This window comes from Drosophila sulfurigaster, chromosome 2R (genome assembly GCF_023558435.1).
Source record: "Drosophila sulfurigaster albostrigata strain 15112-1811.04 chromosome 2R, ASM2355843v2, whole genome shotgun sequence".
NCBI lineage: Eukaryota > Metazoa > Arthropoda > Insecta > Diptera > Drosophilidae > Drosophila > Drosophila sulfurigaster.
Genome location: NC_084882.1, coordinates 470,043 through 542,131, shown reverse-complemented (window position 1 = coordinate 542,131; position 72,089 = coordinate 470,043). Strand labels below are relative to the sequence as shown.

General features: G+C 40.0%; 1 protein-coding gene and 1 long non-coding RNA gene across 3 annotated transcripts; both read left to right on the top strand.

Annotated features, from left to right (window-relative positions):
• Nucleotides 1-31,812: 31,812 nt before the first annotated feature.
• On the top strand, nucleotides 31,813-33,954 carry LOC133838632 (zinc finger BED domain-containing protein 4-like). 2 transcript variants are annotated; one of them, XM_062269791.1, is made up of 5 exons: nucleotides 31,813-31,915; nucleotides 32,015-32,163; nucleotides 32,224-32,424; nucleotides 32,562-33,386; nucleotides 33,542-33,952. In XM_062269791.1, exons 2-5 carry the CDS (start codon nucleotides 32,059-32,061, stop codon nucleotides 33,908-33,910), a joined length of 1,500 nt encoding a protein of 499 aa, XP_062125775.1. In that variant the 5' UTR covers nucleotides 31,813-31,915; nucleotides 32,015-32,058; the 3' UTR covers nucleotides 33,911-33,952. The 2 variants fall into 2 exon arrangements, with proteins under 2 accessions (XP_062125775.1, XP_062125776.1); XM_062269792.1 differs by lacking the exon at nucleotides 32,562-33,386 and having other exon boundaries at nucleotides 33,542-33,954.
• Nucleotides 33,955-45,005: 11,051 nt separating this feature from the next.
• Nucleotides 45,006-46,249, top strand: LOC133838316 (uncharacterized). Its single transcript, XR_009893933.1, has 3 exons — nucleotides 45,006-45,287; nucleotides 45,358-45,444; nucleotides 46,211-46,249. It is a non-coding gene; the product is annotated as an uncharacterized LOC133838316 (long non-coding RNA).
• Nucleotides 46,250-72,089: the final 25,840 nt, after the last annotated feature.

The window sequence follows — 72,089 nt, the reverse complement described above, 5'->3', positions numbered from 1 at the left end:
GCGATCTGATTGTTGGACCAAATTCCAACAGGTTATGGGCCCAGTATCCCTAGTGCAAGTAAATTAGACAGAAAGTGTTGTGAACAATAAGCCGTGGTGTTGCGAACTATGAATTCCTTCCATCCGGCCAAACTGTTAATAAGGACTATTATTTGAACATAATGCGTCGTTTGCGTGAGGCAATTCGTCTAAAAGGACCAAAATAATGGATCAACAACTGTTGGTTTTTGCATCACGATAATGCACCGTCGCATACTGCATTGATTCTTAGTGAGTTTTTTGCCAAAAATTCAACCAATATCGTTCCACAACCACCGTATTCGCCTGATTTAGCTCCGTGTGACTTCTGGCTGTTCAGAAAACTCAAACGATCGCACCGGGGAAACCGTTTTGAGTCAATTGAAGACATTAAACGAGAATCGCTACGCGCATTGAAGGCTATTCCGGAAATATACTATAAAAACTATTTCGAGGATTGGAAAAATCGTTTGCGAAAGTGTATTGTGGCCGGGGGGGATTAATTTGAGGGGGACGAAATAGATTTGGCCGAATAAATAAAGAATCTTACTACTTTTTGCCCACAGTATTAATACCCTTCTAACCTATGCACAGCTGTGCAAAATCATATCGTGTGTTTGACCGTTCACAGCTAATGATCAGTTGATCGTAGAGCTTTTAAAAAGCTTTTAAAAATCTAATCAAAGCATCTGCTATCGATATGTGAACAAATATTAACGGTTTTTTAAATTTGAAAATTTGAATTAAATGCCGCTAGCGAGACCAAATCGCCCACTGTACTGCGGGCCAGCGGAGCACCCCTCCTCAGCGGCACAGCTCCTGAAGTGCGCACCAAAATGTCGTAAAACAATATTGCAAATTTGTAGGTGACGTGAAAAACATATATTTATATTCTACCGACGTTGAAAAAAGCCTTTCACTCGTAGACGAACTGGCTGGAATAGAATTGTACGAGCTAATATGGAAAGGTATTTTAAGTCCCTTGCATTTTTCCAAAATTCTAGAATATGTAGGCCAGGCCAAATATTTGTTAAGCTCTATGTCAATATCGTTTTTCTCAACTTTTCGTTTTTTTTTACATAAAAAAAAAATTCAGCGAACATTCCATTTTAAGAATTATTTGGGCTTAAGTTATTAGTCATCATGTCATCAAAGCTACTATTTTCATGATCTATAAATTCGGAGAGCATTGCTTTTACCGTAGCTAACACATTTTCTTTTTTTTTGTCTGAGAGGAAATTCATCTCTCTATAAGGAGGGTTCAAGAAAAGCCCAACCAAATGATCAATTGCCAGAATAAGCCTGATTTCTAATGCGCTTAGGGTCATTGTTTTAAACTCACTTATTATTTGGGAATCAAGTTCTGCAAAGTTTACATAATTTTTTAAATATTTGCATTGTTGCATAAAATGTTTTCAAGTAATGAAAAATCGAAATTACTAATTCCCTGTAGCTCATCTTTTTTAAGTAAAAGAGTTATTTCCTCTTTTACATCAAGTATACTCAAGAGTATAAAAAATGTAGAGTTCCAGCGTATTTTAACTTGCTGCTTCAGCGTTTTTGAGAGCTTACTGTTAAGCTGAGAATGTTTAAAATATTTGAATAATGATTTGCAGCAATATATTAAATCCTTCACTCCCGCAATAGGATTTTTCTCAATGACGTCATCCATGACAAGGTTCAGATTGTGACAAGCACAAGATAGGCGCCTAAAGCTTTTAAATGCCGCAACGACATTTGCACCATTGTCCGTAATGAACACAGCTCGATCCATAGTTTCAAGTGTGTTGAAATACTCAGGACATTCCTGAACATTTTTAAGAATATTTTCTCCAGTTTCCTTCTCGTCCAAGAAGTCCATGATGCCTGTAAAAGATTCACAAGTATGTTAAGTGCTTCATAAACATTAATAAATAAATATATAAGTATGAACATGTACATTATATGTAATCGTACACACAAATATATTATAAAAATTCATTTATATTAGTACCTAAAAGAGCGAGGTTCAGTTGGAAGTTATCATTCACATAGTGAGCAGTAAGCGATATAAAATTTCGCTGCGTGTACAGAACACCTTTTTTTTCTCTACAGAAGACGAAGACTTTTGTTAGCTTTTTGTTTTCTTTGGACAACACAAAACAGTACACATATATAACGTTTAGCAAATTATCACACAAACTGTGTTTATTATTCTTAATTTACATACCTCTAACATATATATCCATTTTACAAAATATAAAATTTTTCTTTCGGTTGGATTTGCCAAGCGCATAAAGTCACCAAAAGTTTCCCACCAATTTTGTCACAAAAATCAGCTGTTCAATCACCTGACTTTAAAAATCTATAAAAATTGCAAGTTTACATTTTTAACAAAAATATTTATTGATACTTTATATCTAGGGTATCTAGTTTAAATATATAAAATAAAAATTAAGATTTTCTTCAATAAATTTTTTGACTTTATGCCACCAAATCGTCAATCCGGCCCAGTGTGCAGCGTCCTAAATGGTTTGTCGCGACATTTTTATTTTTCACAAATTTGTTAATTTCACAATAGGCCGCCAATTTTGAATTAGTGGTGTGCAAACAAGTAAAATATTGTATAAGCAAATAGATAGTAGCATCAATAAGCAATTAAAATGCGATAAATGGCGGTTCTAATTCGATCAAATCAAAATTGTTTTCATGCCTATTTCGGGCTTTTACGGGCCGATTTCGGATTTTTATGGGCCGGGCCTTTTTCCCAAGGACCAGGACGAATCTTAATTTTAAGGCCCGGTCCACGCTGTGTTAGCGCGTGGGCCACGAAAAAAAGCCCGGTCCGTGCCCACCTCTAATGACAACTACTATACCAGGTGTAGGGAACATTTGTTGTTATTAAATTTTTTTTTTGATTGCTATGACATCTGTGAAACATATTTAGTATACATCATGTCATTGAACAGACAACAACATATTTATTCATCGTGTTAAAAATTTCGAATTTTGTGCCAGAAAGTGATGATTTGCGGAAAGCAAAGAAAACCAAAAAAGTGTGATGTACTATGAGCTCCTAAAACCTGGTGAAACCGTTAATACTGATCGCTACCGATAACAAGTGATCAATTTGAACCATGTATTGATCGAGAAACGACCAGAATGGGCCAAGGTAATTGTTTGAAATTAACGAATTAACGTAAGCAACAAAATGATAATCTGGTAACCCTAAGTTAAGCATATATTGATGTGGCATCCTTGTATTGTATTTCATCATAGACATAGAATGTTGTGAAATAAAGTAGTTCGCTTTGAGCCGTGAAGTCGTAAAGAACAGCAAATGAATTGACTGTATAATAAACTCTTATTATAATTTCCGCGTAATTAACTCTTGTCTATTTATTTACACTACTGCGATCTGATTGTCGGACCAAATTCCAACAGGTTATGGGCCCAGTATCCCTAGTGCAAGTAAATTAGACAGAAAGTGTTGTGAACAATAAGCCGTGAAAAATGGCAAGTGCGTTCATTAAAATAGAGCCGCTAAACGCGGAGAACTATGACACGTGGAAATTGCAGATGAGTGCCATACTCGTGAAGAGCGATCTATGGTCATATGTAAACGGCTCAAAATTGTGCCCAGATGCGGAGGCTGAGCAAGCAGCTTGGGAAAAGCAAGATGAGAAAGCTCGTGCAGACATCCTATTGTCAATCAGCCCATCTGAATTGGCCTTAATTGAAAACTGTGAATCGGCAAGAGAATATTGGTTGAAACTGCAAGAAACGTTTCAATCGAAGGGACCAGTGCGAAAAGCCAGTTTGCTCAAACGTGTAGCTTTGTCCCGTATGACTGAAGGTAGTGACGAGCGACAACATATAAATGATTTCTTTGAGGCGGTAAAGAAATTTAAAGAAATTGGTGTAGCCATTGGCGACGATCTGCTCGCGATTCTTCTGTTATATAGTTTGCCGGATTCCTATGAAACATTTCGATGCGCAATAGAGACACGTGATGAATTGCCAAACCCTGATATTCTGCGTGTGAAAATATTAGAAGAAGCAGAAGCGCGCAAAGGCAAAAGTGAGCGCGAAGAACAAAGTGTGTTGTATGCAAGTCGCCGAAAAGGCGGCGGTAAAGCAGAAAAAGAACAAAGAGAAACGAGAAAATGTTATACATGCAATAAAATCAGTCATCTCGTGCGCGACTGTCGAAGTAAATCGAAACCAAATGAGAAGAACGGGCAAAACGAAAGTAAAGCACATATTAAAAAAGAAGCGCTAAATATATGTGAAAATGTGTATAACATAGAAGGGAAAAAGTAATATGTGGTGCCTAGACAGCGGTTGTACGGCACACATGAGTTCTAATAAGAATATGTTCGAAAACGTTGAAGAAACCGTGAAAACATTGCATTTGGCGAATAACAATACAGCAACGGTGAAAGCTGTCGGCGACGTAAATATCGAAGTTAAAGAGAAGCAAAAGAACCATGAGATCATATTGAAAAAAGTCTTGTATGTATCTGAACTACGGCAAAATCTGCTGTCGGTTCCCCAAATCACGGGCAAAGGTTATGATATCTAAGGGGCATGTCAAAGACTGGTAAAGTGCACGGAATGATTATTGGCGAGAACGCAAAGATGTCGAAGTGTGGGATTTGCATAAGCGAAAAGCAGACAGCAAACCACTACAAGAACGCGAAGGAAAAGAGGTCAAAACAGCCATTGGAAATCGTCCACAGTGATGTGTGTGGACCAATGCAAACTCAATCGTTAAGCGGATATAAGTATTTCGTAACGTTTATAGATGATTATTCTCGTTATTGCTCGATTTATTTTCTGAAACAAAAATCAGAAGTATTCGAAGCATTTAAATCTTATAAATCTTCTGCTGAGAATATTACAGGCCACAAAATCAAAAATCTGCAATCCGATAATGGCACGGAATTTCGAAACAAACATTTCGATGATTATTTGAAGAAGCATGGTATTGGCCGCCTGTTGACTGCTCCTTATACACCGCAACAAAACGGTATAGCTGAAAGACTAAACAGGACATTGGTAGAGATGGCCAGGTGTATGATGAAACAATCAGGAGCAACACCTTCGTTCTGGGCGGAAGCGATCAACACGGCATCGTATATCCGGAATAGATGCCCTACGAAAGCGTTATCTGGAGACGGTCGAGACGGTGGAGACGGTATACTTACTGGACTGGAAAAGTCCCGACAGTGGCATATATGCGAACACAAAGGCCTACGCTTTGATAAAAGGAAAAAACAAGGGAAAGTTCGAGTCGCGATCAGAAGAATGTATACTACTAGGATATGCTACAGAATCGAAAGCCTATCGATTGTATTCCCCCCAGCGACGCACGATTATAATCAGCAATGACGTCATATTTATGAATGTTTCAGGATTCAAGAGTGCATTTGACGAGTTCTTTGATGAACCAGAAGACTGCATCGATATGCAGCTGGACAGTATCGCAAACGAACCGGAAGACAGTTCATCGAGTGGCGAGGGAACAGCCGAAAAAGCAATTCAGCCGCTGAGACACGGTAGAGGACGTCCCAAGATGATAAGAACTGGTAAGCGCGGAAGACCCCGCAAAGTCTATCAGCCAAGATTCGAGGTTCCCGAAAATAGTCAAGAAGACCAGGATGTAAATGAAGCATCATCCGAGGATGCATTTGAAGAGTGCGAAATGGCATTCGCTGCAACATCAAATGATCCTTTGACTATTACAGAAGTACAAAATAGTGACAACGCTGATAACTGGATAAGAGCTATGGAAGACGAATTCACGGCACAAATTCTCAACAAGACCTGGCAAATTGTTGAACGACCAAAGGAACGCAAAGTAATTGGTAACAAGATGGTTTTCCAAACAAAAGATGACGGCAGCGTATCAGGCAAGAAGAAGGCCCGCTTGGTCGCAAAAGATTATGCGCAGAAGCCCGGAGAGGATTTTCATGAAACGTATTCGCCTGTGGCGCGATTCACGTCCGTGAGATTGTTAGCTGCTTTATCAGCAGAACTTGATATGGAAATCCACCAAATGGACGTGGTCACAGCATACCTTAACGGAGAGCTGGAAGAGAAAGTTTACATGAACATCCCGGAGAACTTCAATGAGTTTATGGAAAAGCTAAACTCTGGTAGCCCAATTGGATCTAAACAACAACGTCCTGACGATGAGTACGTGAAAGCAGCCAAGGAATGGCGAAAAGCCTTAGAAGTAATTCGAGATCCAGTGTGCTTATTGAAGCGAGCACTATATGGACTACGGCAATCCGGATTACGTTGGTATTGTAAACTTACAAAGAAGTTACAAGAAATCGGACTAGAACCCACTGAGCAGGATCCATGCTTATTTGTTAAACGACAAGACGAAAAACTTCTAATAGTCACGATCTACGTGGACGATTTGCTACTCGCCTCAAATCATCCAGTATGGCTACAGCAAACGAAGGCACATCTCAGCAAGGCATTTAAGATGAAGGATTTCGGTGCAGTGAAAACGTGCTTGGGTATCGAATTCAAACAAGACAAGAAGAAGCGTCAAGTTTTCATTTCTCAAGAAAAGTATATCAACGCTGTACTTAAGAGATTTGGAATGAGTGATTGCAAACCGGCGATATCACCCATTGAAACAAAGTCAACATTGCGAAAAGCAGAGCATCCAAGCGAAGACGAAATGAATAAGTATCCTTATCAAAACTTAATTGGATATTTAATGTTTCTTGCAGTTACATCACGACCAGATATAGCATATGCGGTAAATTTCATCAGTCAATTCAACTCATGTTACACGATCGACCACTGGAAGGCAGTGAAACGTATCCTTCGGTACCTAAGCGGTACAAAGACGGTTGGACTTCTCTTCAAGCAGACGGGACATGATCTATATGGTGTGGTCGACGCTGATTGGGAAGGAAACTTGACAGATCGACGTTCCTACTCCGGTCAAGCATTTGTATTGGCAGGCGCCGCCATAAGTTGGGAGGCGCGCAAGGAACGTACTGCCGCATTATCAAGCACGGAATCGGAGTATTTAGCCATGTCCGAGGCAGTGAAGGAGGCTTTATACTTGAAAGCTCTTTTGAACAGGATTGGCCTAAAGTTTAAGTGCGTAAGCATCTTCAATGACAATCAAAGCGCTCAGCACTTGGTCAAAGGTTTTGGATTCCATCCTCGCACAAAACACATAGACGTGCGGCACCACTTTATCCAGGAGATGCATAAGAGTGGCGATATTTCTGTTGAGTATATGCAGACAGAGCATATGCCTGCAGATGTTCTAAGTGATAAGTATTTAAGATTACCATTTTGAGGGGGTGTGTTTGAAATTAACGAATTAACGTAAGCAACAAAATGATAATCTGGTAACCCTAAGTTAAGCATATATTGATGTGGCATCTTTGTATTGTATTTCATCATAGACATAGAATGTTGTGAAATAAAGTAGTTCGCTTTGAGCCGTGAAGTCGTAAAGAACAGCAAATGAATCGACTGTATAATAAACTCTTATTATAATTTCCGCGTAATTAACTCTTGTCTATTTATTTACACTACTGCGATCTGATCGTTGGACCAAATTCCAACAGTAATTTTGTTCCATGACAATGCACCTGCCCACAAAGCAAAACTGGTTCAGGATACAATCAAAGCACTTGGCTGGGAGCTGCTACCCCACCCGCTGTATTCACCAGACTTGGCTCCTTCCGACTACCATTTGTTTTCATCGATGGGACACGCATTGGCTGAGCAGCAGTTTGATTCCTACGAGGAGGTCGAAAATTAGGTGTCTGGTAGGTTTTTTTTTTTTTAAATTTGTATCCACAAATTGCCAGAAAGGTGGTCAAAATGTGCAAAAAACAATGGCCAATACTTTGAATAAAATGTTTTTACTTTCCCATTAATAATTAGTGTTTTATGTTCACAAAAAAATGCTCATTTCATACCGATACACCTGGTAGTTTACGCTTTTTGTGTATTAGCGGGGGCGGAAATGGGCGTGCCAAAAATTTTAAACAAACTTGATCTGCGTGGAAACATAACAAATGCTGTCGAAAAGCACTATTCCTTATAGTCTCTGAGATCTACATATGTGCTCATACGGAGTTTATAGGGTTGGAGATGCCTCCTTCTACCTGCTACCCTATGGATAGCGGGTATAAAAAATATTACCGCTATATTTTGCCTTTATTCAAAATGGGTAGCGGGGGTCTCAGAGTCGAGCACACTTGAATGTACTTTTCTTGATTTTTTATGTTCTTTGAATGATCAGCTTAAAAGTATGCAATATTTCTGGGGGTTATGCCCCCAGCAACGGAACTCCGCCTCTTTCATTCTGCAGTAATTTATGCGCTCCTCATAGTTATTACCGCCCCCGCCGCCGCCCATCGTCACACCTCTTTTCACACCTCCAATACCCGTCTCCGTGACCGTTCTCGCGCCGGTGTTGATGCCGCTGTTGCCCGTTGCCGTTGTGGCTGTTGCCAGCGCCACAGACACGACCACGGACGGAGACGGGCAGCGTGGTGGCTGCCGTTACTGTGGGCAGGGCGCCGTATGTAAACATGGACGTGCCGACAGGTAGCGCCATCTGATGCGCGAGGTGCATCGATTGCGAGTCAAGGAGCTCAAACTAACAAAGCATAATGCAGAGGGAGGAGGATGAATTGTGCACACGTTCCAGCACATGAGATGTAGCTTTGAATATTAATATTTTCTTTCTATTGAATGCAATCCTTATTTTAAAAGACATTATTGACTCTTAACTCGTTCCACTATTAATTATAGATAACTAATTTAATCAGTAATTTTATTTTTTAAACCACACACACATGTACGTATTTTAAAGTTTTACACAATCTCCCAAATTGACAACAAAAAGCAAAAACTGTATTAATAAAAAATACTGCAAAAATACCGAAGGCAGTGCTGTGGTATTTTACACCCAAATGGGTACGGAAGTAGTGGACATAGACGAAAAACGCAAAAGGACGGGGGCCGGGGAAATTTCCTGCAACAAAAAAAATAGAAAAGAAACGTAAGTCGAAAAAACAAAAAAAAACAAGAGTATAAAAATACCAGAAAGACAGGAAGCTGGAAAAACAACAATGTATGTATATAGGTATATTTGCACCCGGAAAAAAACGACAATGTTTTCAATTGTTGTTATTGCTGTTGGATAAGAAAATAATATAAAAAATATTAACGATGCAAGTTGTTTTGCGCGCAACTAAACGGAGGTGTGTCACTGCCGAAATTTGCTTGCACTGGAAACAGAGTACAAGCAAATCACACCGACCACCACCCGTTACTTGCACAAACACAACTTGGATTAAAAATATGTAGGGATGTGTGTGTGCGTTTTTTTTTAACAGGGTAAGAGAGAGATGTAAGAGAGAAGCAAGGTGAACAAAAGTGAAAGTTAGAATTATACAAAGAGAAGAAAATTAAACTGTAGAAAACAGAGTTAGCGGAGCCGGGCTCTTGTGGGACGGCTCCCTCGTTATTTGTCTAGCCTTCTCGGCCCACCTTTGATTGATCATGACCGTTGCCACAAATTCACTGATCAGTGTCCAGTTTGCGGACGATACCAGCATCAGTGGTACCAACGTTGACACCGTCATCCTTTCGCCAATTACGTCTTCCAGCTCCTGCCTGAGAGAAGCGTATCTGTTGCACTGGAAGATGACGTGCTCGGCATCCTACATTTGTCCTCCGTCCATTCTTTTATGAACGGGATAAGCCAGTGAGTCCACTGTCCTTTGGACGACTCGTTCCACCGGGTTTGCCACATGTCGAGACTTTCCCGTTGTACTCTCTGTTTGGCCATTTTTTTCTCAGCGCTGGTTGAGGAACCAGTCTGAAGCTGCCGGAAAACGCTTACTCTCTCCCTGACCGTTTCCTCGAAGGGGGATATGCCGGCAATGACATATGCAGCCTCATCGGAAACAGTCCTGAATCCGTTTATGATTCTAATGGCGCTCAGCCGAAAGGTTGATGCCTAGCCGCCGATGTAGGAGCTTTTGAATACGGCGTCTGCCCAGATAGGAGCAGCATAGAGGGTATGGACCTTGTCACGCTTACAAGAACACCGGAAGATTTATCCAGACTGTAAAAAACAAACCTTAAAAAGAAAATTTGTAGAATAATGTTTTTTCACATATATTGTACATAATAATAAATAGCAATATGTTTCGTATATATAAATATTTTATGACCTAAATTAACTCGATTTTTTAGTAATTTTCAATACTTATTTTGTACAGAAATTTAGATTTTATGTTCGACATTAAGTCGGCACGGGTTGTCCTGATTCAATCGCCATAATATTTATTTTCTATGTTCATAAGGTCATTTGGAAAGAAAATAGAGTGTTGCTGCGCTTCTCTTCTCTTCGTCTGACACACTCACACCCTTCACAGTCGTGTTAAATTTGATTTGATTGCAATGATTGCAACAGAATGTATTTTCAAATCGCGGTGTAGGGTGGATCCTCTCACATACCACGGACAGTTTGTAATTTGTCGTAACACCCTATTCTGCAGTACTTGGATGCGTTTGTAGTTTGATTTGGCAGCAATCCCCCAAATCTGCATTCCATATATCCAAATTGGCACTATGCAATGTACATACGTATACTGCTTTCTTTGCTCGAAGAGACATTTTGCTTCTTTTGTTGAGCAGCCAGCGCAATTTCTGTAGCCTTTGGCCACAGTTCTTGGTGACACTTTTTAAGTGTGGCGCTAAAGTGAGTCTCTTGTCTAGAACGATACCAAGATATTTCGCAGAAGTAGGTTGTTCCAGTGTCACGCCTTCGAAGTGAATAGCTGGAGTGGTGGAGATTAATCTTTTCAGAGTAAAACACGGTTTCTGTTTTTGTGGAATTGACTTTCAGATTCCACCTTCTGCACCAAGCTGCCAAGCTATCCAGGTATCCTTGGAGTCCGTTTGCAGCTTCTACTCTGCTAAGGGAGTTGTATAATACAGCAATCTCGTCCGCATAAGTTGCCTTGGAGGGATCTTCCATATATGCACCCATTGGGATAGGTAGGTCATAGGTGTATAGGGAGTACAGCAGTGGTCCTAGAACACTACCCTGCGGGACTCCAGCTCTCATGTGGCATGTTGTAGAAAATGAGTCTCTAACTCTGACCTTGAATTCGCGTCTATCCATATACGATTATAAGATTCCATAGAATGGAGCAGGTAGCAGCATTTTTATTTTACACAGAAGGCCATTGTGCCATACTTTGTCGAAGGCTTGTTGCATGACTATAAAGACTGCGTTGCAGTACAATTTTAAAACCAAACTATCATACCGTTTTTTACCCTATTGTTTAAACAGAATAACAAAAAATGCCAAATCAACCCGAGAACAAAGCAATCATTATCAGTAACATCGTAGATACCCCCAAAAGTAAAGTTTCTGGATAAAAACCCGGATTTTAAAGCTATTAAAGCTGAAACTGACAATGCTAATAGGGACAGGGACACGGAGGGAGTCGAGGCTAAGGTAACCAAGGAGCGAAGCCTAAAGAGAGCCTCTACTCCCAAAAGGAGATCTTTTTCTCCCAGCCCACCCCAAAAACCCCTAAAAAAGCAGCAGGGGCCAGCCATGTGGGGAGGAGGACGGCGGTACTCCTGTCGTTCTGGGACTCCAATCTGATATAAGCAATGACAATGTTGAAAATAGACCCCCAAACATAATCATCCCATACATCGCCGACGCGACAGTTCTCATAAGTAAGGCCGCACAGCTATTTGGAAACAAGTTCCAAGCTAGAGCAAACACTGGACTTGGTCTTGAGATCCAAGCTATGTTGGGATCCAAAAACATTGTTTCGACGAGAGAATCAATTATAAAATACCAAATAGCAATGATCTACAAAGATATAGAATCATAATAAAAGGACTCCATGCTTCAACAGATTTAAACTAGATTTCGAAGCAACTAAAAAAAGATCGGACATACTCCTTGCCACATCACAAACATAAAGGGAGGTTTTCCAGGTCAACCTACCAATGCCTTTAAAGCAGATCTCGTTAACCAAGAAAGCACTAAAAGCGCACTAAATATAAAAACCCTTGGCACATACAAAGTCACAATAGAACTTCCAAACACCAAAAGAAAGGCTTATCAATGTCACAAGTGCCAAGGTTTTGATCATGTGCTGAAGGACTGCAAGGCAAGAGAGTTCACATGCTTCAAATACGTTGGAAAGCACCCCCTCACACGCATGCCCAAAGCCCCGAAAAATTTCGTCTTAAAATTTCGTATTACATTTGATTTTGACTTGATTCTATTTTATTTGTTTTGATCCAACTTGATTTGTTTTGATTAGATTCGATAGGCTTTGTTTCGATTTGATTTAATTTAATTAGATTTGATTTGACCTGATTGATTGATTTGATTTAACTTGATTAGATTTTATATAAATTTGATTGAAATTGATTTAACATTGTACTTCTTCTAGATAATAAGCTATTACCTTTGAAACAATAAAAACACTTGAATTGTATTGAAGTCTTTACAAATATATTTTGATTTAGGGATTATGGAAATAGATCTGACCCTATAAATATAATTATTCAAATTGGGAAACTTACTAATCCGGACTGACTACCTTTACACTACAAAATAACCAAATATATATACCAATCGCTCACTTCAACCTGACAAAATTAGGATTCTTACCTGGAATGCAGCTGGTATCATGAACAAAATCTCAGAATTCGAAGACCACATACTATCTCATAAAATAGACATAGCATTCATCTCTGAAAGCCATCTCACAACCTCAGATAACCCCATCCAAATTAATGGATATCTAACCTACCATGCTAACCACCCATCAAATCAAAAGCGAGGCGGAACCATGATTATAATAAACAAAAATATAGACCACACAGCACAATGCCCATTCGTCACTCAAGGAATATAGTGCACTACCATAAATATTACCCTGAAGAATGCATCCAACATATACATCGCAGCCATTTACTGCCCTCCACTCAGAGGACTCACCTGCGAAGCATTCAATACAATGCAGAGTGGCAGGTGACTGGAATGCCAAACACCAATGGTGGGGTAATTCTCTGCCTGCCCGAGAGGCATCCAACTGCTAAGCAGTGTTGCCATATTAGCTATTTTATTGCTAGATCTAGCTATTTTGAAACTGCAAAAGCTAAAAGATTTTGTGAAATGCTATTAGCTAGAATTCTAGCATTTTTTTGTGATTCGGCTACTTTTGGCACTTTTTAAATAATACCGATAGCGCTTCTATCGTTAGGATGTATTTTGTGGTTCACTAAAAAATTTGCATTATCGATCCTTGAGCTCATGAGCTAGATACAAATTGTGAAATTTTTAAGCGGTGAAGAATCTGTTAAGCGAAATACTGGTGGAAATATTTAAAAGACAAGTTAGATAATGCCGAAAGTTATCTATAAACAACATTTTCACGACGCGTGGTTGCAGAATGAAGAGTTTAAGGATTGGATACGCTAAGATGCGACAGATACAACGAAAGCATATTGCTGCTACTGCAAATGCAGTTTTGGCGCGAAGCTGCATGACATCAAGTCGTATTTAGCCAAGTGCAACTTGTTGAAACTAAAGTGAGGAATGGAAGGCATTTGAAAACTCTAAATGCTATTTTAGCCATAAGGTAGACTACATTAATAACTACAATTCTAAGATTTACACTAATAAAATGAATGTTCATTTACAGATATGGACTCAAAAGAAGTGGAATGTGTTGTTATAACTACACATTGCCAACAAAATATTTAAAATGATATCTGAATCAGAAATATAAAGATTCGGTTGAGGACACCATCGATATAGACCAAATTTCTGTTTTATTTTAATAAAAACCATTTAAAAGTAACACAAAAATTAGCAATTTTTTTTAGCAGTTTCATATTTTTTTAAGCTATTTCTAGCATATTTTTTTCTATCAATTTAGCTATTTCAGCTCATGAAATTCTGGCAACACTGCTGCTAAGCTGTATAAGAAATAACAACTACAATATCCTCTCTACTGGCTCTCCCACACATTTCCCCTATGATCAACGAAAAAGACCCTCAGCTATTGATTTTGGTATTTACAGTGGAATGCCTTCAAATCCAATTCACTCTTGACCTAGGCTCCGACCACCTTCCTCTACTCATTACCCTACAAAAAACACCTTAAATAATACCTATTAAAACACCTCTTTTACATAAAACGCTTCTGTCGAAAAATTTCTTCTTTGGCTTACCTGAACAGAGAAACAACGTCTACAGGCGATATAGATGATGCAATAGACATACTTACCCGCAATATTCACCAAGCTGCTGCATTTGTATCGAACCCTTTCTGACACCTTCCTCTAAACAATAGATTCCGAATAAGATACACCCCAAACCGTCGCATACAAAATCTACTTACCATTAAAAAACGCCACAAATATAATCACCTCATACTTAGAGATAACTCAGCCAGAAACCTCCATAAAATTGCGTCAAATCAGTTAAAGAAGGCTCTTATCAACAGTAAACAAGTAAGAAAGCTACAGTCGAGTGTACTCGACTCCGACACCGGCTTGCAGCCGCGCTTGCTCTCGCTCTCTCACCACACACACACGTGCTCTTGTGCACTGCGCTCTTGTCCGCATCGGCTTGCAGCTGCACTTGCTCTCGCTCTCTCGAGTTTTGTACATACAAACATACGTGCACTTCGCTTGCTTAGACGTTGGAAGCGCAGTGCAAGCATACATACATATTTCCGTCTCGTTTCCACCTTCTTGGCCGTCTTCCTGCTAGAGAAAAACCAAGTTCCATTTGGTATTTTTTGGTATATTTTTTGTGATTTTCTGGTTTTCAAACCAGTTACTTTCTATCTTCCGTGCGTAGCATGTCATCTGGCAAACCCGATAAGAATAAAGCTAAATTGTCCGTGCCTTCTACTAGCGCCGCTAGAACTTCGATTAACCCCCCTTTGCCTAGATTCAAGAAGGTGTCGGCTCTTCGTGCATCCAGCACATCGCCGGTTCACATCAAAAGGGAGGTCCCCGCACGGTCAGCTAGTGTTTCGCCCACTTCCGGTACCAAGCCTCTGATCCTCGTCACGAAACCTCCGTCTGATCCTAAGACCAAGGTTGCTTCCGTCCCAATTCCTCGGCTGCCAATTGTTACTCGTTCGCAAAGTAAAATGGCACACAATGCAGTAGATTCGGCATTGACAAAGTTCATCGCCGCGACTGACCGGCGGCGCGAATCAACAAGCCTTCTACTGACAGCCCGTTCCTGTACACGTGTCAGGTCCGGAGGGACCAGATGCGTGCTTTGTGGGACAAGGTCGAGAAGGAGTACGAGGCTTGCTCCTGCGTCATGCCGGATGAGATGTCGACAGACGAGTTGCCTACTATAGGGGTTGCCTAGTAGGGTTGTTGATAATATATCAAAATATCAATATATCGATATTTTTTCTAAAAATGATATATTTATATCGTGATATTTTTTTTGCCCAAATATCGAAATCACGATATTTTTTTTTGATATTTTTTCCTTGGTCACTCTAAATTCAAAGCGTGGATTGAAACTTTCAATTTAAACTTAAATTAAATTTGAAATTTGACAGAAGAATAAAGGGAAAAATGAATGTTAAATCAAATTACACAAACATAACAGGAGGCACCGCGAAGTACATTCATTGTGAGAAAACAATTAAAACCAGCGGTAATTCATCGAATCTGTCGTCGCACTTGCGAAATTTTTGCAATTTTTGATGGACATACACGTAAAGTAAAGAGTGTTTTTAAAATCTTTAAATTCTGCCAATTGGGCTTGATGTTACATTTAGATACATATAAGACATAAGACATGTATATATATATATTGATTAAAAATATAATTAAAAAATGTAAGTTTATAAAACTTATTTTCTTTTTATTATCCAGGAAAAAACATTTTTATTAAAAAAAATCAAAAATATCAAAAATATCGATATTTTTCGGTGATATTTAGAAATATTATTATCATATTATTTGATAAAAACAATATCATCGATACGATATTTTTTAAAATTTTCGACAACCCTACTATTCAGGCAAAGTATGATTACTGCTATCTTCTCTATGAGCAGTGTTCTGCTCAGTTAAGTGAGCAAATAGCTGATGCCTCCTAGGCACTCACTCCCCGTACACCCGTACAACCGCAAGCCGTGCAGTTCATGTCCACAGGGTGTCGCTTACCTCCGTGCGACACCGAAGTTTTCGGAGGCGATTACACTCGCTGGCCCACCTTCCGAGACCTATTCACGGCTATATATATCCAAAACCCAAGACTGTCGGAAGTTGAGAAACTTTTCCATCTCAACTCCAAGACCAGCGGTGAAGCCCATGCCATTGTGTCAAAGTCTCCTTTGACCAATGAAGGGTTCCAGTCGGCATGGTCCAGCTTGACTGAGCGTTTCGAGAACAAACGGTTGCTCGTAAACAGTCAGCTAAGAATCCTTTTCAATTTGTCCGCCAAGCAGGTCAACCCCTTTGAGAGTCGGGTGACTTTGATAACCCAGTCCTGCAAATTGTGTTCCCGGGAGAATCATCCGATTCGCTTGTGCCCTCGCTGGGTATCAACGATAGGGTCAATTACATTAAGCAGCAAAAGCTGTATTTGAATTGTTTCGCACGAGGCCATATCATGGCCGAGTGCACAAGTGCGCACAGCTGCTTTACTTGCAAGGGTCGTCATCATACACTCTTGCATCGAGTGAACCCGGCGCCGACAGTCACAACCCCCCACTCCGTCTCCAATACAGTCCACTTCCACCCAGTCAGCTAACGTCCAATCTTTCCTGGCAGTTAATACACAAGGTGTTCTGCTGAGTACAGCTGTTGTACACATTTGCCATCACGGCGTTCGGCACACAGCACGGGCTCTGATCGATTCTGGATCGGAGGCTACCTTCATTTCTGAACGATTGTTCAAGCGCTTGAGGATGCCATACACATCCGTTCAAGCCCACGTCTCTGGGCTGACTCAAGTTGTAGCAGCCCAGCCCCGAAAGCATTGCCAATTCCTAATTGGCTCCCCGTTGCGACTAGATCTGCAGATTGAGGCATCGGCATTCGTCCTTCTGCAATTAGCAGGAAAACTGCCCTCATGCGCTGTCCCACAAACCATCCTCGACAATCTGCCAAGCATCCCGCTGGCCGACCCCAAGTTCTATGAGAGTTCGCAGATAGACGTGCTTTTACGCGCGGATATCCTCCCATCCGTTCTTCTCGGCGGCTCTCGTCCGAACGTTTGTGTGACCCTCATTGGTCAAGAGACCATTTTCGGTTGGATCCTGACCGGTCCAGTGTCGAGATCCACTTCTAACTCCATCTCGTCCTTTTCGACTCGACTGTCCGTCGATCGAACTCCTACGAATGGTCCTGTGACAGGACCCCCCTCCAAATATATTTCAGTTTTTTCGGCTCGACTGTCCGTCGAATGAACCCCTAAGATTGGTCCTGTGACGGGACCCCACTCGCAACCTTTTTCGGCTCGACAGTCCGTCGAGTGTTCCTCTAAGCTCGATCCTTTGTTAGGCCCCCATTTAAAGTCTATTTCGACCTCTTCGGCTCGACTGTCCGAGCGCACCTCTAAGCTCAAGCCTTCATTAAGCCCCCACTCAAAATCCGTTTCGTCCCCTTCGGCTCGACTCTCCGTCGAACGAACATCTATGATCGATCCTATAATAGGACCCAACTTGAAGTCTATTTCGACACCTTCGGCTCGGCTGTCCGTCGAACGAACCTCTATGATGGATCCTATGACAGGACCCCCCTCCGAACCTCTTTCAGCTCGACGGTCCGTCGAACGATCCCGGACGGAGACGAAGTCTCCCTCTACACCGATGGCACCGGTCAATCCGCGCGGGGTTTCCGTGCCTACCGGCACAACCTCGCGCCAGCCCAGGAGCCGACGCGACCACCCGGCACCCTCCAAAGAAGAACCACCAAAGATGTCCCATGTCAACGTTTCCCAGGCCGGCATCCACAGGCCCACTCACCCACGCACCAGGCCAGAGCAAAGGAGTGAGCATACTCCCCACCGCGGCGGTCAGCCTACACATGGGGACAGCGGCTTCGAAGCGTGAGTTGGTTCCGTGTTGTCCCGTAAGCCGCATCAGCGAATCGATGCCAGGGGCCTTGGGCCTCTCCATCACTCGCGTGGGCGCTGAAGGAGTCTGCACGGCGACGTTGCGCTCCAAGACATCACCCACTCTATCTATCCTGATATTGTCCTGCCGGGTATCCTCCCAAGTTTGATATTCTTTGCAATCCCAATATTGCAAGGGGGGAGAATGTTGATGCGAGCGCATTGCTAAGTGAGTGGCACACCTCCGCTCCGCCGACCGAAAAGCACTCAAAGCTTTTTCGCTCACTAGCAATGCGCTCACGCGTAAGAATGCACTCAAGCTCCAGTGTTCTCAACTTCTCTCTCCCACAACTCACCACCGCTGAGCGCAGCTCGGCGCAATAGATCGTCGAAATGCCGTCGGCATTTTTTCTACGACCAGTTCAAACCAACGATTCATTCTCTACGGTCTAATTACCCCCCATTGTGCGTGTACAACAACCCGCTAAGTTTCCTAATAAATATACATTTATTATAAGAAAAACCGCGAGTGTCTTTATTTCGAGGAAAAGGAAAATCTTGGAACTTTCAGCGCCCCTACAGAAACAATAGTTATTACTGTATATCCCAAAACTAACTCTAGCTTCAAAATTACGCTTTGTCGGGAGCAGCAGACAGCGCATGTTAATGCAATGCTGTGACAGCGTCTGCCAGCAGCGCTGCATCTGCCGGCAGCGCTGTATGCTCTATGTTAGCGATCGCTTGCAGTTCGATCGGCTAATTGCCTCTTACTCTTGTTTTGACAATTCAATTCAATCTCTTGTAATCGTGTCGGTGGCGAAGCTTGTACCTACTCAAGTCACAGCCAAACAATCTAAAGTGGTGGTTACATATACGTACATATGTACCATTTAATAAACAATTAATTTGAAATTCGTGTGTTTTATTTATAAACAATAGACGTGCAAATAAAGCTACTAAAAAAGCTTAGTGGCTCAACATTTGGAGGCCCCGGGGAGATACGTATTCTCGCTTAATGTTCTGAATGCAATTGATTTTGCTTAAATAATTGTTGAAAATAACTAAACATAAATAAAAATAATAATAACAATTTGTGAAACATTTAAAGTGCAAAGTGCTCGAGAGTGCGAAGAAATATATACTGATTAACTTTGAACTGCTGCTGCGCGTAATCAAATCGCGCGCGTTTGTGATCGCGGCTTTGACGCGTTTTCCATGCTGCGCTTCACTTTGAGCCACTGCTGTACTTAAGCAACTAGCGCGCGTTTGTGATCGCAATTTTGACGCGTTTTCTCTGGCTTTGAACTGCTGCTGTGCTTAAGCAAACCGCGCGCGTTTGTAATCGCGGTTTGACGCATTTTTCCTGCTGCGCTGCACAGTAAATTTGATATACAAAGTGAGCAATTGCCAGTTATCACAAGTGCGGTTAACTCCTAACAATGGAAAACTCAATGAACGAGCAAGCGACTACTGTCGAAAATCGCGCGAGGTTTTTCAAGCGGAAGGTTTTATCGCTTTATGATAGCCTTGTAAGACTCGATGCGTCGCTTTCTGAAGTTAAGCTAGCTGCATTTAATTCATCTGAATTAGCAGTACGGTTGGAGCTATTAGAACGTGCTCAAGCTGCATTTGACTTGGCTCAGAATGCGCTAGAGGAGATCGATTATAATGAGATTGGTAGTGAAACGCGAGACAATTGCGATGAACGGTTTCTTGAAGTGAAATCGAAATAGATGATGTTGAAAAGTTTCAGCATCTGCTATCGTGTTTAACTGGTCCAGCGCTGGATGCAGTTCGGTCGTTGGAGATATCGAGTCCCAACTATCGTGTGGCTCTGGATATATTGGATAATCGGTTCAACAACAACCGACTTGTGTTCCAGTCGCACATCAAGGATCTGTTGGGTACCAAGAAGGTGGAGGCAGGAGTATCCGTGGCCACTAAACTTCGTGAGTTTAGCGATAAGGTAAATGTTCACATGGGGGCATTAAAGACTCTGGGCCGTCCAGAGGAAATCGCGAACAGCATTCTTATTTACGTGCTGCTGCAAAAGCTGGATGTGGAAACTCAGGCGGCGTGGGAGGATAGCAGGGCATTGGACAACCCTGCCGCCGATAAAGTGCCGACAGCTAATGAGTTCTTCACGTTTCTGAATGAAAGATGTCGGAGGCTCGAGACTGCAATACGCTATGGGTAGCCACACAGCAGGCTCACAGGTAGGAAGGAGCATTAGCCATAACGGCAACAGGAAAGCGTTTGTGGCCCAATCGAGCCCCAGCAGAGCAAATGTTTGTGTGTTTTGTGACGCGCCTCGTCACGGCATATATTCCTGCCCCATCTTTGCAAATTTGTCTCCCTTCTTGAGGCAGAAAGAAGTGAAGAAGCTCGCTCTCTGCTTTAACTGTTTGAAGAAAGGACACCAAACCCGATGCTGCACATCTGGTGCTTGCCGTAACTGTGGTGGACGGCATCATTCGTTGTTGCATTTCGAGACATCGCAACGAGCCTCGTCAGCTGATTCGTCTGCCGCTCTGCAACCTCAAGCTTCTACGTCTCTTGCTGCCCAATCTCGTTGTTCTGATGCTGCACTCTTGGGTACTGTTGTTGTTTTGCTTAAGTGTCGTTCTGGGTCGTTCATTCGTTGTCGTGCTCTGTTGGATTCTGGTTCGCAAATCCACATGATGACGTCCAATTTAGCCCAACAGTTGCAATTAAAACGGACGCGATCAGATGCTATGGTTTCTGGCCTCGGGGACACAGACGTTTCTGTTGAAGGATGCACAGTCAATGTTTGTATGCGTTCTTGCATCTCCGACTATTCTGTCAATCTTCAAGCTGTTGTGACGTCTATAATCACTAACAGCCATCCGAATTTTGCCATTGACATCGACGGTTGGGCGATTCCATCTAACATTAAACGACAACCAGCCTCAAACTTGACAGTAAAACACTACACAGAAACTGAAAATGATAATAGTGCATGGTGCCAGACAGCCCAAGAAAGAGCAGAGGCTTTCTCGATGCAACTAAGATCAAGATTCAAACCTCTTCTCCTAAATACCCAACAAAGGCAGCAAATCGAAGAATCCATCAATATTATAAATAACCACCAAAAACCCACCTTTCGCTCAGTAACTCTTAACGAAGTAAAAACAATAATTAAAAATCTACCCAATAACAAAGCCTCGGGTCTAGACAAAATAAATAAAATTATAAAACTACTCCCAAACAGAGTCCTGCTTTATTTAACTCTGATATTCAACAACTCATTGTGCCTAGGCCATTTCCCCAACCATCAATTTGGATTTCGCTATAAACAACTGATCAACAACAATAACCTCTTCTGCTCTGCTGTCTTCATAGATATTCAAGAAGCCTTTGATAGAGTTTGGCACCCTGGCCTCCTTTATAAAATAAAATCTATTCTAACCCCTAAACTTCACTCTATAATAAGAAACTACCTCACAAACCGAACATTCACTGTTGACTGTAACCCAATGGCAAAATCTACTCCTAAAAATATATTGGCATATATATACTATACACTATTTACACTTCTGACCTTCCAGACCCAGGTACTCTTTCCCTTAACCACCGTGAAACCACCATAGGCTCTCTTGTAGCAACATATGCTGATGACACGGCTTTTATGTCAACCTCTTACTCTGTCACTACTGCCATTCAACAAGTAGAAGCAATACTAAATGAATTTTCAACTTGGACTTATAAATGGTGCATTAAAACAAATACAAACAAAACTGCACATGTCCTCTTCGCTCTAAGAAATGACTTTGAATTTACTGCCCAAAAACCTCCCATCCTTACCAAAAACTTACCTTTTGTAAACACATGGCTTCTCTCGTCACTAAACTTAAATCCCGTAAATCCTAATTAAACTGGCTCATTTACAAAGATAGCAAACTCCCAACTGAATCCAAAACACTCCTCTATAAACAACTAACCTCCCCCATATGGCAATATGCCATTACTATCTGGGGTTCACTTGCCAGTCAAACCCAAGTCCAAAAAATAACACTATTCCAAAACACTGGCCTCAGAGAAATCGCCCAAGTGAAATCCACAAAACCCTTAAAATTGAAACAATAGACCAAGTATACAATAAATATTCCAACCATTACAATCCCGAAGCCAGAAGAATTATCTTCTCCCCATACATTCCCATAAGACTGACTAACAGTCGTCAAAGATATGTTTCCCAAATCAACAAACATATTAGACCTCGCCGAAACCAAGTTGCTCCTCCGCAGCCACCATGCCTTAACTAAGAAACCCGCAATAACATCATTAGTACCCTCCTTGCCAAAAAAGGAAAACTTACTGACAAAATAGCTAACCTCCAATCTAGACTGCCTTTTGATGCAGAAACCACTGAGCGCACCTTTACACTTAACTTCCCTATGAGTGCAGCCAGCATAACTTTTCTTAACCTAAAACCTTTTCAGAAACCTTAAAAACAAACTCCAAACTGTTGAGCGCCAAATAAGCTCCTTCAACCTCTTAAATACAACTGGACTTGTACAATACAATACAAATACAATACAAAGTTCTCAAATTCATACCGAAACCAGTATCCTAATCACAAACTATACTCCAATGACACAATAACATCGACACTAGCTGTACAACTATTTATTATACTATATAAATTACCTAATACAAAATATCAAACTGCCGCTAAATTCGGCCAAATACTAAAACACCTAGCAATAACATTATTAACACAAGGCTTTGCGAAATACATATGTAACTGAAATATCCAGTTACTGTACGAGCATCCTGCCTTGGACACAGCTCAAACTCAATTGCCACTTTTTTTTAATGATTTGATTTAACGAGTTCCAGTGCGATCGGAAGGAGCATCTTAAAAACGCGACCGGCTTATGAAAACTCAACACACACGTCCATTTTTTTTTTTTTTTTTTTGGTTTTGCACCCCGGCAGGAAAATCTTTAAAAAGATGCCCTCTACCTCCTGTAGAGGGGTATGTGCGATTCCTACGCACTAAAAACCTCCGTATGCTCTTCTGTCCTTTGTAGGCTCACCGGGACTGTCAATTAAGTTATTACTTCGGTGAGCCATAATCGTCAGTGTGGCTCGCCTCTTACGGCAAGCTGCGAATATGAATAGCTATCTCGTCAGCTCGGACCTGCTTCATTATGTTGACTATCAGGGTCTGTCCTGTCTTCCAGGACTCCTCGTCTGCCATCATTGCAGCCAGAAGACCCCTTGGGCTTATCGTCGGCCCTACAAGTCTACAGATTTGCTCTCTTTCGTTAGTAAATCTCGGGCAGTGTAGGAGCACGTGCTCGGCCGTCTCCTCGTCGTTTATGTAGTAGAAACAGTAGGGGGTATCCACATGGTTGAATCGTTGAAGATACCCTCGAAAGCAGCCGTGATCCGTTAGGAACTGGGTTAGATGACAGTCCAGCTCCTTATGTTGACACTTGATCCAGGTAGCGATGTCTGGTAGTAGTTCATAGGTCCATCGCCCCTTTCTTGATGCTTGCCATCTACGCTGCCACTCCTCCAATTGGCGCTCGTACGCCGTCGTCCGGTTTACGCCTTCGCGAATTTCCGTTAGAGCTTTTATCTCCAGGTCTACTGGTAGCATACCTGCGAGAACCAGCCCCGCGTCCTCAGAGATGGTCCTAAAGCCTCTGATAAGCCTTAGAGCCATGGCTCTGTAGGTTGCCCGCGCCTCTTTGAGGTAAGACGGTTTTACCGTAGCTCTGCTCCATATTGGTGCTGCGTACAGTAAAGTTGCCTTCGCAACCGAGACCAGCAGTTTCCTTGCTGGCATTCTCGGACCCCCTACGTTTGGCATCAATCTACTCAGGGCGGCGGTCGACATAGCGGCCTTCCTACTAGCATATTGCACGTGGTCCCTGAAGTTGAGTCTATGGTCAATCATAACCCCCAAATATTTCAGTGACCTAGCTGATTCAAGCTGTATTCCGCCTACTGTTATATATAGCGACTCTACTGCCTTTCTGCTGCTTAGTAGCACAATTTCTGTTTTCTGGGCTGCAATGTTTAGCCCGACACTCTCTAGCCAATCAGTGGCAGCTCTGATTGCATCGTTGCAGGTGGTTTGTAGAACGACAATGTTTTGGCTACAGCTGTAATCGCCACTCGTCCGCGAAGCAGTGCAACTTAGCGTTCCTTGGTTTCCTTACATTCAGGATACCATTGTACATGATGTTCCACAGGATTGGACCGATCACAGATCCTTGTGGGACACCCGAGGTAACTTGGTACTTTTTGGGGGCTTCACTCGTTTCGTACCAAAGGACCCGCTCTCGGAAATAGCTCCCAACAATATCCCTGAGATATTTAGGGATACCCATGTTTCCCATGGCGCTAACGATGCTGGTCCACTTAGCCGAGTTAAAGGCGTTTTTTACATCAAGGGTGGCTATCGCGCAGTATTCCTTCGTTCCTCCTAGCCATCTTTCTCCGTCCAGCGCGTTTTGTGCGATGTTTCGGACGTCAGCCAACGCATCAAGGGTACTTTTTCCCTTTCGAAACCCATACTGTTGGTGCGATAGTCCACTGGGGCCCTCAGTGAACGCCTCCAGTCGGCAGTATATAATCCGTTCGAAAAGCTTTCCCACTATGTCTAGTAGGCATAGGGGACGGTAACCACTGGCAGTGTTGGCGTTACCTTTACCCTTGGGGATGAGAATAAGCCGTTGGTTTTTCCATATTTTAAGGAATATCCCTTCAGCAAGGCACTGTTGGAAAGTGCTGCTGAATAATTCCGGCTTTGCCTCCGCTACGGCTTAAACGACGATTCCTGGTATTCCGTCCAAACCAGGAGCTTTGCTGGGCCTTATCCTTTTAGTGGCTTGCACTATTTTCTCTGGAGTGATGGCAGGAAAAGGCACGCCAGGGGTAAGTTCAGCCGGTTGCCAAAGGGAAGCTTCTTTCGGGAACAGTTCCTCTACGATGGTGGCCATTGCACCGGGCGTCATTTGTAGCTTACCCGCCGATTTTTTTTAACTTTTTATAAAGTATCTTATATGCAGAGCCCCATGGGTTCTCGTCAATACTGTCGAGCAGATCCTTAAATGCTCCATCCTTCGCTATCGCGATTGCCCTCTGTAGTGCCGCCCGAGCTGTTCTGTGGCGGTTCACTAATTGCAGGTGTTCGTCACGTCCTCTCGCCCGCTGAGCTCTTCTTCTTGCTGCGAGGCACTCCGCTCTCAAAAGTCGCACGGACTCACTCCACCAGTAAGCAGGTGGCTTGCTCCTGTTTGACTTTTTTTCGCGGCATTGTAGCATCGCACGTCGATTCCAGCAGTCTCGTCAGGTTTGTGGCCATATTTTCTGCTTGGTTAGCTGGATTCTCCAGGCCTTCTATTATATAAGATAGCATCTCTTTGTCCAGTTTCCTCGTGTCCCACATTCGACCTAGTGTCTTCCTTCGAAGCCTATGTGTCGCACTCGTCATTTTAATGTTGATGAGGATCAGCGCATGGTCACTCAGCGTCTCGTCCTCCAGAACTTCCCAGGTGGCATTTACTGCTAAAGCCCTGCTAACGAAAGTGACATCAATATACGATGATCCTCTGTCATTGTCAAAGGTCGGTTTGACTCCATCGTTAAGTAGTACGAGGTCGAGCAGGCTCATTGTGTTTATCAGTGCTCTTCCTCGACGATTCGATACTCTCCTACCCCATTCTTGTACATGGATTCCGGAGCAGCGTTTGATCGCCGCCTTTCCTAATCCGTCCAGATTCATGTCTGCATTCCCTCCACTTGGAATATAGGGTTCACTTAATAGCAGAATATCTATATTGCGTTCCACTTCGGTCTGCCGCAGTAGGCTCTGGGCAGCCGCACAGTGGTTAACGTTTAGTTGGGCAATCCTAACGAGTTCTTGCATGTTGCTGGCTCTTTTCTTCTAAATGGTTTTTGGCCCTCTGATAGGTGGGGCACGCAAAACAACCGGTCGCATGATTCAGATTCTTCCCTTCGCCGCAGATCAAACAATTCGGCTTAGCTGTGCATCCCTTGGCCTTATGCCCTTTGGCCCCGCACCGTAAGCAGCAGTCCGATCGGTCTACTTCCTTCCAGCTACTTGCTCGATGCCCGTAATCTAAACACTTAAAACATCTTATAGGCCTAGTGTCTTCGGTTATGCGACACCTTAACCAGCCCACTGTAATAGAACCCTTTTTTAGTACTGTTATGGCATAGTTTACGTCTAGCAGTACCGTAGCTATTTGGGTCCCGTCTCGCATCCTTCTTAGTCCTTTCACATTCGGACTAGTGATCGTCGGGTATTGGGCCTTTAAACATTGGATAAGGTCCCCAGTGGTCGTTGCCTCATCCATGCCACTGCATTTCAGTGCAGTTCTTTGCATGCCTGAACGTACCGTGGCTATGTTGTTGAGGGAGTTCGCAATGCCTTCGCGGATCTTGCTCACTCCACCTTCAGATTTACCATCCAGTTCCAACAGTAGGTCACCTTTCTGCGTCCTCCTGATTTTACGGACGTGCTTGCCTATTTCGTCCAGCCCAGGGTCCCCTTTTAGTTGACGCAATATGTCTACGTAAGAGGTGTCGGCAATTTTTTGAATTATCACTGCCTCGGGTTTCTTGCGTAGCTGTTTGGGTTTGACTCTTTTTTCCGCTTTGGAATTGCGGAATTGATGTGTGTGTTGCGGAATTGTACGTCCATGTGTGTGTGTGTGTGTCTGTGTATGTTTGCGCACTGGCTAGAGTAAAGCCCATATACAGACAAATGAGCTGAGATTCGCTCTAATGGTAAACACACAAAGAATATATGACTTTGAAGAAAAGGGTAGGGTATGTCGAGTGCGACTACCGCTGCCCTGCCAATCTATCACTTCATTCGCTGAAGTACTTATGCACGCTGTTACAGCATGCAAATCAGTATGTACGTATGTATGTATGTCTGCACTACGCTGCCAATCGTTTGAGCAGGCGAAGTGCACGTACAGTGGCGTGCAAGTGTGAGTACATGTTTGCAACTACTTACTTTGGGTTCGCATAAAAAAGTTATTAGTAAAGTAAATGAGTCCAAATTTTGTGTGTTTATTCTTTGAATATTTATTAACAAAATCTTATACAAAATATACAAAAAAAAAAATTGGTTTATTTACGAAATAAAAAACAAAAAAAACTCGCATGTACTCAGTTATGCTCATTTTGAACACTTTTCAACAAACGTTTTTTTTTTAATACTTGGTCCAAAGATCGATATTTGTAATTGTGATATTTATTCATTCTGGTATATTTTCTACCAAATTTGGTATTATTTATTTTAGAATAGCTCTCCATTCTTGCTGGACTCGGCGCTGCATCTCGCGCTAGCTTGCTGGTACTGATTCGTAGAGTCCCAATCGTTATCGACCAAAAATTTTCGATCGGATTGAGATCAGGACTCTGTATGTATGTATGAAGAGAGAGAGAGAGAGAGAGCAAGGCTGCTGCAAGCCGGTGCCACAGTGCTGCCAATTTGTATTTTTTCCCGTCAAAACCGGCTTTTTTTGAAGGCTAAATGCGGGAAAAAATTGTGAATTGCGGGAATTGTGAAAAGCGGGAATTCTTGCTTTTTAAGAAATTCTGTTGGCCTTTTCCCAACTTTTTTTGTGTTGTTAACACAAAAGTACAAAAAGAACAAAATATGGAAAAGTGGCAGCTTTACGATAGTCTCTAATAAACAATCCAGAAAATGTGTTGGCGTATCGATTGTTTTCTCGAAATACGCTAGTGTTTCCATTTCAATTTGATCAAGTGGGCCAACATCAGCAACACAAATAAATTTTGGTCTTTAAAGATTCTGGTGAAAACCGGAGATTTTTTGAGTTGGCAACTGTGGCCATCCAAATATTGTGTTTGCCCTGGTCGTACGCGATTTCTAGTTATTTGCCAGGTTAACCTAATTAAATCCAATTTAAGGAATGCATTCTAAGCATAAGTTAAAGTATTAATTTCAAGCAAAAGATATACTCTATTCATTTTTATTGTAATATAGAGAATCGGATTGTGACGGATGAGAAAATGCTGCGTCGACTATGAAGTGCCTATAAAATATCTGCAGATGATAGGCACTAATATGTCATACGGAAATGAGACAGACTAAGGAGATAACGATAAAATAATGCAAATCTTTATTTTTTAAACAAAAATGAACATAATAAATTGTTATTTTTGAAGACATTTTTTCTCTTTTTTTTGATACATTTGTTTTTATCTTTTTTTTGGATTTTTTAATAATTTTTTTGAGCTTTTTTCTCCATTCATTCCGTCAAAAACAGCTTTTTTTGCTGGTCAAAAGTTGACAGCACTGATGGCCAAAACCAAATGCTACCCCGATAACATTACAGTTAACGAATCCCACGCTGAAGATGAACTTCAAAATTTATTAGATCATACAGCAACTCGTATATTGCAGCTTCAGAAAGAAGTTATTTATAATAAAGGAGCTAATTCTGTACAAAATCTGATTTTAATAGGGAAATGGGGCTTCGATGGTAGCACTGGCCATGCGGAATATAAGCAAAAAGTAGCAGATACAGACCTATCAGATAATAGCTTGTTTTTTACCTCATATGTACCCCTAAGGCATGTTTCGAAGACAAATAATTCTATTCGTATTTGGAAAAATCCACGACCATCGTCGACGCGGTATTGTCGACCTGTCAGGTTTCAATTTAAGAAAGAAATAACTGAATTGTCCATTGCCGAATACTTTAAAAAAAAATTGATTGACCTGCTTAAGCCCACGGTATTTCTAGAAGATCAGACAATAAAAATTGAACATTCTTTACAACTCACGATGATTGATGGGAAAATATGTAGTGCATTAAGCGAAACATCTTCAGCAAAATGTTACATATGTGAAGCAACTCCAACGCAAATGAACAACTTATATGTATGCCTGCAAAAAGATGTTCATGAAGACCGGTATGAATTTGGGCTATCGCCATTACATGCGTACATACGATTCTTTGAGTATTTGCTTCATATATCCTATAGACTGGACCAAGACATTTGGCAAGGAAATTCTTAATACGAAAAAAATTTATTCAATCAGAGTTCCGAGCAAAAATTGGCTTAATTGTCGACAAGCCTAAGGCAGGCGGAAGCGGAACGTCTAACGATGGCAATACTGCCAGGGCATGTTTTCATAATCCTGATATGTCTGCTATTATAACAGGTGTTGAAGAGAACTTAATAATAAGATGGTCAACAATTTTGCAAGCCATTTCATCAGGCTACAATATAAATTCTGCAAAATTCGGAGAGTATGCATTCTAATGCAGCAAAACTACTTATCATTAAATATCCGTGGTACTACCTTCCTGCATCGGTTCATAAAGTATTATTACATGGTCCTGCCATAATTAAAAATTGTTTAGTCTCAATTGGAGAGCTTTCTGAGGAAGCTGCAGAGGCAAAAAATAAAGACGTTAAATTATTTAGGCTAAACCATACGCGGAAAATGTCAAGGGTCCAGACGAATTCCGATTTATTGCACAGATTACTTTTAAGTTCTGATCCTTTTATTGCGGGACAAAGAAAACTTCAATGCAAACCAAAATCTAAGCTTCTTAAATCAGCTATTGATTTACTGGACGAAACTATGTAAAATATGATTTTTTTGAAACATTCATTTGTCGAATTGTTACTACACATATATAATATGTAAATATTAAAGGGTAAGCATATAAATTAAAAAAATGTATTTATTTTATGTTCGTTTTTGTAAATTACATTTATAATTTCTGTCATTATTATTTTAAGGCGAAATAGTTTCCCGGCGAAAACTCGTTTTACACTGATTGTTCCTATGTTGATGCCAGATGACTGCAGGTGTGACCACTCAGGCCAGCTGACAGTGTGGTCGCGATCGCAAGATATCGATAGCGACAAGCGCAGACACACTGTTCTTGGTTTCCTCTGAAGATGGTCACCCTGCCCTTTTTAGTGCTTTTTGCTATTCCGCCTTCTATCATATGTTCAAATATTCTTCTGAGCACATGCAATTGTATTATTTTCAAGTGTCGAATAAAAGTTTGTAAAGTGAACAAACCCACTACGTATAAGAATTGAAAGTGTTTTTATTTTACTCGAAAGACGCCCCCCTACAATCATTTTGGTCCTTCGAGCCGGATTGGATATCGCTCGACCCCAGCATTTTGTGCAAGTGTCGTGTTCGCGCCATATTTTTTTCCTTGTACCTTATATATGTGTGACACAGCATATATATAAGCACATAAGCGTTCTACCGGCATTTTCTCAGCCATCTTTTCTACTTTGTGTATACTTGGCACAGTATATATATATATATATATATATATATATATATATATATTTATATATATATATATATCCTTATATGTATATGTATGTGTAAGTATCTATACAGTTTAAAAGAGTTCGCTAATATTTTCCGTTTTGGCTGCGGTTGTGTGTACTTTGCTATTTCTTTTTCTGCCGTATCGCGTTTGTCTGTTTTTTAACACACTCCTGTGTATGCAATCTCTCTTCTAGTTGTTATATTCAAAATAACAAGAGAGTTGCTCTTCTAATATCAAACGCGCGTAGATCCACTACACTCTATATATATATATATATATACATATATACATATATATATATATACATATATACATATATATATATATACATATATACATATATATATATATATATATATATATATATATATATATATATATATATATATATATACATACATATACATACGACATATATACATCCACATACAACACACATACATACACGTACAGTCCAGTATTACTCATATAATATATATATTATCACATACATATACGTATACTGTTTCACATACATATACTCTCCGTATATGTTCCTCATATATTGATATTATACAATATATTCAAGTCCATTGTTGCATATATATATATATATATGTATATTATCACATACCGTGCGATGGCTCTCAGCAACTTCGTCAGTGTCTCCGACAGACTGGTGCACTTTGAGAGTCGGGTCAGAGGGCCTGCAGCCGGAGACGACAATGTACACACGTACGAGATCCGTCGTGACCGGCTGCAAGCCCTCTGGGATAGTGTCGAAGCCGCCTATTCCACATGCGCTGATGCACTGCATCAAGACGGCGACAGTGAAGGCACACAGGCTATGGAGGCGAAATACGATCACTGCTATGCAGTGTATGAGCGGTGTCTCGCCCATGTTAAGGGGCAAATTACCCAAGTTTCCGGGTACAGCAGGAGAGAAGCATCCATTCCTCCTGTATACTCCAGTGGCTGCCGGCTCCCTCCAGTCCACACCGAAGTGTTCCGTGGGGATTACTTGCGGTGGCCGACCTTCCGTGACCTATTCACGGCCATCTATGTCAACTAGGGTTGTTGATAATATATCAAAATATCAAAATCAAAAATTGAAATTCGACAGATAAAAATGAATGTAAAATCTAATTATACAAATATTACTGGCGGCACCGCGAAGTGCATTCATTGCGAAAAAACAATAAAAACTAGCGGAAACTCATCAAATTTGTCGTCCCACTTGCGCAATAAGCATAGCGCAATTTATGCAAAATGCGTATGTGTATGTAATGTGTATGAGTATGTGTGGAAATCGAAGTTTAACACGTGGTTTACAATGTATGTATATTCATTTGTTTTAATTTTTAGCTGGCAGTGAACTTGGAAAGAGTGCTTACAATATCGGAATCCTTCAAGAGTGCTGAAGCCTTTAAAGGTAAGTGTCTTTAAAACGGCTTATCCTTTAAGCCAAAATAAAACGAAGAAAAGAGCAAGTGGGGTTCATTACTTTGACTTACTATAATTTTCGTTTTAGAAAATGGAAATAAGACAAAGGAGATTAATGAAGCAATTGTGTTCATGATCTGTAAGGACAACATGCCAGTCCGCTGTGTGGAAAAAGAGGGCCTCAATAGACTTCTCAAAAAGTGTGTGCCGCATTTTAAAATGCCTTGCAGATCCACGGCAAGTATATGAAAATGTAATATATTTTGATACCCTTCATAAGTATATATTCTTTTTTAGGTAACAACAACGATTGAAGAGAAGTACTCCCAGTGTGTTGGAGCTGTGATGAAAATGCTAAGCAATGCAAATGACGTTGCGTTTACCTGCGATGCCGTAACCATATCGAACTCGAGTCGCTCGTTCCTTACCATCACGGCGCATTTTATTGAAAAGGATTCACTAAATTCAATCTGCCTTGCAGCTTTAAGAATGAATCAAGTATGTTGATATATAATTTTTTCTATTTTAAATTTGTTTTGTTATGAATTGTGTGTCGCTTTTGTCTGGTCCTCTGTCAATGTGTTATTTGTTATTTATTCTTTAAATTTAAGTAATATTTTCCGATTTCAATTTAGTCGCATACCAGTGAATATGTAAACACTTTGTTGGAAGAGGCGTGCGCCGAATTTAACATAGATAAAATGAAGTGGACAACTCTCACGACAGACAGCGCAAGCAATATGAAGTGCGCTGCCAAACTATTTCTTGGATTAAACAAACATGTGCCGTGTTTCGCCCACAGCATAAACCTTGTAGTAGATGAAACTATCAAGGAAATATGTTCATTTTCTAGTATCGTGGATAAAATAAAGAGAGTGGTCATGCATTTTAAGCATAGTCCGGCTATGATGGACCAACTAAGAAAAGCCCAAACGGACGAGGGAATTCCCGAGGGAAAAATCAAGACCCTCATACAAAATGTTGACACCAGATGGAACTCTTGCCTGGACATGATAGAGTCCTTTTTAGGCTTAGCCAACAAGGTGGCTTTTATTTTGCTACACAAATCAGAACGTGTCAAAGGACTCCCCGAAATGCTTAATGTGTCAGAGCTAACGATATGTCGAGACTTATGTAGTCTCCTTCAACCTTTTAAAAAAGCAACAGAGCAAATAAGTGGCGAAAATTACGTAACTGTAAGTTTAGTATTACCACTTATTTCAATGTTAGCAGCTAAAACTAAAGCATTGGAAATGGAGACGAATGAAGGCAAACGAGCCAAGGAGGCGCTCATCAGAATTTCTGAAAGGAGGTTTCAGGCGTTGCAGACTAATGCAATTTTGGTTAAATCAACTTTTTTAGACCCTAGGTTTAAAAAAATGTATTTGGCGCCTTTAGCGGTAAAGGATGCCATTGCTGATATTACACTTGAAATCAATAAGTTTACTCTTAAGGGAAGGGTATGTCATCAAGTTAAAGTTTTGTTAAGTTGAATAACTAATTGACTAATCAGTAAAACTAATAGGCTTAATATTATAACATTTAAAATTTTGCTAATTATAATAAAAACACATACTTGAATATATAATAAATAAATTATTTAAATTTTGTACAGATTTCCGATGTCCCAAAACCGGAAGACGTTTTTGACGATTTCATGAGCGCACACAATCACTCAATCACAAAAGAATTGAGCGGTGTGTCGGAGCAAAATAAGGAGCTCAAACTTTACTTTAGCTTGCCCCAAGCTTCGTGGGAATGTAACCCGCTGGAGGTCTGGAAATCCCATAGGGCGACCATGCCGGGCCTTTACAAGATGGCCATGCGACATCTTATAACTCCAGGCAGCTCGGTGCCTTCAGAGCGGTTGGCATCCGCAATAAAATGTGTTGTTTGCGATGCTAGGAGCCGAATGACGGACATACACATAAAGCAACGAGTTTTCTTAAAATCTTTAAATTCTGATAATTGGGATTTATGTTAAATTTAAATAAATCTAAGACATAAGACATGTTGATTAAATATATAATTAAAAAATTAAGTTTATAAAACTTGTTTTCTTTTTATTATCCAGGAAAAAACATTTTTATTAAAAAAAATCAAAAATATCAAATATATCGATATTTTTCGGTGATATTTAGAAATATTATTATCATCTTATTTGATAAAAAAAATATCATCGATACGATATTTTTTAAAATTTTCGACAACCCTAATGTCAACAATCCAAGGTTGACTCCGGTTGAGAAACTTTTCCATTTGAATTCGAAGACCGCAGATGAGGCCAATGAAATCGTAGCCAAATTTCCGCTGACAAACGATGGTTTCGCGTCGGCTTGGGGTGCTCTCTGCGAACGATTTGAGAACAAGCGCTTGTTAATAACAAGCCAGTTAAAAATCCTGTTCAACCTGTCCACGGTTACCCAAGAGTCGGGAGCAGCTATCAAGGAGCTGCAGAGCACGATTCAGCGTTGCTTGACCGCCCTTGAGCATACAGACATTTCCGTCTGTAGCCCGTTCGCAGATTGCATCCTCGTTTTCCTCTGCTCGTCCAAACTTCCCAAGCTCACACTCTCGTTGTGGGAGCAATCTTTGGTGGACAAAGCAAAAATTCCCGCATGGCAGGATATGAGCACGTTCCTCAATGAGCGCTACCGTACGCTCGAAGCGATTGAGGACGTGAAACAGATTGCCAACTCACAGATCGCGACTGCAGGACCATCTCGTTCGCAGAATTCCAAGCGAGTCAACTCCTTTGAGGCCCGAGTCACTCCGAAAGGCAAATCGTGTGACTTGTGCTCAAAGGAGAATCACCCTGTCCGGGTGTGTCCGCGTTTTTTGCAAATGTCGGTCAATGAGCGGATGACATACATCAAACAGAAAGTCTCTGTTTAAACTGTTTCGCAAGAGGTCACCAACTCCGAGAGTGTACGAGTGCGCACAATTGCTTTACATGCAAAGGGCGGCACAACACTCTTCTCCATCGGGGCGACAGTGCCCACAATGGTGCCTCTTCATCTTCCAATATATAGTCCACTTCAAATCCAACGGTAACAAATGTGCAAAATTTCTTTGCCAACAATGCTCAGAATGTCCTTCTCGGAGTCATCAACGTATGCCACTTGGGCACTACATACACCGCACGTGCGCTAATTGATTCCGGGTCCGAAGCGACCTTCATTTCTGAGCGTCTGTTCCAACGCATTAAGTTGCCTTTCCAGTCCGTGCGAGCCCAGGTATCCGGGACAAATCACGCAGTTGCGGCCCAATCGCAGAAGTTATGTCACTTCAGCATTGGTTCTCCGACGAAGCCGAGGCTCCCTATCGAGACTTCGGCATTCGTAATTCCACAGTTGGCAGGCAAACTGCCCTCCTTCGATATGCCGCGAACTTTCCAAAGGGATCTACCAGCGATAGAACTGGCAGATCCACACTTCTACAAGAGCGCTCAGATTGATATTCTAATTGGCGCGGATATCACTCCTTGGGCAGGAAACCGTGTTTGGCTGGATTCTTACCGGCGCCGTCTCCCAGAATGTGTCGACAACTGTTTCTGCGTTTTCGACAAGAGTCGCCCTCCAAGCAGACGAACAGCTCGACAGCCTACTTTCCAAATTTTGGGAGGTGGAGGATATTCCAGCGAAGCTGATAAAGGAGTCAGACTTCGTTTGAGAAGAAAACTTCGTTAAGACTACTTCTCGTAGCAAATGTGGCAGATATCGGGTGACTCTTCCATTCCGGAAGCCCGATGGCATTGAACTGGGTCATTCCAGATCTATAGCGCTGGCTCAATTCCTCAAGAACGAGAATCGTTTGTCAAGAAACGATTCTCTGAAGGAACAGTACAATGCCGTTCTCCAGAAGTACGTGGACTTGGGTCATATGACATCGCCTCAGGCGATTGTCACGACTCCTAATTTCTACCTGCCTCACCACGCCGTGTTCAAACCAGATAGCACCACGACGAAGGTGCGGGTCGTTTTCAACGCATCTTGTCCATCCTCAAATGGCAAGAGTCTGAATGATATCCTTCATTCAGGGCCCATTCTCCAATCGGATCTCACGTTGCAGATCCTCAGATGGCGATACTATCGATATGTGTTCAATGCGGACATAACGAAGATGTATCGCCAAATTCTCATGGACTCGAAGCACACACCGTTCCAACGAATTCTGTTCCGTACGTCGGACGGTGAGATCCGTGACTTCGAGTTGAACACAGTGACATTCGGTGTCAACTGTGCGCCTTTCCTGACTCTACGAGTCCTCCAGCAACTTGCTGATGACATACGCTTGGAGTATCCTCTCGCAAGCCGAGTCATTTCCAACAACATGTACGTGGACTACGTTCTGGCGGGGACACACACGAAAGAAGAGGCCATCCGGACCATTGCGGAAGTGTGTGCAGCCCTGGACAGCGCTGGCTTCCCGCTGAGGAAGTGGACGTCGAACCATAAGAGCGTGCTGAAGGACATTCCAAAGGACCATCTACTTCGAGAAGATTTCCTCGAACTCGAAGACTCCAGTACGGCGAAAACACTGGGCATCAGGTGGTAAGCTCACGATGACGAGTTCTTCTTCATGCCACCAGAAGTTGCCCATCAGGACTCCCACACGAAGAGGGAAGTGCTCTCGCAAATCGCTAAGCTTTTCGACCCAGCCGGGTGGCTGGCCCCTTTCGTTATCCGAGCCAAGATCTTCATGCAGGAGATCTGGCTGAGAACGCTCGAATGGGACGAGCATTTACCCACGGATCTTTCACTCCAATGGAAGGAGTACCTCCAGAGCTATCCTGCTCTGGGAAAGATCCGGATTCCAAGATGGGTCCAATTCCAGACACGAGTGAAGTTCCAGTTCCACGGATTCTGTGATGCGTCAGAAAGGGCGTATGGAGCGGCGATCTTTGGCGAACAAGGTTTCCGCACATCTCCTTACTGCGAAGGCAAAGGTGGCTCCTGTCAAGTCTCTCTCAGTGCCACGTTTGGAGCTTTGTGGCGCAGTCCTGTTGGCTGAGTTATCTGCAGCCCTCCTCCTGAATCTGCCAGCAGAAAGTTTCCAGACTTTCTTTTGGACTGACTCAACAATTGTTCTCGCCTGGTTGAACAAGCCACACTGCCGATGGACAACCTTTGTGGCCAATCGTGTGGCCAAAATCGTCCAAGCCAGCGACGCCAAGAACTGATCGCATGTGCGATCCGAGCACAATCCGGCAGATCTTGCAAGTTCTCTGAGTTTGGCAAGGCACTGCGCACGTCTGCCTATGTTCTCAGATTCATCGATAGGAGTCGGAAGTTGGCAGTTCTAAGCTCTACCGTGGTCCAAGCGGATGAGCTGTCACGGATCCAAAAGCGGCTAATCGTCATGGCTCAACGACAAACCTTTCCACAAGAATACCACTGTCTGCAGTCCAAGCAGCAGGTTCCTTCCTCAAGTTCAATCCGAAACTTGAACCCTTTCCTCGATGGCAAGGGGATTCTACGGGCCTGTGGGCGTCCCACTCGCTGCGTTATGATGAGAGTCATCCAATCATCCTCTCGTATTCCTCGTCCTTTGCACGACTATTGGTTCGTTTCACCCATCGTATATCCTTACATGGGGGTAACCAAGTCGTCATGCGGCTGATCCGTTCCAGATTCTGGATTCCAAAGTTGAAGGTCCTCGTCAAATCCACCATCAACTCTTGCAAGGTTTGCGTGATCTACAAGAAGAGATTGCAGACCCAAATGATGGGGGACTTGCCCAAGGAAAGGGCGTCCTACTCGAGACCTTTCACGCACACTGGAGTCGACTTCGCCGGCCCATTCGAAATAAAGAATTACACTGGCCGAGCCTGCCTCATCACCAAAGGGTATGTCTGCGTCTTCGTGTGCTTCAGCACGAAGGCGATCCACTTGGAGGCAACATCGGATATCACGGCGGAGAAATTTCTGGCCGCATTCTCCCGTTTCATCGCACGGCGCGGGTGTCCACACCAAATGTACTCGGACAACAGGAAAACCTTCGATGGAGCTGACAAGGTGATCTCCAACGACTTCTTGGAAGAGACGAGGGAGTGCATCATCGCACAACACGCCCACAAGAGCCTATCCTGGCACTTCAACCCGCCGGGCGCCCCGCATATGGGTGGATTATGGGAAGCCGGCGTAAAGAGTTTCAAGGCACTCTTTTACAAGGCGACCTCCACCGGGAAGTATACGTTCGAAGAGTTGTCCACTCTTCTCGCTAAGATCGAAGCCTGCCTGAATTCGAGGCCGATTTCCCCTATGTCCGAGGACCCTTCGGACTTACTAGCGCTCACTCCTGGCCATTTCCTCGTAGGTGGCCCACTTATTTCGGTGTTGGAACCACCAATTAACCAACCGGCCACCTCCATCCTCAATCGGTGGCAGCGACTGAAAGCTCTTCACCAACAATTTTGTTTCCGTTGGAAAGATGAGTACCTGAAGGAGCTGCACAAACGGACGAAATGGCAATCCCCTACACGGAACCTTCGGATCGGTGACATGGTCGTCATAAAAGAAGACAACCTCCCCTCGAACGAGTGGCGCCTAGGACGGGTGCTGACGACTTGTCCAGGCACCGATGCCAAGGGCCGAGATGTAGATGTGCTCACGGCACGGGGTACTATCCGAAGACCCGTTGCCAAACTCATTCTACTCCCGATGGACAGCAAGACTGACCCCTCCACGTCAGAAGGACTGAAGGACCAATAACATCCTATTCCGTACTCCTATTCGTCGTCCTGTGTTGTCCTATGCTGTCCTGTTCCGTGTGTCATTGACACTGCAAAGAGGCTACTACAAGAATCGTTTGTTTTTTTTCTTGTTTCATTTCATGTAGTATGCCATCACATACATCCACCCACCAGGACCGCCCCGCTGGCACCAACTCGTTCCGGTGTCGCGTGTGCCGTGGGATCCACCCACTCCGGAAGTGTCAGCGATTCCTGAGGCTGAATGCGGAGAAACGGTTGAGAGCAGTACTCATCAACAAGTACTGCTCTAACTGTTTGGCCCACCAACACTCCAGGCAATCCTGCCGCAGCGCGGGAAGGTGCAGGGTGTGTCGTGGGGACCACCACACGTTGCTACACTTGAAGGCGGCACGCAGCGTTCGCCCCAATCGTCAGCGACGAGGCGATGACCAACCGGGCTCCACCCGGTCCCGAACTGCAACACGGCCACGTTCGCCAACCCCACCAGACATTCGAGATGCGAGCTGTTATATATACTGAAATTAAAAACTTTAAAATCTCTCCTCACTAACAATAATACTATCGTACATTATTATACTAATAATAATCTGGCAACTCTGTAATCACCAATTACTTATACATACATATTTAATAAAGTCAGTTCTTATGCACACATCACACAACGCATACACAACATTATTGGCGACGAGGAGAAAAATTCGAAGAAAAATAAAATAAAAGTGAATCGTGTCGCGTAGTCGTTGATATTCATCAAGATGCCGGCAGATGAAAATTTAATACAAGCAATTCTTGCTCAACAGCAAGAATTTACAACAGCGATATTGCAGCAGCAACGCAATTGGATGCAAGAAATATTAGAAAAGAACGCAGCTCCAAATGTGAGTGATTCAAGCCACGCGGGTGAATCTCTATGTCCTCCATTTCATGTATTTGACAAAGAAATACAAAATTGGGAGTCATATCTCGAACAATTATCGCAACATTTTAATGCATATTCGGTCAGTGCAGATCAAAAACAAAAGCTTATTTTCTTTCGTGGTGTGGTGTAACAATATTTGAACTCATAAAAAATCTGTTCGGCACTAACAATTTGAACACATATACATACAAACAACTCACAGACAAGCTCACAGATCATTTCACAACGAAACGACACATTGTGGCAGCTCGGTACGAATTCTTTAAAAGAGGAATGCAACATTCACAAACACATAGAGAGTGGGTAGCCGATTTACGCGGGATCGCTCGTGAATGTCAGTTTGTATGTAAATCGGAAGGTTGTTTGTCAAAATATGTAGATGAAATGATACGAGATCAGATCATAGTACATACTCCATACGATGCAGTTCGTGCATCTGCTCTTCAGAAGTCACAGCCAACTCTGGAAGATGTGCTCATAGTTGCAGAAACCTATGAGACAACGACAAAACCGTAGCAACGCTGAAAGAAAATGTTGAAAAAAATATTCCACTTAATGCAGTAAACGCGTATTCAAAGAACTCGAGAGTTACCAGCTCAAACAAAAACGCATTAAAATCGTGCTCGGGTTGTGGACATTCTCATAAAAGAGAGAAGTGCAAGTTTCGCGATGCTGAATGCCATAAGTGCGGTAGAAAAGGACATATAGCTGTCGTCTGTATGTCAAAGCAAGACAAAACACAGTTGCGAAATAGATTCCAAGGCCAAAAACAAAACAAAAGCGAAACAAACGAAATAGAAGCAATAGAAGCAGTGAACAGTATTACAGGCGTAGTAAAAGTGAAATGAACAAAAAAGTCATTGATCTTGAAATACTTAAACAAGTGATTTCATTTCAAATGGACTCAGGAGCAACAGCTTCTGTAATTAATTCAAATACATATGCGCTTTTAAACAAACCAGTATTGCACAAGTGCTCGCGAGTGTTACATGCGTTTGGACATACACCAATTCCGTTACTGAGAGCTGCACACTGTCGCGAAGTGTGGCAAAATGAAAAGAAATAATCATAATTGTGGCAAATGTGGAACATTCGACCAATCTTTTCGGAATGGATTTATTCAAAACATTCGGGTTTGATATAATGCCAGTGTCGAACATTAATGAAGTGCGCAGTAACGAAGTGAGTGACATCTGCAAAAAATATAAAGACGTATTTGAGTCAGCAATGGGAGCTATCAAAGACTTCAAAGCCAGCATAGTCCTAAAATCGTCAGCAACGCCAAAATTTTACAAAAGCCGCCAAATTCCTTTCGCACAAATTGAGCAATTCAAGGCAGAAGCAGACAGGCTCACACAAGCCGGAATATGGAAACCAGTCAAGTTCAGCAATTGGGCATCCCCAATTGTTCTAGCACCAAAACCAGGTGGAGCAATTCGGATTTGTGGCGACTTTAAGCAAGCATTAAACGCACAAATCGATGTGGAACAGTATCCGTTGCCTACAAAGGAATCTCTATTTCATATCATCCGTCATGGTAAGCAATTTAGCAAAATAGATCTCAAGGATGCTTATCTACAAATGGAACTGGATGAGGAATCCAAGAAAATCATGGTCGTGAACACACCGCTGGGGCTTTTCCAATATCAGCGTCTTCCATACGGGATAGCCAGCGCACCAGCAATCTTTCAAAGATATTTAGAGCAACTTCTAAAGGGGATAGAAGGTTGTGGAAATTATCTGGATGACATCATCATCTCAGCGCCGACCAGTGAAGAACATTCAAAGAGAATAGACCAAGTTCTAGCAATCCTTCAGGAAAATGGAATTAGATGCAAAATCGCGAAATGCTTCTTTTTCGAAGATGAAATTGAATATTTGGGACGGAGAATTAGCGCACATGGAATTCTTCCAGACAGCTCAGGCCTAGAAGCGGTTAAACTACTGAAACCTCCTGAGAATCTGCAGCAATTGGAAGCATTTATGGGTAAAGTAAATTACTATTGCAACTTTATTCCAAATTATTCGCAATTGGCTGCTCCCATGAACCAACTTCGCAGAAAAAATGTAGATTACACGTTTGGACCTCAGCAGCATAAAGCATTTACGGATTTAAAGTCGCACATTATCAATGCAACGCAACTAGCCCATTTCGACGAAAATTTACCGCTTATACTTGCAACTGATGCATCATCGTTTGGTATTGGAGTAGTGCTTTCCCATCGTCAGCATAACGGCACAGAAAGACCAATAGCTTTCGCTTCAAAAACTTTAGACAAACACCAGGTGAAATACAGCCAAATCGAAAAGGAAGGACTTTCTATAATCTTTGGAGTAAAACGATTTCACCAATATTTATATGGAAGAAAATTTACGTTGATAACAGATCACAAGCCACTTGTAACTATTTTCAATCCAGGCAAGTATCTTCCTTCGATGACATCAAATAGGTTACAACGTTGGGCTATCATTCTTATGGCATACACCTTTGAGATTCAATATCGTGCAACAGCAGCACATGGCAACGCCGATGCTCTTTCACGCCTTCCAGTAGGTATGGACTCAGACTTCGACAAAGAAGAGGAAGCCTGCAACACAGTTCTTGAATCGTCACCGCCCATTAATGCTGACACAATTCACAAACACTTAAGCAACGACAAAGTTCTCAAACAAGTCCTACAATTCGTCACTAAAGGCTGGCCAGAAAAACTTCAACCGAGTCAAAACGATTTGTTGCCATATTTTAATCGTAGGTTTGCAATCACTACTAACCGACAACTACTTTGCTTACACACAGATGCCAGTCGTGTAATTATACCAGCCGATCTTCGCGCCCATATTCTGCAGCTCCTGCATGAAGGACATTGGGGCATTGTTCGTATGAAGCAGCTATCCAGGCAACATGTTTGGTGGCCTACCATTGACCAAGACATCAAAAATCTTGTCAATTCTTGCACCATTTGCAAATGCAACAATCCAGCACCGCCGAGAGAATATCACAGTTGGCCGGAAGCATCAACAGCTTGGGAACGTATTCACATTGACTTCGCGGGACCAATATTCGACGCCATGTGGCTAATTTGCGTAGACGCTTTCTCACAATTTCCATTTGCTGTTCAAATGCCGTCTACTACAACCGTCCACACGATTGCAGCACTATCCTCAATCTTCGCAATTGAGGGATATCCAAAAACAATAGTGAGTGACAATGGACCACAATTTACTGCTGACGCCTTCGCAGTATTTTGCAAACAAAATGGAATACAGCACATTACTACAGCACCGTTTCATCCCGCATCCAACGGATTGGCAGAGCGTTTTGTACAGACTTTCAAATTTTCTGTAAAGAAAAATTTATCTGATGGTTTGACAGTTCGAGAAGCAGTGACCAAATACCTCGCATCCTACAGGTTTACACCAAATGCCCAAGGAAAAACCCTGCGGAATTAATACACGGTCGACCAGTTCGAACATTATTGAGCCAAATATTTGAGAAGCCTGTGCAACACAAACATGAAGACACCAAATACAGAGTTAATCAGCCGGTCTTCACTCGAAACTTTTCAAGGGGAGAAAAGTGGATTGAAGGAATAATTGATCGTACACTCGGGAAAATGATGTACATAGTTCGCACCAAAAGTGGCTATGTTAAACGCCATTATAATCAGCTCAAATCAAGATCCTCAAATGATAACGACGATGACAAATCAACCGACTTCTGGTTTGTACCTGACATCCCTACTAAAAGTCCAGAATCTCAATACCAAGATGAACCGCTAAACTCATCATCCGCTCAGAAACAAGCCCCTGATACACCAGCAACCGTAACCCAACAGACCAAGGAAGTTCAACCAGCACGACGTCCATCGGGAATACCAGTCCGCCAAAGCACACGAGTTCGCCAAGGAGTTAACCGATTCCAGCCAAATGATTTTAGAAAATCAAAAACTAACAATCGTTCTTAATTTAGGGATGAGATGTGTTATATATACTGAAATTAAAAAACTTTAACATCTCTCCTCACTAACAATACCAATAATACTATCGTACATTATTATACTAATAACATTATATCATCTGGCAACTCTGTAACTTCAATTACTTATACATATTTAATAAAGTCAGTTCTTATGCACACATCACACAACGCATACACAACACGAGCGCTGATCGACCCGTGCACGGCGACCAGCCGTATCAGCGCATCATTGACAACGGCCTACCGGCTATCCGTCACCCGGGTTGGTACGGAAGGCGTCTGCACGGCGATCATCCGCTCGCGGACATCCGAGTTCCGTCGAAAGGTGCTGCTGCAGGTGGACTCTCAACTCTGCTGCCGCACCCCCCTCCGACCCGTCGATGGCGAAAACTTGGAGCAGTTCCGCAGCATCACGCTCGCCGACGAACGCTGGTTCCATCCATCGATGGTGTCCCTGGTGCTCGGCACTGATGTGTATCCTCACATCATCCAACCTGGCCTCCTGCCGAGCACCAACGGTTTGCCAATGGCCCAGAATTCCACCTTGGGTTGGATTCTGTCCGGTCCATTTGGACAATGATACCGTTTGCAACTCATTGCAAGTGGGGGAGGATGTTGATGCCAGATGACTGCAGGTGTGACCACTCAGGCCAGCTGACAGTGTGGTCGCGATCGCAAGTTATCGATAGCGACAAAGCTGGTATACTGTGCGTGTGACCGTGTCATACGCGCAGACACACTGTTCTTGGTTTCCTATGAAGATGGTCACCCTGCCCTTTTTAGTGCTTTTTGCTATTCCGCCTTCTATCATATGTTCAAATATTCTTCTGAGCACATGCAATTGTATTATTTTCAAGTGTCGAATAAAAGTTTGTAAAGTGAACAAACCCACTACGTATAAGAATTGAAAGTGTTTTTATTTTACTCGAAAGACGCCCCCCTACAATCAGCAGCTATAACCTATAGTATCCAGATTTTTTACTAAAGTTTCCCAGGTTATATACGAAAATTTCCAAATTATTGTTGCATCAAAATAAAAAACAATAGTTTTTCATATAAAAACTGAATATCAGACCGATTGTTCATATGGCAGCTATATGATATAGTTGCCCGATCTGGCTGATTTTTACATATTATTTTAGGATAAATATAAAAAAATTTTCTGCGAAGTTTCAAGTCCCTACCTCAACTAGAAGTATTTTTGGCCGCTCTCCCCATACAAGCCGGACCACTGTGCTATGTGTAGAAAAAGTATGCAAATTGTTTTCTCTTCATACATACTTATAACTATTATTTATTACATTATTTATTTATATGTTTATTGACCTAGTTAATTTGTATTATTTAATTTGTTTAGTTGTATAAAATTATTTGTAGTCTGAGAAAATGGTACTAAATGTCTTGTCATGTTTTGTTCTGAGAAGCGCCGCCTTAATTATGAAATGAGTCTGAAAGCTCCAAAAAATAGCGCCATCTATTGGTGGACTACGATACTTACAAGCGTGAGTTACTAGATCAGCTGATCGTGTTAAGTCCACACCAAAATAGACAACGATTACTATTTTGAGTAGGATTATTTGTCAAATTCCGAAAAGAGGTTTTTGTTGTTGGTTTTGTTTGTAACACAGTTGTTAACAGGTTATGTGAAAAACCTGAGAGGAAAAAAAATGTGTAAAAGTGCATGTGACTAAAACCAAAAATATATCTCAGTGAAGTGGTTGGCGAAGTCCGTTGCATATATCGTATTTGTAAGTATACAATGGTACTGCAATGTATAATTGATATACTAATACGTTAATTGTTTTTTTTTCACAAAAGTGCACCTATGCCGTTCACTTAACCTACGCAATAGATGGTTGTCCACTTCCACGTCCTCCCATATCAAGTGCCGTTTTCCAGATTAGGGTAAATATTTGTTATACGTATGTTTAGTTTTTAAACCCGCTACCCATAGGGTAGAAGGGTATTATAACTTTGTGCCGACAGGAAATATATGTAACAAGCAGGCATCTCCGACCCTATAAAGTATATATATTCTTGATCAGCGTCAACAGCCGAGACGATCTAGCCATGTCCGTCTGTCCGTCCGTCCGTATGAACACCTAGATCTCAGAGACTATAAGAGTTAGAGCAATAATTTTTTTTCGACAGCATTTGTTATCTTTGCACACAGATCAATTTTGTTTAAAATTTTTGCCACGCCCACTTCCACCCCACAAATCAAAAAAAATCGAATAACAAGCGTAATTTTAAAGCTAAAGCTGCGAATTTTGGTATATACAATAATTACTATAGTAGTTATGATTCCTGAAAATTTGGTTGCGATCAGATAAGTTGTGGAAGTTATCAAAGAAATACTTTTGTACGGGCAAAAACGCCTACTTACTACATAGGGGTCTGAGTTGCTTTGGCCGACAATCTAGCACATTGTGCCGTCTATGGTATATTTTGAATGGTGTACTATATCGATATACCAAACATACCATTTGGTATATTCTAAGTATTTTTAGTATATTTGCAGTATATTCGGTATATTTTGAGAATAATACCGCAAAATATATTGTTTTAAATAAAATTGGGTAGCTGGTATCTCACAGTCGAGTACACTCGACTGTAGCTTTCTTACTTGTTTTTTGTTGTTCTAAGTTTAGTTTTGTGTATTTATTTTTAGATTCGGCACCCAGTATGTACACTGAATCTAATAACCCAGTGTGTAAATTGTAATGACGCAGTATTGATCTAAATAAAACGCAGTCCTAATCTATCAAAACGCCGAAAGAACTTATATAAACCCAAAATTTGAACTTGATTACGCCTAAAAATTCACCACACTGTAATGAGTGATTAACGGCCAACAACAAAAGCTTCACGACGCAGCTGTGCTGGCCACATCAGCTGTCGGTACACCACAAACAGATGGTCTCCATAAACGACGGTATCCAGAGATAGTTGCAGACTCGCACTGCGAAACGGAGAGCTGCTTCCAAGCAGGTTGGCTTCGTCTGCTGACGAAGAGCAACTTACGGCTGGTAGCCTCGCCGCAATCTCTAGCTACGGATTGCGTCGTTCCTTATGGTGACATCGAGTCCGAAGGCGAATAGCTGAATGTCAGCCTATGTTTTTTTTTGTTTTTGTTGGATTATTGTTAATTTAGATTGATTAGTTCAAGTGTGCATTTTTAAGTGAATGTTTATAAGTGTTGTAAGTGTATTATGATGTGGCGAGAAAATTGAAATCAACAACTTTTCTTGGGCCCGCATAGTACAAGTACCACTGGTTAATTGTACAAGAGCACAATGGCAAACATTTAAGAATGCATATGAGGCACCCTATATTGGCAAAATATCATTTAAAAATTGTATTTAATTATTAAATTTAATGTGTCTGTATTGTCTGCAAAGTAGGTACACTCATACCTACATACATTTGTATGTACATATGTATGTTTGTGTGGAATTGCACTAGCAGATCATAGCAGCCAGCTTTTACGCATGCGCAAAAGCTTTCTTGTTACTCTTTATCCACAGCTTCACCGCAGACAGTCACTAACACAAGGAAAGATCTTTCTGCGTGGGAGTCACCGAATGTATGTAAGTCTGTTTCACTCTTATTAATTGATTATATACATATGAGTTAGAGCTTTTGGTGCATCTCACCATAGCGCTGCTACAGCTGCTACTGCAGTCCCAGCGGTCAATGACCTTGTAAGGCTGGCCATATACAGGCCTGCATTGAGTGACAGTCATCAGATGATCCTCCTACAATTGCTTGAGCAGAGCTTTATCTTTAAAAGATAGATTAAGTTTGCCTATATTCATTGTGCTTTCCATCATTCTCAATGAAGTCATTTTAATTGAAAAATTCTTAACTTATTAGTACTTTCCAAAACCAAAAATAATTATTTATTATTATTTATGCTAGAACATATTTTATATTTATAGGTTAATTATTTTTAGTCTTTATTTATTTATTTATATTTTTCTTTTTTTGCCTTATCTGTTCAATTTCTGCCTCATAAACACTTACCATGTTAGTCCGTTAAATTATTTATTTCTTTTCATTTTTTCTTGTCATTTCATAATGTTGTTAATATTCAAGTCTCTTTTGTCATATGTTAATAAATTAAGTATGTCCGCTTGATTGTTTAATTTTATTTGGAACCATGCATCACCAAGCAGGAGTAGGTTAGCCGAACCACTTTCATTTAGGGATCCTGCCAACTTTTAATTTTTGGCATTTGAATGCAGGATCACGGTAGGGTGGGCGTCTGCACACAATAACAGCTGTGTGGCATTAGAGAGTGGCTCCGTCTTCTTTGTTAACCTACCTTCCTCTCCTTCCCTTTCTCAGAAACCTTAAAAACAAACTCCAAACTGTTGAGCGCCAAATAAGTTCCTTCAACCTCTTCAATTCAACTGAACTTGTACATATAATACAAAGCTCTCAAATTCATACCGAAACCAGTATCCTAATAACAAACTATACTCCAATGATACAATAACCTCGACATTAGCTGTACAACTATTTATTATACTATATAAATACTTTCTTTACCTAGTACAAAATATCAAACTGCCGCTAAATTCGGCCAAATACTAAAACACCTAGCAATAACATTATTAACACAAGGCTTTGCGAAATACATAACTGAAATATCCAGTTACTGTACGAGCATCCTGCCTTGGACACAGCTCAAACTCACTTGTCACTTTTTTTTAACGATTTGATTTAACGAGTTCCAATGCGATCGGAAGGAGCGTCTTAAAAACGCCACCGGCTTATGGAAACTCAACACACACGTCTATGTGTGTGTGTGTGTCTGTGTATGTTTGCGCACTGGCTAGAGTAAAGCCCATACACAGACAAATGAGCTGAGATTCGCTCTAATGGTAAACACACAAAAAATATATGACTTTGAAGAAAAGGGTAGGGTATGTCGAGTGCGACTACCGCTGCCCTGCCAATCTATCACTTCATTCGCAGAAGTACTTGTGCACGCTGTTACAGCATGCAAAGCAGTATGTACGTATGTATGTATGTATGTATGTCTGCACTACGCTGCCAAACGTTCGAGCAGGCGACACCGACACCGACACCGTGCGACACCGAAGTTTTGGAAGACGATTACACTCGCTGGCCTACCTTCCGAGATTTATTCACGGCTCTCTACATTCAGAACCCGAGACTGTCGGAAGTTGAGAAATTATTCCATCTCAACTCCAAGACCAGCGGTGAAGCCCATGCAATTGTTTCAAAGTCTCCTTTGACAAATGAAGGGTTTCAGTCGGCTTGGTCCAGCTTGACTGAGCGTTTCGAGAACAAACGGTTGTTCGTAAACAGTCAGCTTAGAATTTTGTTTAATTTGCCCGCCATTGGGCAAGAGTGTTTGACAGCCTTAGAGCACTCAAAGATGCGTCATTTCAGACAACCAAAACGAATCTTTAACAAGTTAGAAAGCCACAGTCGTGTGCTCGACTGTGAGATACCCACTATCCTTTTTGAATAAATGCAAAATATTGCGGTATTATTTTCAAAATATACCGAAAATACTACAAAAATACTAAAAATATATCAAATGGTATATTTGGTATATCGATATAGTACCACATTTCAAATATACCAGTGACGGCACACTATACCAGATTGTCGGCCAAAGCAACAAAGACCCCTAGTAAGTAGGCGTTTTTTTACCAATTCACAAAAAAACAAGTAAGAAAGTTACAGTCGAGTATGCTCGACTGTGAGATACCCGCTACCCATTTTTAATAAAGACAAAATATTGCGGTATCATTTTCAAAATATACCAGATGGTATGCTTGGTATATCGATATAGTACACCATTCAAAATATACCATAGACGGCACAATGTGCTAGATTGTCGGCCAAAGCAACTCAGACCCCTATGTAGTAAGTAGGCGTTTTTGCCCATACAAAAGTATTTCATTAATAACTTCCACAATTTTTATCTGATCGAAACCAAATTTTCAGGAATCATAACTACTATAGTAATTATTGTATATAACAAAATTCGCAGCTTTAGCTTTAAAATTACGCTTGTTATTCGATTTTTTTGATTTGCGGGGGCGGAAGTGGGCGTGGCAAAATTTGAAACAAACTTGATCTGCGTGCAAACATAACAAATGCTGTCGAAAAAAAATTATTGCTCTATCTCTTATAGTCTCTGAGATCTAGGTGTTCATACGGACGGACGGACAGACACACAGACGGACATGGCTAGATCGTCTTGGCTGTTGACGCTGATCAAGAATATATATACTTTATAGGGTCGGAGATGCCTCCTTCTTCCTGTTACATACATTACCCGTCGGCACAAAGTTATAATACCCTTCTACCCTATGGGTAGCGGGTATAAATATAGTGAATTTTGTAACTTTATAGTTTTTCAAAAAATATATTTTTAAACATTTTAAATTCAATAAACAATTATATGAAAATAATAAAAATAATTAAAAAGATTATACAAATATATGTATATTATGGCTATTCAGAATCCGATGTGTCGGAATCGACCAATGAAAAAAATTTCTCCGATTCGATTTCATGTCCACTGGCCAGTACACGAAGAATTACACTGAACTTATATACATACATATAAGCTCTTTGCTGACTCCGGGAATTCTTGATACCAATTCTGGTTCTTCGAAAAACCTTTTCGAAGTATTACCTTTTTTTGTATTTCCACCGCTAGCAATAGGTACATATATCTACCAATAAGCCCATTTCCTCTTTAGGCTGCACTTGAATTTCAGATTTTCGTGCCTGTACAACCGGCTTATCATTACCGCGAACTTGCTATTTTGTAATTGAAAGTCGATATGAAATGTGTAAAATAGATTCGAAAAATCGAATCCAGACATAAATGATTAACAGCCCATATTTAAAAAAGTCGACATCAACTTCATAACTTAACTTTTCACCAAATCTAAATCATTCATATTTTTTTGGTGCTACTTGACAAACTCCACATATCTGCGAAGAGACTTCTGCAAAGACACTAAATGTTTCTTCACCCAACATGGTCATGTTAAATGTATGGAAAATTGTATATGAATCGGTTATTGTTGGTTTAATTGCTAATATTTGACTATTTATATTTTCAGTCTCAGAAAGAAGTAATTCAGTCGATTCCTTTTGGTAAATTAGATTAATGGGCCAACAATATCGGGTTGATGAAGGTCTCTTGTTCTTTCACAAAATTTTAACTCCAAGCTGCACTTGCAATAGAACAAGACAGACAGAAAATAGATGCTGTCGACCATACTTATTTCACTATCATTAAACTTTTGACAATAAGTTGAGTGGCAGCAGTGGTCTGCCATCGCATCCCCATTTATATATGGCAGTTAAAATGGTATTGTTATCATTTAATAATTTCTGCTCTTCAAAGCCTTGCGGGTCCTATTTTGTAATACGGCTTACCGTATGGTCAACTAAGCTTTGCAATGTCGATTCAGCAGAACAATCCGTAAATTTAAGATTTTTTTGGGTAGCATAAAATCTTTGCTGAATGCAGCTTTTGATAACTGGGATATATATTTGCGTTCCTTTCAGGTAGGTACAGGTAGATTCCTTGGTGTTTCCAATGACTGTTTTATGTTTTGTCCAGATTTCTGATCATTATTTAATGAACACACTGTTTTTGAAGCAGTGCAGTACAAACTGCTTTCGGGTACAGATCACCAAAATTCTTCTTTGGTCTGCCAATATCAATAGTTGACGCTACATTATGTAATATCAGTGGAATATCAAGTCATTTCTGAATTTTTTTTTTTAATGTTTTGTTGTAATGGAAAGTTTTCCATTTTTAACAAAATTTGGCAATTTCTTCTTAATTTCTTGTTTTTCAGCTTCAGATAAATAGCTGCTTTTTGAAATTTGCCCCAACACATATTTGCTAAGCACCAAACATTTTTTTTCTGCTACACTTATACACCACCTATAAAGAGTAATAGACTTAAAAATTGGCCGTAGTTGGCTTTCACTTTGACACCACAAGGTCTTAAAATTCTCACAAATACTAACATTAGCATGTAACGAACCGTCACAACGCTGAGGTAACTAGCGCTGTCCAGGGATCGAAATAAGAAATTTATGTTTGCTGAAAACCCTACAAGTCGAGTATCTCAAGGTGTGAGACGATCTTTGTAGACAAATGGAGAACACGATGTAAAAGAAAGACAGGAGTTTTGAATTCCTAATTTGTTTTATTTATTTGTTATTTCTCTGGCAACAGATTAGTCAACAATGATGTAGATATTTCTGCTTCTGGGGTTGTTCTCAGGTCCAACGTCGATAGGAATGTTACACGGGTGGTTGTCACGGGAGTCAGTGTGAAGCACACTGACTATGTTGCACTGTACACACTTGTTCGGCGTCGACTGTAGTGGTTGTAGTCACCCTACTACAGCTAAACGGGAAGAGTTATGGTTCGTGCGAATAATATGAAACGGGGCACGCGGCGTGGGTGAAATGGTTGTGAGCGTGTAATCACACTGGCCCAATCACACTGTACACGCTGTTCCGGTGTCGACTGTAGTAGTTTGCAGTCACACTACTACAGCTAACAGGAAGAAATTGGGGGTTCGTGCGAATAGTATAAAACGTTGCACGCGGCGTGGGTGGAATGGTTGTGAGTGTGTAATCACACTGGCCCAATCACACCGTACACACTGTTCCGGCGTCGACTGTAGTAGTTTGTAGTCGCACTATACACACTATTCCAGCGTCGACTTTACTACTGGTAGTCTCACTGTTACCGCGAACGGACACTTTGCTTTGCACGAGGACTACGGAAAACGAGGTACACAGTATGAGTGAGACATATGCTGGCATGTAATCACACTGGCACAGTCACACTGTACACACTTTTTCAGCGTCGACTGTAGTAGTCTGTAGTCACACTACTACAATGAACGGGAAAAAAATATGCGCGTTGTGCGAAAAGAAAAAGACGAACGAAAGACGCGGCGAAAAAGAACAATATGTAGCGTATGACGTTAGTGTGGTTGTGTTAGTGCGTTGTCGCACTCGAGGGGGGATGAAATAACAATGCTACTGGTTAGTCGCATATGTTAAACGGGGGAGCAACGGGGAAAAATCAATGAGCAATTGGAGCATCCAGCTTGAACGTACCTGTATAATACTCGTTGGTTGCGTGATGATCTTCTCGTTGTTAAGTATGCACGTGGGCTCTGCTCAAGACTTTTGTTACAGGCACTCGCGGGTAAAAGCGTTTCGCACTGGCAAGTTCTAATCAGAGAGTGAGCCGCTCCTCCTACTCTCGCCTTTATCTAGGTCAAGGTCTTGGCTCTGCCAACTTGCTTGTACTTTCTTTTCCCTAAATTTGCGCATGCGCTGTTAACCCACTTTGCGTTGCACTTGCGCTGTTAACTCGCTTGGCTCTTTTTGCGTTGCACATGCGCTGTTAACTCGCTTGGCTCTTTTTGCGTTGCACATGCGGTGTTAACTCAGCACAGCTGGATCACTTGACCGTATGTGAGAGAAAAACTCTGGTATATATATTTTTGGGCTATTGTCACATTACATATTTAATTTTCAAACTTACCGATATTTCTACATTTTAATTTGTGGCAACACTTTTGCTCCCTTCATGGGGCATTTAAAAATAGTTAAATAAAATCCTTCATGGATAATTGAATTGAGCAAGTGAATAATAATGAGCAAGTGAACAAAAATGAGCAAGTGAACAATAAAGAACAAAAAGGAAGGAACATATTCGCTCGCTCAGTTGAGTGAACAACTCTTTTTTGTTCACCCACTCATGAGCAACCCAACACTATATCAAATGAGCACGAGCGCATTTCATTGCGCTGTGCTTTCGTTTCTTTGATTCGTCTATGAATCCACATGCTTGCCCATATTGCTATATGTATGCTCACCGAACCAATCTTATGGGAAATATAAACAATTTCGATTGCTCGCTTGAGCAAATTTCCAATTACTCCAATTTCAATAGCGCAGTCATTTTCGATGTAAACAATTATGCTTTACCCAAAACGCAATTAACGTTAAGCGCAGATCACAATGCGCAAAACTTAGTGTAAACTCAAGAGCGAATGCTGACATGTCAAAACCCAATTGTAAACACAATTGCATTTCACATATCAAATCTTTGATGTAAAAAAGATATGTCCCAACTTAGCTGCAACCACTTTTCTACTTTAGTTATAATTCGATATCCGAATAAAGCGGAAGCTTGCAGCTCTGTTCAGTACAACTGAATTGATTAAGTTGTACTGCGTAGCCAAACGTTTGAGCAGTGCTGTATGTACTTATGTACATACATATGTATGTATGTACATATGTACCTTGCAGTTCTGAGCGCTAGTTCATTGCTGGTGAAATAAGCACTTACCAGCAGACCGCCACTACTTACAAAGTGGTGTCTAGCAATGCGTTTTTTTAATTTCCATTTTTGTATGAAATGTCCGCAAATATGGTCAATCGTAACCGCCTCGATTACCCACGAATTAGTTAAATAGTGCAAAATATTAGGGTTTTTAAGGAAAGTACTTACATTAGACCTCATGGAACGGCCGGTAAAGTAAGTACTTACATGGGACCCCATGGAACGGTCGGTAAAATAAGTGCTTACATCGGACCCAATTTAAGGGTCGGTAAAATAAGTGCTTATATCGGATCCCATTGAAGGGTCGGTGAAGTAAGTACTTATATTGGACCCCATGGAGGGGCCTGCCATTATAAATTGAAAAACATGTACAATTACAATTACAGTTTTTATTTAATTTAAATTTATCTTTATTCTAACGGGTCTTGTTCTTTCATTACTTTTAGGCAGTTCGAGTTTTTAAAATATCTCTTTTGGAGCTGCAGGGCCTTTCTCAATTGGTCCTCAGCTGGGCCAATACCGTGCCTGCAGTTATTGAATCTAGAAATAAAAAGGATTAAAAAAGTTTTAATAGATTGAAGTGGATAATGATTATTAAATAATTATTTTTCAAAATACTCACCGATCATAACACCAAAGAAATTGTCTTCTTTTCTAAGGGCCACTTTCCCCTGAACGCCATCCACATTATAAGCCAAGACCACTTCATTGGCTAAAATATTTTTTAAGTTTTTTAATATCCCGCCATTTGATATTAAATTTGTTATTGCATCGATCTGTGAACGAAATAGATCTTTAACTAAAAGAAAGCGATATTTATATTCGAATTAAACTCAATCAGATCATCTACGGCCTGAATGGGAAATTGGCATGCCAACTTCTGCCTCTGTCCATGGTCCTTGGTCATCCCTTTAATGGAGGCTGTTTGTTCCGAAGGAGCTTCTACTAGAATCTCCATTTTTTTCCCATGACTTTTTGTTTAGCTGAATATAAATAAATAAATATAATACAATACAATAATGAATATAAAAATCAGTAATCATTCAAACATACTCATGCTTTTTAAGGTCCTTACTTCATCCCAACTTTTTCGAGAGCCTCCTTTGTTTCGACTGTAAATAAAAAACAAATTCAAATTGGCCGAATTTAAAAATAACTTAGACACTCACCTCGAGAGGAACTAACTTGTTCGGTGAGATCCGAAATAATCTTCTCAAGGCGCTCAATAGTCTCTCCACATTTGCACGATTTCTTATCTAAAAAACAACAGTTTTAATACATAATTTGCTATAGCTGTCTTAAATATTTAAACTTACCAGTGTTAAGAAACTCCAATCTGGCTGGGCTGTCCGACATCGTCTATATACAACTCGTTTATTATTTCTTGGGGCTTTTATATAATATATATGACATAATTTAGGGTTAAACAGATAAAAGAACGACAATATCCTCAATCATCAATATGGTGAAGTAACGCCATTATAATCATATCCTTTAAATATGGTATTGCGACTGCTTTACAAATCAACTGGTTTAATTCAAAAATTTCTTCTACTAGGTAAATAACCAAGTCAGAGAATCTTATATGCTCCGTATAAAAGTTCCGCACATTCTTGAATCGTCTTCCTCTAAATGTATCTTCCATAATTGATTCTATTCTAATCGGAATATCTCCTTCAATGTAACAATAATTGTTTGGTTCCTTCTGGATTAATGTGCTTTCTTTAAGTATTATTAAATTTTTTTTTTTGCAGTCTCTAATATTTCTTGGATAGGTAATTCTGTTCTTCGTCAATTCTCCGGTAAATTTGCTCTAAAATGTTTGTTGGCTTTCTGACAAAATTTTTCAAATGTTGCAAATACTTTTCAAAAACATAGGCAGAGCCTTTAACTGGATCTCCAATCTATTCCACCGTTTCTTTTACTTTTCGTAGTAAGCTATGTATGTTATATGAAACACTATTTTCACCAAATATAATTGGAAAATTTGAAACAAATAGGTTCAACATTCGCTGAAAGGTTTCCAAATTAATTTTTCGCTGATATGGGCAGCAAAGCATCCTATACGCACAATGCAATAACAAAAACACATAATATTGGTCGTCTGATAATTGATTTTTGAGTACAAATATTCCCGTATACAGTAAAAATTGTCTAAATTCCGTTGCTTTCCAGTTATGTATATAGTTCACTTAAGGGTCTTGGCTTTCTTGCGAATTCTTTAGTCATCTTTTTGCGTATGTCAATTAATTTTTGAGATATTTTAGATTTCTTGTCGTTCGTCAATTTATTATAAGTCTTATATATGTCATCAATCGAACAAGAAATTTACGCATGACTCCTAAGTCAAATAAATGTATGCAGTCTAGTGGAATTTGGGAAAACATTTTTACAAGTAAATTGGCTTAGAAATTCGTCAAGACTATTGGGCTTAGATTTTCCCAAAAGTATTCCAACAGGGACAACAGGAGAATTTTTAATATTTGTTACTTTTATCAAAATTGGCCATAGTTGCGAATTTGAACTTTTAAATAGAGGAATTCCATCAATGTTTATGTCAATAGTTATGTCGTCAGTAAAATTAATTAAATTCAAAAGCTTAGCAATCTGAGTTTTAATGCCAATGTGCAAATAACGTCCACCACTCATTTGCATTATTTTATTTGGAGCACTGTATTTGTAAAATGGACCGACATCTAAACTATTTTTTTTTAGTATTCGAACTAAATCAATTGCACAGCCACGTGTTGGCCTATGCTTTAGTTATTGTTACCGTTAGTTATTGTTTCGTCTTTAGTTCATTGTCAATATTGTCTTCATAAATTTTTCCTCCAAAAAATTCGCTTCACTGTCATTATTTCCATAATGTAAATTTTCTCTAATAATTTCCACTTCTTCTTTAGGCACATTTTCGTTCTCCACTGTGGAACTTAACTTTTCTTTATATTTTTCTTTTTGCTGGTGCTTTAGCCTTCTTATATGTCGTTCACTATACATTATTGTAACAGCTTGTCGTACTTTTATTGTTTATTTAATATTTCAGTATATTAGTATACATATAATACAAACATATATTATTTTTTAAGTCACTCACCCAATAATCGATTGATCCGCTTTGCACTTCTCAACTCAAATGCCTGCAAAAATTTCATCAGCCAGCAAACCCAGCTGTGTTTAAGCAAAAGAGTAGCACAAAATAAAACAAGTAAGAAAGTTACAGTCGAGTGTGCTCGACTGTGAGATACCCGCTACCCATTTTTAATAGGGGCAAAATATTGCGGTATCATTTTCAAAATATACCAAAAATACTAAAAATATATCAAATGATATGTTTGGTCTGGACAATTGTTTTTGTAAGCAGTGCACCGACGGCCGGACAGACGACAGACGGGTAAACAAACAGCGATGTAAAGCATAATCGAAGTTTTGTCTTTAATCTTGTGTATGCTCTTTCCACAAAATAACAAACGCCGTTCGTTTACTATAGGGTCAATCTAGTAAGTACCCATGCACAGTGGGCGATTTGGTCTCGCTAGCGGCATTTAATTAAAATTTTCAAATTTAAAAAACCGTTAATATTTTTTCACATATCGATAGCAGATGCTTTGATTAGATTTTTAAAAGCTCTACGATCAACTGATCATCAGCTTTGAACGGTCAAACACACGATATGATTTTGCAAAGAGCTCTAGAAAATTCTTTCTTTTTTTGCGCATTGATTTCGAGTTCCTCGGAAATTTACAATTTTTAGTGAATTTGTTAGAAGTTTGGTTTTTTATTATATTCAAGGTATGTATTTTAAAAAAAAATCAATGTTTGTGACCGGTCTATAAATGTGTAGCTCATAAAACGTAGTGGTAATTCAGTGTATTAACAACTAGCCCGGATTAGCATACACCTGTCTTTCGTAGAGTAGAACTTACCTGATTCAAGTGGATTCAGTCTAACTTTTTTATTAGCCGAAAGTGTGAATCAGTGGCGTCCAAAATGTGTAATATGAACTGCTATTACGTGCTAGCCTTCAAACTATGGTACTTTTTAGACACAGTGTTAGTACCAACAAGTAAGAAAGTTACAGTCGAGTGTGCTCGACTGTGAGATACCCGCTACCCATTTTTAATAAAGGCAAAATATTGCGGTATCATTTTGAAAATATACCGAAAATACTTAAAAATACTAAAAATATACCAAATGGTATGTTTGGTATATCAATAAAGTACCACATTCAAAATATACCATAGACGGCTCAATATACCAGATTGTCAGCCAAAGTAACTAAGACCCTTATAAGTAGGCGTTTTTGCCCATACAAAAGTATTTCTTTTATAACTTCCACAATTTTTATCTGAAATCCAAATTTTCAGGAATCATAACTACTATAGTTATTATTATATATACCAAAATTCGCAACTCTAGCTTTAAAATTACGCTTGTTATTCGATTTTTTTGATTTGCGGGGGCGGAAGTGGGCGTGGCAAAAATTTGAAACAAACTTGATCTGCGTGCAAACATAACAAATGCTGTCGAAAAAAAATTATAGCTCTATCTCTCATAGTCTCTGAGATCTAGGTGTTCATACGGACAGACAGACGGACACACAGACACACAGACGGACAGACGGACATGGCTATATCGTCTCGGCTGTTGACGCTGATCAAGAATATATATACTTTATAGGGTCGGAGATGCCTCCTTCTACCTGTTACATACATTTCCTGCCGGCACAAAGTTATAATACCCTTCTACCCTATGGGTAGCGGGTATAAAAAGGGATCTTTTTTTAGTATTGCACTCAGAAGTCATCCCGTTTTTTTCCATCATCCCATAATTTTTTAGATAAAGTTAATATATATGAAATATGTTAATTGAAGTTCAAATAAAATAAAAGTTAAACAAAATTTTAAAATAAAATTTTTTTATATTAAAAAATTTTATGATTTTTCTCTGATCAGTGAAAAAAAACCGACTGAAGACATCTATTTTAGTTTAGAAGTTATTAATTAAATGCCGCTAGCGAGACCAAATCGCCCACTGTGCCATGTAGTGATCGGCGAGGTAAGCGCTTACCTATGGCCAATCGGCAACTCAAGTCGACTAGGTGGTTCGACGTTCATTTTCTATAGGGTCACTTTAGTAAGTACCCATGTAGTGATCGGCGAGGTAAGCACTTACCCATGGCCAATCGACACCTCCAGTTCTGCAGGGTATTGTTTGAGGGCAAATGAAAACGGGGCAGAAACGTTGCGCATGTGAGCAAGCTAAATGCAAAGTATGTGTATGCTCTAAGCACAACGATTAAAGCAATGTTTAAAAAAATGCAGCTAGTTTCATTTCATGTTTCTGCTTCTGAAAAAATCAGTAGTCGCAGTCGACTGCTTTGCTGCTTTCGCGAAGCAACGCAAGTCGAAGGAGCAGCAAATACTCGACTTATGCAAATCGCCAGCAGCAGTAGTCGCGGTTTGAAAATTATTGATTTTTCTTTGCTGCTGCCCCCTGTATTCTGATAAATCAAACAGTTTGACAATTTGTTTTTTTTTAATTAATTTTTTTCATAAAATACAATATTATTCAAAATAAACTTCCAAAATCTTCGTCATCTTGAAAAAGAGATAAGTTGTCAATCGCTGAGTCCAAAATGCTTGGATTCAATTTGACCAGCAGTATATTCTCTAGTACTTCCTGACTTAGTCGATTTCGGTAGTCAGTAAGTACAAGTCTTAACGTCGAAAATGTTCGTTCAATCGTCACCTGTTAGAAAACATTTATATTTATAAATCTGTGAACATTAATTTATTAAAACATTTTTTATATGTATGTACCTGAGTTAGCGGTACAGCAAAGCAAACATTACTTAGTGCATATATTTAGTAGCTCTTGGTCAGTGCACTGATTCTCCTTTCCAAAATGTGAGAACGTCGAATGTACTACTGACATCCGTTTCGATCCCTTGCTCTAAGTAAGCGTTTAATAATTCATTTTCTTCATCAAAAAAATGGTTCACAGATTGATGTGAGCCCGAATTTGGTGTTGAGCATAACTGTTAAGTAGAATTTATGTCATTTATTCTGTCCCATATCGATTTTAAATGATTCACTGCATCATTTTTTTATTGTGGTGTTAGTGTATGTTGGAAACGAGGATCCAAAAGTAAACACGAAATGAGATATTTATTATTTAATAATATTTTCGATCGCCTTTCTATAGAGCTCAACATTTTTTCGCCAATCGTTCTTGTCATATCGTGAGTTGCATCATTTACAATTTTTTCTGTGAAAATTTTTAATTTAAGCCATTGGGCGTAAAAATTTCCATAATGCAGTTGCTCTTCTTGAAATATTTTTATTGTTTTCTGCAATGGACTATGGTCCGGATTCCCGATTTGGTGGCATTAAATCGAATATTGCATCTATTTAGCTGAAACTTGGCATTGTAACGTGCAACGATATACACCACCAGGGTGAACGGACGATCTGTGGGTGCGGGTCACGCTATAGTATCCGGCTCTAGCTTGTCGGCTTTGGGGGTGGTGGTCTTGCTTCCACAAATCTATCCTATATTCGCTGCGCACTATCATTAATAAAATTAGAATTGAGCGTACTGCGACATAAAGAAAAGCTAGAACACTAACCGGAAGAGAAATAAAAAAAAACTAAAGTTTCTATGTTTCTGCAGAGAAAGAGAGAAGTAAAGAGAGAGAGCGAGGGAAGAAGAGAGAGAGAGAGAGAGAGAGAAAAGAAGAGAGAGAGTGCGAGATTTAGGTTACCATCTTGTCACTGTTGTTACGTGACAAGGATCCCCCACCCATCCTACGATCACAAGCAACAGAGCCTGGCTCTGGTGATCCCTTTTTGGCTCTACGACGGTGGAGCCGTCGGCCAGGTTCGGCTAATCAAAAGAGAAATTATTCCATGTTCAAATCGTTTTAATTAAATAAGTAAATATATAAGAAATAATACATTATAAACTACGAGTATAAAGTAACTTTCAAAGATGATATAATATGACAAATAGTTTCAGAGATTTTTTTTTTTTAAACTTTGTGCCGTATTTATTTTTCCTAATTGTTTAATATTCATTTGTTTAATAGTAAGCGTATAATTTGTTTTGTTTTCAACGGCTGTAATAAGCACATCCGCACATTTTTTGAATTGAATACAATAAATCTTTGGAGCAACAAAGTATAAATTAATTTAAATAAATTCATTGATATTTTTCTTTTACAATTTCATTCCTCTTTTTTTTTCTAATCGCACTCTGCAGTTATTGAATCTAGAAATAAAAAGGATTAAAAAAGTTTTAATAGATTGAAGTGGATAATGATTATTAAATAATTATTTTTCAAAATACTTACCGATCATAACACCAAAGAAATTGTCTTCTTTTCTAAGGGCCACTTTCCCCTGAACGCCATCCACATTATAAGCCAAGACCACTTCATTGGCTAAAATATTTTTTAAGTTTTTTAATATCCCGCCATTTGATATTAAATTTGTTATTGCATCGATCTGTGAACGAAATAGATCTTTAACTAAAAGAAAGCGATATTTATATTCGAATTAAACTCAATCAGATCATCTACGGCCTGAATGGGAAATTGGCATGCCAACTTCTGCCTCTGTCCATGGTCTTTGGTCATCCCTTTAATGGAGGCTGTTTGCTCCGAAGGAGCTTCTACTAGAATCTCCATTTTTTTCCCATGACTATTTGTTTAGCTGAATATAAATAAATAAATATAATACAATACAATAATGAATATAAAAATCAGTAATCATTCAAACATACTCATGCTTTTTAAGGTCCTTACTTCATCCCAACTTTTTCGAGAGCCTCCTTTGTTTCGACTGTAAATAAAAAACAAATTCAAATTGGCCGAATTTAAAAATAACTTAGACACTCACCTCGAGAGGAACTAACTTGTTCGGTGAGATCCGAAATAATCTTCTCAAGGCGCTCAATAGTCTCTCCACATTTGCACGATTTCTTATCTAAAAAACAACAGTTTTAATACATAATTTGCTACAGCTGTCTTAAAAATTTTTTTTAAACTTACCAGTGTTAAGAAACTCCAATCTGGCTGGGCTGTCCGACATCGTCTATATACAACTCGTTTATTATTTCTTGGGGCTTTTATATAATATATATGACATAATTTAGGGTTAAACAGATAAAAGAACGACAATATCCTCAATCATCAATATGGTGAAGTAACGCCATTATAATCATATCCTTTAAATATGGTATTGCGACTGCTTTACAAATCAAATGGGTTAATTCAAAAATTTCTTCTACTAGGTAAATAACCAAGTCAGAGGATCTTATATTCGGTATTATGTGCGAACTGCCAAGAATATGGTCATACAAGGTCATACTGTAAACTGCGCCCGGTGTGTGTAGTTTGTGGAGAGCTTCATGACTCCGCACACTGCCCAGCGAGCAAAGATGACTGCAACTCGAAAAAGTGCGGCAACTGCGGTGGCAATCACACTGCTAACTATAGAGGTTGCCCAGTTTATAAGGATCTGAAAAGCCGCATTCATCAAAAAGGAATTACCGCCCGCACCCAAAATAAAACGTTGAAAGTCTCCAGATCAAACCCTGAAGTCTTCTTCTCAACTGCAGCCAGATCCTCACTAGGACCTATTAACTCTGACAAAAGTGTGACATACGCAAGCGCTTTAAAATCAGGACCGGCTATCCCTGCCTCAAAAGTTCATTTCTGCAATCAGCATACCAAGAACCGAACATGGCTCAGCAACATCAATCGCCGGAGCAGTCAAAAGCAACTTCGAAGCTATGATATGCAGCTTACAACAAAGCCTTACAGAATTTATGTCATTTATGCGCACAACTATGCAAGATTTAATGCGAAACCAAAATCTATTGATTGAAATGCTGGTTTCACAACAATCCAAATAATGACTCCCCTACGGATCTCTACGTGGAACGCTAACGGCGTTTCACAGCATAAACTTGAGTTAGCTCAATTCCTACTCGACAATCAAATCGACGTAATGCTGCTTTCAGAAACACACCTTACAAACAAATACAATTTTCATCTTCGAGGATATACTTTCTACGGAACAAATCATCCAGACGGTAAAGCACATGGTGGGACTGGAATTCTAATCAGAAGCCGTATTAAGCACTACTATCATAACAAATTTGCTAAAAACTACCTACAGTCCACATCTATAAATATAAAACTAAATACCGGCAACGAACTTACACTAGCCGCCGTATACTGCCCCCTCGCTTCACTATAGCTGAAGATGAGTTTATGCAGTTTTTAAACTCACTAGGAGACCACTTCATAGCAGCAGGAGACTACAATGCCAAGCACACACACTGGGGATCTCGTCTCGTGACTCCAAAAGGAAAGCAGCTCTACAATGCCATTATCAACGCCAAGAACAAGCTCGACTATGTTTCTCCTGGCACACCAACATACTGGCCGGCAGACCCAAAGAAACTGCCCGATTTAATAGACTTTGCGATTACCAAAAACATTCAAAAAAATCTGATAAGCGCCGAATGCCTTTCGGATCTTTCATCTGACCACTCGCCTATACTGTTTATTCTACTCCGGCATCCAGGAACATTGGAACAATCACTAAAATTGACCTCACAGAAAACCAACTGGATTAACTACAGAAAGTATATTAGCTCACACATTGAGCTAAGTCCCCATCTCAACAATGAAGCCGACGTAGACAGTTTTGTTAATTCACTGGAGTCTTTACTTGTCTCTGCAGCCCAAGCTTCAACACCTCAAACCATAAATACACAAAGCAATCGAAAGAAGACAAATCTACAAATCGAGCAGCTCGTCCTCGAAAAGCGATGCTTACGTCGAGAGTGGCGATTCCACAGATCGCCATCTTCTAAGCAACGTTTAAGACATGCCTCACTTGAACTTACTAAAGCTCTACAGCAAGAAGAAGCATACGTCCAACGCCACTACATAGAGCAATTGTGTACTTCTAGTACGAAAAACTCACTATGGAGAGCTCACCCTACTCTGAGCTCACCGAAAGAAACCGTGATGCCTATAAGAAATCCCACAGGAGGCTGGGCGCGTAGCGATGCAGACAGAGCCAGCACGTTTGCCAACCACCTTAAAATGTATTCCAACCAAATCCTGACACGAGTGCGTTTACTCTGCCGACTTTATCAAACGAGCCTCAGCTTCAACGTGAGCCAATCGAATTTCGCCCAAATGAAATCGTTAGCATCATCAAAAATCAACTGAATCCGAAAATATCCCGGGATGCGACCTCATAACTCCCAAAATGATCATCGAGCTTCCATATTGCGCCGTTTGCACTATCACCCAGCTTTTCAACACCATTGCAAAACTTGGCTACTATCCAGTGAGATGGAAGAAGTCAATTATAATAATGATAGCAAAGCCGGGAAAAGACCACACAGTCCCCACGTCGTATAGACCTATAAGCCTACTTTCATGCTTATCTAAACTCTTTGAAAAATGCGTTTTGATTCGGATAAACACGTACCTAAGACTCCAGGAAGGAATCCCGTCACATCAATTTGGGTTTCGTGAAAAGCACGGAACAATTGAGCAGGTCAACCGGATAACATCAGAAATTCGGAACGCGTTCGAAAAACGAGAGTACTGTACTGCCATATTTTTAGATGCCTCTCAAGCATTTGACAGAGTCTGGCTAGAAGGTCTAATGTACAAGATCAAGACAATGCTCCCTAGCAACACCCATAAGCTTTTAGAGTCTTACCTTTACGACAGAAAATTTGTTGTGAGATGCAACTCTGCTATATCTGATGTTTTCACTGTTGGAGCTGGAGTTCCTCAAGGTAGTGTGCTAGGGCCAACACTATACGTCTTCTACACAGCAGACATCCCGACAAGCACACGAATAACAACATCTACGTTTGCTGATGATACAGCTATTCTTAGCCGCTCAAAATGCCCGAGGCAAGTAACTGCGCAGCTAGCTCTTCATATGGTCGATGTTGAAAAATGGCTATCAGATTGGCGAATTAGAGTGAACGAACAAAAATGCAAGCACGTTACATTCACCCTGAACAGACAACACTGCCCGCCGCTAACGTTAAACAACACTCTAATCCCGCAAGCAAACGAAGTGACATATCTAGGAGTACACCTCGACAGAAGACTCACATGGCGCCGGCACATTGAAGCCAAAAGAACACACCTAAAGCTAAAAGCCAGCAGCCTTCATTGGCTTATCAACGCTCGGTCTCCCCTTAGCCTTGAACATAAAGTCCTGCTGTATAACTCGGTACTAAAACCTATATGGATGTACGGCTCCCTATTATGGGGGAGTGCCAGCAATAGTAATATTGACATAGTCCAGCGAGCTCAGTCGAAGATCTTGAGAACCATCACCGGGGCACCGTGGTACGTTCGCAACGAAAACATACAACGCGACTTAAACATCCTACCAGTCAAAGAAGTGATCGCAGAACAGAAGGAAAAGTACTTTACCAAGCTACTGTTGCACCCTAACCACCTGGCGAGAGGTCTAACAAGGTTGAGCAACCAATCACGTCTTCGTCGTAATGACTTACCTACCCAGCGACCGACCTGAGGGACGCGCAACCAGAATGCAGTTTTAACACACTGTTAGGTAAATTTTAATGTTAAGATTCGTAAGCTTATTGTTAGTCTCAAAATCTAGAGAAGATTCAATAAATAAAAGAAAAGTCCTCAAAAAAAAAAAAAAAAAAAAGAGGATCTTATATGCTCCGTATAAAAGTTCCGCACATTCTTGAATCGTCTTCCTCTAAATGTATCTTCCATAATTGATTCTATTCTAATCGGAATATCTCTTTCAATGTAACAATAATTGTTTGGTTCCTTCTGGATTAATGTGCTTCCTTTAAGTATTATTAAATTTATTTATTTTTGCAGTCTCTAATATTTCTTGGATAGGTAAATTCTGTTCTTCGTCAATTCTCCGGTAAATTTGCTCTAAAATGTTTGTTGGCTTTCTGACAAAATTTTTCAAATGTTGCAAATACTTTTCAAAAACATAGGCAGAGCCTTTAACTGGATCTCCAATCTATTCCACCGTTTCTTTTACTTTTCGTAGTAAGCTATGTATGTTATATGAAACACTATTTTCACCAAATATAATTGGAAAATTTGAAACAAATAGGTTCAACATTCGCTGAAAGGTTTCCAAATTAATTTTTCGCTGATATGGGCAGCAAAGCATCCTATACGCACAATGCAATAACAAAAACACATAATATTGGTCGTCTGATAATTGATTTTTGAGTACAAATATTCCCGTATACAGTAAAAATTGTCTAAATTCCGTTGCTTTCCAGTTATGTATATAGTTCACATAAGGGTCTTGGCTTTCTTGCGAATTCTTTAGGCATCTTTTTGCGTATGTCAATTAATTTTTGAGATATTTTAGATTTCTTGTCGTTCGTCAATTTATTATAAGTCTTATATATGTCATCAATCGAACAAGAAATTTACGCATGACTCCTAAGTCAAATAAATGTATGCAGTCTAGTGGAATTTGGGAAAACATTTTTATATTCACGGTTTCAAAGGGTGTCATTTTTGTCAAATATTGTTTTAAGTGATGATCTGAATATTACCTCCTTTTGAAGTCCTCGTCGGTTATTAAGTCTTCACTCTTTGTTGTGTATGTTAAAACACTATTTATTTTTTTGCCGACCTGTATGCATTTTGAACATCCATGCGAAGATGTATGTCCGGGAGTCCCACTGATGTAAGCCCTAGCTGGGGCAACAATAGCCCTTAATTTTAATTGTATATTTCTTTATTCTGTGTCAATTCCATTTTGAAGAAGATATTTTAGCTCACAAGTAAATTGGCTTAGAAATTCGTCAAGACTATTGGGCTTAAATTTTCCCAAAAGTATTCCAACAGGGACAACAGGAGAATTTTTAATATTTGTTACTTTTATCAAAATTGGCCATAGTTGCGAATTTGAACTTTTAAATAGAGGAATTCCATCAATGTTTATGTCAATAGTTATGTCGTCAGTAAAATTAATTAAATTCAAAAGCTTAGCAATCTGAGTTTTAATGCCAATGTGCAAATAACGGCCACCACTCATTTGCATTATTTTATTTGGAGCACTGTATTTGTAAAATGGACCGACATCTAAACTATTTTTTTTTTTAGTATTCGAACTAAATCAATTGCACAGCCACGTGTTGGCCTATGCTTTAGTTATTGTTACCGTTGTTTCTTTTCGTCTTTAGTTCATTGTCAATATTGTCTTCATAAATTATTTCCTCCAAAAAATTCGCTTCACTGTCATTATTTCCATAATGTAAATTTTCTCTAATAATTTCCACTTCGTCTTTTGGCACATTTTCGTTCTCCACTGTGGAACTTAACTTTTCTTTATATTTTTCTTTTTGCTGGTGCTTTAGCCTTCTTATATGTCGTTCACTATACATTATTGTAACAGCTTGTCGTACTTTTATTGTTTATTTAATATTTCAGTATATTAGTACACATACATGTATAATACAAACATATATTATTTTTTTAAGTCACTCACCCAATAATCGATTGATCCGCTTTGCACTTCTCAACTCAAATGCCTGCAAAAATTTCATCAGCCAGCAAACCCAGCTGCGTTTAAGCAAAAGAGTAGCACAAAATAAAACAAGTAAGAAAGTTACAGTCGAGTGTGCTCGACTGTGAGATACCCGCTACCCATTTTGAATAAAGGCAAAATATTGCGGTATCATTTTCAAAATATACCAAAAATACTAAAAATATACCAAATGATATGTTTGGTATATCGATATAGTACACCATTAAAAATATACCATAGACGGCACAATGTACCAGATTGTCGGCCAAAGCAACTCAGACCCATAGTAAGTAGGGGCGTTTTTGCCCATACAAAAGTATTTCTTGAATAACTTCCACAATTTTTATCCGATCGCAACCAAATTTTCAGGAGTCATAACTGCTATAGTAATTATTGTATATACCAACTCGTAACTCTAGCTTTAAAATTGGGCTTGTTATTCGATTTTTTTTAATTTGCGGGGGCAGAATTGGGCGTGGCAAAAATTTGAAACAAACTTGATCAGCGTGCAAACATAACAAATGCTGTCGAAAAAAATTATAGCTCTATCTCTTATAGTCTCTGAGATCTAGGTGTTTATACGGACGGACGGACAGACACACAGACGGACAGACGTGGCTATATCGTCTCGGCTGTTGACGCTGATCAAGAATATATATACTTTATAGGGTCGGATTTGCCTCCTTCTACCTGTTACATACATTTCCTGCCGGCACAAATAACGGGTATAACAAACGGTTCTTTCTGGACAGTTGTTTTTGTAAGCAGTGCACCGAAGACGGGTAAACAAACAGCGATGTAAAGCATAATCGAAGTTTTGTCTTTAATCTTGTGTATGCTCTTTCCACAAAATAACAAACGCCGTTCGTTTACTATAGGGTCAATCTAGTAAGTACCCATGCACAGTGGGCGATTTGGTCTCGCTAGCGGCATTTAATTAAAATTTTCAAATTTAAAAAACCGTTAATATTTTTTCACATATCGATAGCAGATGCTTTGATTAGATTTTTAAAAGCTCTACGATCAACTGATCATCAGCTTTGAACGGTCAAACACACGATATGATTTTGCAAAGAGCTCTAGAAAATTCTTTCTTTTTTCGCGCATTGATTTCGAGTTCCTCGGAAATTTACAATTTTTAGTGAATTTGTTAGAAGTTTGGTTTTTTATTATATTCAAGGTATGTATTTTCAAAAAAAATCAATGTTTGTGACCGGTCTATAAATGTGTAGCTCATAAAACGTAGTGGTAATTCAGTGTATTAACAACTAGCCCGGATTAGCATACACCTGTCATTCGTAGAGTAGAACTTACCTGATTCAAGTGGATTCAGTCTAACTTTTTTATTAGCCGAAAGTGTGAATCAGTGGCGTCCAAAATGTGTAATATGAACTGCTATTACGTGCTAGCCTTCAAACTATGGTACTTTTTAGACACAGTGTTAGTACCAAAAAGGGATCTTTTTTTAGTATTGCACTCAGAAGTCATCCCATTTTTTTCCATCATCCCATAATTTTTTAGATAAAGTTAATATATATGAAATATGTTAATTGAAGTTCAAATAAAATAAAAGTTAAACAAAATTTTAAATTTAAAATTTTTTTAAATTAAAAAATTCTATGATTTTTCTCTGATCAGTGAAAAAAACCGACTGAAGACATCTATTTTAGTTTAGAAGTTATTAATTAAATGCCGCTAGCGAGACCAAATCGCCCACTGTGCCATGTAGTGATCGGCGAGGTAAGCACTTACCTATGGCCAATCGGCAACTCAAGTCGACTAGGTGGTTCGACGTTCGTTTTCTATAGGGTCACTTTAGTAAGTACCCATGTAGTGATCGGCGAGGTAAGCACTTACCCATGGCCAATCGACACCTCCAGTTCTGCAGGGTATTGTTTGAGGGCAAGTGAAAACGGGGCAGAAACGTTGCGCATGTGAGCAAGATAATGCAAAGTATGTGTATGCTCTAAGCACAACGATTAAAGCAATGTTTAAAAAAATGCAGCTAGTTTCATTTCATGTTTCTGCTTCTGAAAAAATCAGTAGTCGCAGTCGACTGCTTTGCTGCTTTCGCGAAGCAACGCAAGTCGAAGGAGCAGCAAATACTCGACTTATGCAAATCGCCAGCAGCAGTAGTCGCGGTTTGAAAATTATTGATTTTTCTTTGCTGCTGCCCCCTGTATTCTGATAAATCAAACAGTTTGACAATTTGTTTTTTTTTAATTAATTTTTTTCATAAAATACAATATTATTCAAAATAAACTTCCAAAATCTTCGTCATCTTGAAAAAGAGATAAGTTGTCAATCGCTGAGTCCAAAATGCTTGGATTCACTTTGACCAGCAGTATATTCTAGTACTTCCTGACTTAGTCGATTTCGGTAGTCAGTAAGTACAAGTCTTAACGTCGAAAATGTTCGTTCAATCGTCACCTGTTAGAAAACATTTATATTTATAAATCTGTGAACATTAATTTATTAAAACATTTTATATATGTATGTACCTGAGTTAGCGGTACAGCAAAGCAAACATTACTTAGTGCATATATTTAGTAGCTCTTGGTCAGTGCACTAATTTCCTTTCCAAAATGTGAGAACGTCTGCATCGATTCTTTGGAAAGGAAGTTGAAGATTCTCAATCTTTGAGTAGACGTCGAATGTACTACTGACATCCGTTTCGATCCCTTGCTCTAAGTAAGCGTTTAATAATTCATTTTCTTCATCAAAAAAATGGTTCACAGATTGATGTGAGCCCGAATTTGGTGTTGAGCATAACTGTTAAGTAGAATTTATGTCATTTATTCTGTCCCATATCGATTTTAAATGATTCACTGCATCATTTTTTTTATTGTGGTGTTAGTGTATGTTGGAAACGAGGATCCAAAAGTAAACACGAAATGAGATATTTATTATCTAATAATATTTTCGATCGCCTTTCTATAGAGCTCAACATTTTTTCGCCAATCGTTCTTGTCATATCGTGAGTTGCATCATTTACAATTTTTTCTGTGCAAATTTTTAATTTAAGCCATTGGGCGTACAAATTTCCATAATGCAGTTGCTCTTCTTGAAATATTTTTATTGTTTTCTGCAATGGACTATGGTCCGGATTCCCGATTTGGTGGCATTAAATCGAATATTGCATCTATTTAGCTGAAACTTGGCATTGTAACGTGCAACGATATACACCACCAGGGTGAACGGACGATCTGTGGGTGCGGGTCACGCTATAGTATCCGGCTCTAGCTTGTCGGCTTTGGGGGTGGTGGTCTTGCTTCCACAAATCTATCCTATATTCGCTGCGCACTATCATTAATAAAATTAGAATTGAGCGTACTGCGACATAAAGAAAAGCTAGAACACTAACCGGAAGAGAAATAAAAAACTAAAGTTTCTATGTTTCTGCAGAGAAAGAGAGAAGTAAAGAGAGAGAGCGAGGGAAGAAGAGAGAGAGAGAGAGAGAGAGAAAAGAAGAGAGAGAGTGCGAGATTTAGGTTACCATCTTGTCACTGTTGTTACGTGACAAGGATCCCCCACCCATCCTACGAACACAAGCAACAGAGCCTGGCTCTGGTGATCCCTTTTTGGCTCTACGACGGTGGAGCCGTCGGCCAGGTTCGGCTAATCAAAAGAGAAATTATTCCATGTTCAAATCGTTTTAATTAAATAAGTAAATATATAAGAAATAATACATTATAAACTACGAGTATAAAGTAACTTTCAAAGATGATATAATGTGACAAAAATATATAATATTTAAATCTAATTATTTTTCAAATGGTATCAGAGAATTTTTTTTAAACTTTGTGCCGTATTTATTTTTCCTAATTGTTTAATATTCATTTGTTTAATAGTAATCGTATAATTTGTTTTGTTTTCAACGGCTGTAATTTATTTTTGTATTTTTTTATTTATTAAGAATTAATTTTTTTACGCAACTTTTATAAATCTTTTATTCTTATTTAACTTTTCTTTAAGTTCTTTTAGTTGTGTGAATTTTAATGTGCGTAATGTGCAAGAATACAATATTTGTACAAAGCGTACATTTCTTAAAAGAACTTACCCCCAGAACTCCTGCGGCGGTGATCGATCTCCGGCGAAGTGCTGGAACGGGCCAAACGACGAGGTGTTTAAAAAAAAATAATTTTTGCACAATAAGCACATCCGCACATTTTTTGAATTGAATTCAATATATCTTTGGAGCAACAAATTATTCGATATTTTTCTTTTACAATTTCATTCCTCTTTTTTCGCACTCGTTTTTTGATATTTTCCTTGTACAATTTCATTCTTTTCTTTTTTTTATCGCACTCTTACAAGTTGATTTAGTTTTATTATAATTGCGATCGTACGTATAATTTGCTTTTAAATGTGTTAACGCTTCGCTTTAAATTTGATTTAATTGATACTTTGATTTTAGTTACCATTGTTTTAATTTGCGTTCAGACACAAGCGCTACTAATCAAATTTTAATTTTTGTTTTCCAGTACACTTTTACATTTTTTTATTACTTGTGTTTAACAAAACTACACTTTCATTTTCTACTTTCATTTAAATTTTAACTTTGTTTT

Bases quoted from the DNA above. Each gene is read 5' to 3' on its own strand.
- LOC133838632 (XM_062269791.1), top strand. From the start codon at position 32,059: ATGATCTGTAAGGACAACATGCCAGTCCGCTGTGTGGAAAAAGAGGGC. The intron at 32,164-32,223 runs GCAAGTATATGA...ATTCTTTTTTAG, and splicing joins AAATGCCTTGCAGATCCACG to GTAACAACAACGATTGAAGA. The intron at 32,425-32,561 runs GTATGTTGATAT...ATTTCAATTTAG, and splicing joins CAGCTTTAAGAATGAATCAA to TCGCATACCAGTGAATATGT.